Raw genomic sequence first — 71,382 nt, 5'->3', positions numbered from 1 at the left:
TACCAACTTTTCAGAAGGGATAGGCAAGGAAGGAGAGGTGGCGGGGTGGCCCTCTATGTTAGGGACAGTTTTGAATGTCTGGAACTTAACAGTGTGAATAACAGTCTTGAGTGTGTATGGATAAGAACTAAGGGGAAGGCCAACAAGGCGGACATCGTGATGGGAGTTTGTTATAGACCCCCTAATCAGGATGTAGAATCTGATGAAGTATTCTATAAGCAGCAGGCAGAGGTTTCATGATCATTTGCCCTTGTTCTTGTGGGGGACTTCAACTTCCCAGACGTCTGCTGGAAATATAACACAGCAGAGAGAGAACAGTCCCAGAGGTTCCTGGAGTGTGTGGAAGACAACTTCCTAACACAGCTGGTGAAGGAACCAACTAGGGGAAGTGCCCTACTGGACCTACTGTTTGTTAACAGAGAAGGTCTTGTGGGGGATGTAAAGGTTGGAGGTCGTCTTGGGCACAGTGACCATGAAATGGTAGAATTTTCAATTCTTGGTGAGGCAAGGCGGGGAGCCAGCAGAACTGCCACCTTGGATTTCCAAAGGGCAGACTTTAGCCTGTTTAGGAGCATGGTCGAGAGTGTCCCTTGGGAGAGAGTGTTGAAGAGCAAAGGTGCCCAGGAAGGCTGGTCATACTTCAAGCAGGTGCTCTTAGAAGCACAGGAGAAGGCCATCCCCATGTCTCGAAAAACGAGCCGATGGGGAAGAAGACCAGCCTGGCTAAATAGAGAGCTTTGGCTGGACCTCAGGAAAAAAAGGAAAGCTTACATTCTCGGGAAAAAGGGATTGGCAACTTATGAGGATTATCAAGATATAACAAAGCTATGTAGGGGGAAGATTAGAAGGGCCAAAGCTCAATCGGAACTCAGCTTGGCCACTGCAGTTAAAGACAACAAGAAGAGATTCTTTCAGTATATCAATAGAAAAAGGAAGACTAGGGAAAATGTAGGCCCACTGATGAATGAGACGGGTGCCCTAGTGGTGGAAGACACAGAGAAGGCAGAGCTACTGAATGCCTTCTTTTCTTTGGTCTTCACTGCTAAAGCTGCCTCTCACGAATCCCATACCCTGGAGGCAAGGGGGAAGGTCTGGAGAGAGGAAGATTTTCCCTTAGTTGAGGAGGACCGGGTCAGAGACCACTTGGCCAATCTGGACATTCATAAGTCCATGGGCCCTGATGGGATGCACCTGCGAGTGCTGAGAGAGCTGGCAGATGTTATTGCTAGACCACTCTCCATCATCTTTGAAAGGTCATGGGGAACAGGAGAGGTGCCTGAGGACTGGAGGAAGGCTGACATCACTCCAATCTTCAAAAAAGGCAAGAAGGAGGACCCAGGGAACTACAGACCGGTTAGTCTCACCTCTGTCCCTGGGAAGGTAATGGAGCGACTCATTCTGGATGTCATCTCCAAACACGTTGAGGAACAGGAAGTCATTGGAAGTGGTCAACATGGATTTACCAAGGGTAAATCATGCTTGACCAATCTGATAGCTTTCTATGATGTTATAACTGGTTGGCTGGATGAGGGGAGAGCCGTAGATGTCATCTACCTTGACTTTAGCAAGGCTTTTGACACTGTCTCCCATAACATCCTCATTAGGAAGCTGAGGAAGTGTGGGCTAGATGAGGGGACAGTGAGGTGGATCGAGAGCTGGCTGTGTGACAGAACTCAGAGGGTTGTGATCAGCGGCACAGAGTCTAGTTGGAGGCCTCTAACCAGTGGTGTCCCCCAGGGGTCAATACTCGGTCCAATTTTGTTCAATATATTCATTAATGACTTGGATGATGGGACAGAGTGTATCCTCAGCAAGTTCGCTGATGATACCAAACTGGGTGGGGTGGCTGACACCCCAGAGGGCCATGCTGCCATCCAGCATGACCTGGACAGGCTGGAGAGCTGGGCAGAGAAGAACCTAATGAGGTTCAACAAAAGCAAGTGCAAGGTCCTGCACCTGGGGAGGAAGAATGCTAAGCACCAGTATAGGTTAGGGGTGGACCTGCTGGGAAGTAGTTCTGAGGAGAAGGATCTGGGGGTCCTGGTAGACAGTAAATTATCCATGAGCCAACAATGTGCCCTTGTTGCCAAAAAGGCCAATGAAATCCTGGGCTGCATAGGGAAGAGTGTGGCTCTACTCTGCACTGATGAGGCCACAAGTGGAATAGTGCATCCAGTTTTGGGCTCCCCAGTTCAAGAGGGACAGGGAACTGCTGGAGCAAGTCCAGCGAAGGGCAACTAAGATGATTGAGGGACTGGAGCATCTCCCTTATGAGGAAAGGCTGAGAGAGCTGGGACTCTTTAGCCTGGAGAAGAGAAGGCTGAGGGGAGACCTTATTATGGCATACAAGTATCTGAAGGGTGGGCTGAAGGAGGATGGTGCCAGACTCTTTTCATTGGTTCCCAGTAACAGGACGAGGGGCAACGGGCACAAGCTGGAACATAGGAAGTTCCATTCAAATACACGGAAAAACTTCTTTACAGTGAGGGTGACAGAGCACTGGACCAGGCTGCCCAGGGAGGTTGTGGAGTTCCCTTCTCTGGAGACTTTCAAGACCCGCCTGGATGCAGTCCTGAGTGATGTGCTCTAGGCAATCCTGCTTTAGCAGGGGAGTTGGACTAGATGATCTCTAGAGGTCCCTTCCAACTCTGAAGTTTCTGTGATTCTCCCCCTCTACTCCACTCTCGTGAGACCCTACCTGGAGTACTGCGTCCAATTCTGGAGCCCCTACTACAAGAAAGATATGGACGTGCTGGAACATGTCCAGAGAAGGGCCACAAGGATGATCAGAGGGCTGGAGCACCTCTCCTATGAGGACAGACTGAGAGAGTTGGGGTTGTTCAGTCTGGATAAAAGAAGGCTCCAAGGAGACCTTATAGTGGCCTACCAGTATCTTAAGGGGGCCTATAAGAAAGCTGGTGAGGGACTTCTTAGGATGTCGGGTAATGGTAGGACTAGAGGGAATGGATTAAAACTAGAGATGGGTCGATTCAGACTGGACGTTAGGAAGAAGTTCTTTACCATGAGGGTGGTGAGGCAGTGGAACAGGTTGCCCAGAGAAGCTGTGGATGCCCCATCCCTGGAAGTGTTCAAGGCCAGGCTGGATGGGGCTTTGAGCAACCTGATCTAGTGGGAGGTGTCCCTGCCCATGGCAGGGGGGTTGGAACTAGATGATCTTTAAGGTCCCTTCCAACCCTAACAATTCTATGATTCTATGATTCTATATGTATTTTGCCTATAATATATTAATTGTAGAATTTCCTGAAATTTTATTACTAGTGCTTCCCATATAAATATAAAATTTTATTGTGGGGACCTTACTGTATTTCAGGGAGCATTTCTTCTCTTTTCTTTCATTCTCTGAAATCAGTGTGAGCATTGCCATCAATTTTACTCATACCAGTATTTCACCCTAAGTTTTATAGGAAGAGTTGGCAGCAATACCTATAGTTAAGGTTGCCTAACACTTTCCACTGTATAGATTCTGTACTTAAAAAGAGAGAAGGACAGAAATTGTACATAAGGGTACAATAAAACAAGTCAAGATTAGCAAAGTTGATTTTATCTGTGTTACTTGAAAAACCAGAAGGATTTATTAGGGACTCAGACTCTATACTTTTAAATGGAATGTTGACTGATATAATTTTAAATAATTATTGTTATGTAGTTCAAAAAATACAATAAAGATGGCAAAGACATTACTTCACAGTATTACTAAAGAAACAAATATAGAATTATCAGTATTTCAACCTGTAAAATATTGTTAAAACATATGTTTTCTGGAAATGTTGAAGTAGAGGAATCATCATATACCTTCTTTCGTGTTTCTTTTTCCAGACTGCTGTCTAAAGCTACTATTAATAACACTTTGCAGTACTACTGTGATTTATTAATGAAAGCTACCTTAAATTATAATGTCTTTAATACTGCTGAAGATGGTGAAGTGTATATAATTATTTCTTTGAAAAATAATGGAATTCTAAAACTAAATTACTGTTTTCTGTAATGTATTCCATTATTTTAAGTAGTGTTTACATCTTTTGCTCAGAATACCATTTATGATCTTTGATTGCACCTATTTTTGTGTAAGCAGAGGAAGACATGATTATTTTCCAGATATGTTTGTTTAGTTCTTCAGTAACTAAAATTAGTATAGGGTCTGATCTAAGCTGAGTGTGTGGTAGACATATACCTTCAGTACAAAAGGTCCTGCCATCCTTGCATAAAAAAAGTTAGAAAGTCCTAATACAAAGTTCATTGTGGTCAGCAGAGTTGTTCTGTTTCCACTGATGTCTGCATTTGGCTCTTACAGAGTTGAAAAATAGCTACTTGTGTAAATATTGTGGGCAGTCTTGGTATATTTGCTAGTGAGGAGTTCCTTAGTCTGTAGCTACATCAAAAGGAACTGTTGGAGCCACTCACAAAAGGCATAGTAATAATGGCACTAATAAAAATCCCCAAAGAAACTGTGGACAAAGCTGCTCTTTGGGGAACGTTCCCCCCTTGGCACCATTCAGGCAGGAGCTGTTGGTTGAGTACACCCAGAGAGGATTTCCAGTCAATTACAGGACCCTCCTCTAGGAAAGAGAAAGGTCTTGAGGGAACTTGAGGGAGCTTGTATGCTGCAATATCTGAATTGCATGTGTCCAAGCAGGCATAAGCTATACCAAGAAAGTCAAGATACAGAGACTGGCTGATGCTCACAAGGCTTAGGGGGTCTTCTGTTCACATGGCATTCATGGCATTTATGGGTCTTCATGTTCAACAGCTTAGGTATGGCCTCTCCCTGTCTGGTCTGTAGTGGAGAGATTTAGTTGGAGCAAGCCAGAGCACAGCCAGGACACCTGTATGGTGCTGGTTCCGGTCCCTGAGCTCAGTCCCGCTCTCCCTTTTATATAGCACAAAAGTTGTACCCGTACAGTATTGGTCAGGATCTGCAGCAAATCAGCTGTAACTTGATTTCTGAGGGAAGGGGACTGGTGAGACTAACCCGTGTGTAATAAAGGTTTGCGCAGAATGGCAAGGGTATGTAAGACATGGCTAGGAATCGTCTGGCTGAAAATAAATGTCTACATAGAGGTGTCTGCACCTGAATTAATTGCATTACACTCTTGTTATAGTCAACGGGGAGGAGCATGCATCTCTGCGTCATGATTCATCTCATCCTAAGAGAGATGTTTAAAGTGGTTCAAATGAATCTCAACCAAAGAAATACCCATTTCACTCTTCCTGGCTGTAAGGAGAACTGCGGTCATTTTAGTTCAGCAGTAAATATCTACAGTGTAAGCTGCTTTTATTTACTGCTTGCTGTTCCTGGAGAGATTCTTGAAGAGGAACTCTTGCAGGTCTGGATATCAAACTTGTTGGGCACATGCGCTCTTGGGGTTGGCAACAAAGGAGATGATAGGCACCATTTGATTATGGGGTGCGACCCTGATGACAGGTGGAAGCACGGATGTGTTACTTCAAGGTGCAGCTGAGGGAAGGATGTCCTATTGCTGTTGCATGTGAGAAGTTGTGATACCCTACCTAAGTACCAACTTGTTACTAGGCTTATGAACATCTGTATTCAGGAACACTAGAATTTATGTCTCTTTTGAGTCTTGCCTTGTATGAAAAATATGCATATCCTCTGTCAGTTCAAATATCACTCCTGGCATCTGCTACAGAGAAAGCTCACAAAGGCACATGGTCCAGTGTTGCAGAGGCTACTTGCCTACTTGCCTGTGGTATTTGAATGCACTTAGGAGTGCTAGGCTTACCATGCTAAGCTGCCCTAACCTCAGCTTGTTGGGGCTCTATGAGTAGGGAGAGGGCAACTGATGAAAGCAAGCTGTTTATTGTCCTCCACAGCAGCCAGGGAGACTGCCATTTTGAGTCACAGGACCTGAGGCCAGCCTGGAGCCTCCCGCTCCATAAGCCCTGAGAAGCTCCAGGAAGTTGTGGCAGCAGTGGAGGACTGAGGACCAGCAGAGCCTATGGACCACCTGCTGGAAACCGGGGACCATCCATGGTGTGAACTTACCCCAGATCTACCCATGACAGCTGTCTGTTACACCTGATAACATCTGGGCACCCAAAAGAGCCCACTTCTCTTACTAGACCTGGATGAATGAAGTGGAAGGCAAGTTTGAGGGATAAGTATTGCATTTTTTATATTGAATAAATTGTAGGTTAGCAGTTACTGAATAAGTAGGATCTAAATGACTTAATGCCTATGCAATCTCTGTTCTTTTCTCCTCTTTAGTCTACTTTGCTCCTTAATCTCTTTTTATATAATCTCTGTTTTATTATAAGTCATACTGTGTGTATTCAGCAGCTAGGTTTACTTGCTGATCACCAGAAACTCAGCTACCACTGATGGTTGCGGAGGTACGAGGCTCCCTGCAGGGAGAGCAACAGGGGACTCTGCTGCTCTGAAGGGTTAGCGTAGCTCATCAAGAACTAGGTATTACAGTATCTGTGGAGGGTCACTAGAGTTGATTGCCTTCTTTTGGTACCATGAAGCGCAGTAAGCTGAAATGACTTGTCTAAGATCATAAAGCAAGGTGGTGACAGAGCTAGAAACAATCCCTGAAGGCAAAAGCTCTTTGTAACATATTTTCTGAAAATATTGCATTATTTGGGTGGTTTCCAGTTGATTATTGCAAATTAATAATAATAATAATAATAATAATAATAATAATAATAATAATAATAATAATAATAATAATAAAATTTCTGCATTACTGAACTTTTGGGGTCCATGTTTGATTTTAAATCCAAGGATGTCTCTGTCTGTCTCATGCTGCTATTCATCTACTATCTTACATCCACCTTACACGTAATTTTGAAATTTTCCTAGCCATAACTCCACCGATTCTAATTTGTTGTAACTTACATTTTGAAGAGACAGGACAGACTATGGTCCAATAAAAGCAAGTAACAAGCAGATGTAAGAACGCAATGGCTAAAGCATGGTGAAAACCTCTACCATTAATTTTATGCCTTATTTAGTGCACCTTATTCCAGTTCCTTGGTATCTAAATGACACAAGCTAAAAGTCCCTTATATTCCCTAAGACTCTGAGACAATCTCTAAGATTTTAATCTACTTGAAGTCACCGGCAAAACTATTCTGGACTCCAGCACTTATCTTTTGTACTTCTACATAGACTTGATAGCCTAAAACTTAACCCGCCTTATTCATCAGCTTTGGTTTTCCCCTAGCCTTAGAAATAGCTTAGCCAGAACAAATAGTGAATGTCCTGCAGAAGTGGGTTTAGATTCCATAAAGTTACTCTCTTCTTTCTGCAAAAGCAGTGTCGTCCTGTAACTTACTTTTTTCAAATCTGTAAACTTGTTCATTAGCCAGCATACCACATATCTGGCTAATTTTCATGTCCACATGTAATAAATGTTATTGGATATCATGTGGACAAGCCGAAGTTTCCAACACTTCTCAAATGTTAGGTAATCTTCAAAACTCAGAAGAAATGTTACTGGTGTCTGGATATTTAACAGTTTTTAAGAAAGAGAAGATACTTGGGTAAGATAGATGCATTCACATTTCCTGCATCTGCTTTCTGAAGTAATTCAGGAACTACCACAAGTAAGCACTGAATCGTTTCCAGGTATTTCGGATATCTTTGAAAACTCATGGATAGAGTCTAGCCCTTAGTTTAATATCTTATATTAAGTCTTGAAGTATGAAGATTAGAATATTAATTATTTTTTTTGTTGCTAGATAAATATGATTTTTTTTATTTTTTATCTCAAGCTTTCTATCTAAATGGCATAAATAAAAAGTTGCCCCCCTAGGTGTGCTGTAAGTAATTCAAGGACATCCATAAACAGAAGTGATGCAGCTTGGTTCAGGTGATTTAGTTCTGGGCCAAAGGACAAGAATGCCATTATTTGTACTTTAAATTTCCACTGGTTTCTCTGAGTCCTTCAATGTGTCATTAAAGTCATCTGCCCTGCCTTCTCCTATGAATCCTGGAGTTATAATATTGATACTGTACAATACACAACCTTATTGTCATGTAGGTAATAATATTATCTGTTAGGCTTATGAATATAAAATCAGGGTTTACCGTCAACCACAACTGTCATTCTAGCAAACCAGAAAAATGGTAAGATGTTTACTCACAAAAGGTATCTTGCCTAGTTTCTCCTTACTTAATATTAGCTTGGCAGTTATGAAAGTAGAAATTGCTGCTATTGTTTCACACAAAAACAGAGACTCTGCAAGAGAAAATTTAATGTAATTTGGAACACTTTGTAGTCTTCAGAATCAGGCACATTTTCCCCGCCACCCAAATTATTTTAAATTGTAAGTAGTTTTGCAAAGCTGTTAGCATTATTTTCTCAGCTCATCCAAATTTTTTTCACAAGATATATTATCTATGATGAATCACAACATCTTTTATTAAAATAGTTATAAGAGCATTAAAGCTGTCAGGTATAATTTGCAGCTTTTTCTCCCTTATATGCAGTGCACTTTCTGAAAAGAAGCTAATTTAATAACTAGGGAATCTAAGTTGCAATCGAATTTATTATATTTACCAGACTTGAATTTTAAATGAGATACCATTAAAATGTACTTGAAGAGGAAAGAGCAGAACTGCCAGTGGGCATTGAATGAGCAGCCTGAAAAATGTCTAATAATGTTGTGATCAAGAGTGTTATGAAGATGAGAGAAAGATGAGGAATTCTGTTTGTCTTTCTCTGTATTTTTTACACGTCGTGCAAGCTGAAATGAAGGCTACAACCTCAGCCCAAAGCTTCAGTGTCCTCTTTTTAGATTTTTCTGTGACTTAAAGTATGCCTTTATAACCTAGCACTGCAATTCTGCCTACAAATCTCTAAATTACTGCTAGAGAAGTAGATGCTGTGGTTTATGTGCATATATGAACTACTTGCCACTGTATATGTCATCCCACGAGTTCTGCATCCACAGAATTTCTGCTGAATTCTAGGGGAGGTTTGTGCTTGGAAGGCTTCTGTATCAAGGTTTTCATGTCAGAAAGAGCTCAATAAAAGGCCTGTTCAAAAACAAAGAAAAAACCCCAACAAAAAGCAGTCTTTTCCTCTTGCTGACATTAGTCTCCTCTGAGTCACAGTCTCCCAACCCCCTTAACCAAGTCCGTGACATAGATCATGTTTTATTTACAGATACATGTTAATGTGGCCTGTTACTTTGCGATCACATTAGTTGCATTTGTACTGTGGAGATTTTTAATTCCAAAAGGTGCTGCCAGCTTTTGTGTACACAATTTAAGCGTAAGCAGGGTTTTTGTTTTTCCCAAGGACTTCTACTGACTTTCATATCTTTAAAATCTGAAGTTGTGGTTCTCTTTGATTTATTGTGTGTTAGAGAATGTTGTCTGTACTAAAACTAGCAAAGGGGTTAAAGAAGAATAAAAATCAGTATTCCAGAGAACCAGGATACCATAAAATATTTATTTCCTGAGGGTACATTGTCACCTAGCAAACACTTAGAATAATGGTCCTGCAAATAGAAAAAAGAAAATCCAAAAGGGTTAGGAAATTTTGCTTGACTTTGAAAAGCTTAATTGAAGAAAGAGCTTGAGGTTTGGGCATTGCTATTGAGCTCTTTGCACAGAGGGGATTGTCTCTGCGTGGATGTGGCATGTCATCGGCAGGACAGAGTAAGTCAGCTGCTCACCTGGCTCTACCCTGGCTCTAACCCTCCACAGCTGAGAATGTTCATATCAGGAAGGGGAGGAGGAGGAGGACTCCTTCTGGCATGTCAGGAGATGCGTATGCTACAGTGCAGAGCCCTTGTGGCTGAAGGTAGCTTTGACAAAGAAGTTATGGCACAGGGGCTGTAGCTGGTACGAACCTAAAATGCCGTATTCTTTTAGTCTCACAGGGTCTCGTCCTAAATGCCACATTCTTTTAGTCTCACGCATAGTTCTGTGAGGAATCTCATAGTTTGAGGATGAAAAATTTGATAAGAAAAATGGAAGAGGATCAGATCGTTATGCAAGAAGAACTAAATGAACTTTTAGTAGAGGGTGGGAACAAGATGAAATGTCATAATACCCAGTGCAAGGTCACTGGATATTATTATTAAGGGCAAAATGCTTCAATTTCTGCTCTGAATACTCAGTGATTAAGAGCTTGAGGACACCATACATGAATGAGTATTTCTTGCTCCAGTCATCAAATAGCCACACCAAAGCATGTCTAAGATGAAAGGCAAGACTGTGGTGGAATGTGGAGCTGATGAGATAGCTCCATACTAGGAGTAGAACTGGAGATGAAATCAAAGATGACTGAATTGAGTTGACTGCACCTTCCTGGAAAGGTAAAACAGCAGAGAAGGATAAGAACCTTTCAATAATTATAAGAAATCAGAGGGAAGAAACAAAACCCAGAAGACAAGATGTGAAAGCAGCTCACATGACATTGCAATCTTATAGCTTATGCTGTCAGCAAAAAGAGATTGGATTAATTTCTGCAGACTCAACAGTAATTGCCATGCGGCAGCAGTTAGTACTGTTGAAATGCTGGAACTGATGGGAACCAACTAGGCTGTAGTGACTGGGAACAGATGTCCTCAGAAGAGCATGAGACAGCATTCTGCAATGTGAGAGAAATCCTTGCCTATCGGTCTAAACTGATGGTTTGTTTTGTGGACTGGGACGTATATCTCTTATTAGATAGGAATTTTAGCTTTTCCTTTCTTTTGTGTCAATGGATACCCAGTCTGGTCCCCAGTGAAGCTGGAACAGTCTTTTTTGTAAGCATAGCGTAATGACCATTAATTCTCAGCCATTCTAAATGTTCTAAATATCAGCATTAGGGCTAGCAGAGGTGCCTGCGTTTGTGAATATATTCGAGGAGGAGTGCAACGTCAGGAACAGTTCCTCTCCAGCTCAGCATTGATTCATGTTTTGTCATGATCTAGGTATAACTGACCTTGGGTTGAGCTGTTTATCTTCTCCATTGGAGTAAGACTGGAAATTGGTTAAGCTCATGGAGTTCTATACCATTGAGTGCTTGCAACTGGAGCCACTTGTGCGAAGCTTCACTCCAGGAGGTTTGAGGTTGCTGCCTAATATTTGCCCAGCGGACAGATGCAGGATTTGAATTTGCAGCCTGCCAAGGGTGGCTGAAGTCCTGAGGGTCAAAAGCACCCACATTCAGCCCATCAGAAGAGTCCCTGAACACGCAACAGCTCCAAGCTCTATGCCTCTGCTGCCCATCTAAAGCGAGGGGGGAGGAGGCAGACTGCTCCATGTTTAACAGGGAAAGGAGTAAAGACTGTGATCTCTGTGTTAAATGCTGTTCAAAAGATGGAAAAAAAAAAGTCATTTTACAACCTTCTACTCAGAAGTAGCTTATCTAAGGACTACTCTTGAAAGGAATTGCTAGTAAGATCATGCTGGAAGGCCAGTTACAGGCAGAATTTAGTATAAAACTAATGTTCTTTATCTCATGTGTATATATTGCATACAGGCTTGCTGCTGTCTTGTTGCCTGCATCAGCTTTTCTTCTCAGTTTGCTTAAGAAGAGTCATGTGAATAAAAAGGTACCATGAATAAAAAAGTACCGTGCTTATCAACCTTCTTGGCAGCTCACGTCTGTTCTCCATAACCTGCCAGGACTACCCCAGTGACTACCCAAATACTCTAAAGCAAAGATCATAGCTGTATATCCTCTGAAATAGGAAACCTTTAGTGATTTCTGTATATCCCATGAAATAGGAAACCTTTAGTGCTTTAGACTTGGTTGACATAATTTTCAGAAGTGCTAAGGAGGTATGAAGTGATGTAAAGCAAGTATTTTAAATTTTCACATGTGAAAAAAATGCCACAGATAAATGGAAGTGTAATCTCCCTACAGAAAGATCAGGCCAGGAATTTAAAACAGTGGGAACTTAAAATCAGGCACTGAACTCCTTATCCTTACTTAGGACACAAGTAAGCAAATAGCTAAAGATATTGAAGAGATCTTAATGGACCTAATTTTCTGTATGTACTTTCTGATGTTCACTTACTGAGCACTCGTATGAGGCATCTTCAGAATTTTTGAATGTAATTGCCCCAAAACAGACACCAAAGAGCTCTTCTGAGAATCTTAGCCTTTCAGTATTAATTTCAGCTCTGTTTTTTGAATATTTGCCCTTGGCCTTGTAAAACGCATACTTTCAAATAATTTAAGTAATGGAAGTTATTTGATTCTCTGTTCCTGAGGAGAGACTCCACATGTAAAACATCCTTATAAATGACCGACTCTCTTCAAGGATATTACCAGTATGCTGTTTATTTTTCAAGTGTTGCATTTGTGTGTCTTAGAGACTTTTTACCTTTCAGAAATGCTAAAAAATAAACTCAATTCTGACTGTTAATAGACAACTCTAATGCCTCAACTTTTGAATAGCTTTGAAATGTGGTAAATTTAAAATATTTGATGGACTCTGCACTATATAGACTTTGCTTACACCCAAGGGAAATTGCAAATATAATAATAGCTACAAGATTTGCTCTTGTTGTCTGAATACTGTACAAAGATGTTTAAAATGACTAGACAAAAAATTATGAAAGCAGCATATGACTGAAATTATGAATAAAATATGGGGACTACTGTACCAAAATCTGCATATGGGAAAAACTTAGTGACAGCCAAATCTACAGAGAGGGTTATTCAAGAACATTTACTAAGGACTCAATCCTCACACTTTTACAGTTGAGAGTCAAGTATTTTGAGCAGCTGGATGGCAAACAGCCTTTCCAGAAATTTGCAAAGTGACTCTGTAAATGTTTAAGCAGTTGTTAGATCTTTTACTCATTTCCCTGTGCTTGGTGTACCCAGGCTTTGCTTTCGTCTGTCATTCTGTGGTGACTTCCACAGTTTTCCATTATTATAGAAGCTGTGGCCTCAAATTCTGAGGGTTTGAAATGAAGAACTGTAAGAGAGTTTTTTGTCTGAGGAAATAAAAGACCCAAGTGTGCTTATCTTCTGTTCATATCGATTGTCAGAGCTCCAGCGATGGAGTGGTGCTGTGACAATTTACCAAGCTGAGAATCTGCTCCAGTTTTTTTGGAGGTTTGGGGTTTGCACTGTCATCACCATTACCCAATGGAAGACACAACCAGAAAACACGTACTTTAAAGTAGGGAGCAAGCTTACAAGCTCTGTATCAGAGCTCTCCTTAGCAGCCCTCAGCAGGGCAGCAGAACCAGGTTCCCAAATACAGAGCTGGAACGATCAGACAATTACAAGAATATAAGGTATGAATTCCAGAAAGTTCAAGCAAATTCCTTCTTCTGCTTATTCATATCAAGATTTATACAAATACCGTAACACGAGGCTTGGCAAGATAATTTTCCTTCAGTTTTGCCATGTGCTTCTTCACAAGTCTGTCCCCCTTTAAAAACGGGATACCTAATACTAGAGGTCTGCCTGATGCCTCAGCATTTGCACGTAAAGTTTTGTTGGCTGCAGTGCTGCTGCAGTAAGGGAAGGTAGTCAGAGCCAATTTGTCCGTGTCTGCAGAAGAAGTGAGTTCTCAGTGTTTGGTTGTGCTGTAAAGCCAGTCCCTGAGAATCCCTGATGGTAATTGTAATTCTCCTCCTCAAACCTAGAGCAGTGTTTAAAGCGGAGGAAGCACAGGAACCTCCTGAATGGTTTCTTCCCCAATTGCCTGTCAGTGATTTCACTGCAATGCCTAGAAAAAGCAAAGCCGTTCAGACGGCATCTATTTCTGGTGTGAAATCCTAGTTGTGGATTCCCGGTGCTGATGTATTTTTCAGACCCTCTGGTGAATTTCTAAGCTCTCTTGGAATAACAGCTGCTGCGAGGGGACTGGAATCCCCACAGTGGATTTCAGGTTCACAGACCTTGATGAAATGTCTAAACAACAGGGTGGGAAAGCTGTTTTTTATCAAGAGCAGCTATGAAGGCAGAGAAGCAAACTCATGTCAGTAAAGAACTTTTCATCTCCTTGTCCCGTTTTTCTGAGAAATGAAGGGTAGGATGTGGAAACTCAGTATGAATTTTGAGAGGTGGAGGGCAGAGGAGTAGAGACTCTTTTCTGTTCAGCTCCTCCGTAGGGAGGTATTCTGGGTAGGGATAAAGATAAAGCCTGGTACTCAGAAGTGCGTTGGTGACCCTCATAAAAGCAGTGCCTTGAGAGCCAGAGAGAGGGAGGGAGGGTCACACTGAGGGCTGTGTAGTAGCTCAGAACCACTGCTGGTGGTTTCTTTTTCCTTTTCTTGAAAGCCTATTTTTCACATGTTTTAAACATAGAAGAGACCACTGTTATGTTGGTTAACTCTCTGCGTAATATCAAACGTCGATTGCAGCTGTGCATGGTAAAGATCTAGAGGAGAAAAAACTCCTTATCTGAAACACCTGAGTGGTTGCTGGGTCACAGACATTTCCAATTCTTCACCAGCACATGGGATAATATATAAAATACTTTTGGTGGCTCACAACAGCACGTGAGAAGGTTACACTGGTGGCAATTTGTACAGTGCAGTCCCTTCTCCCCCCCTTCACCTAATCAGTGTAGTAGTTCAGTAGTAGTTGGCAGTGTTGGGACTGTAGTCTGGCCACTGATGAAGGAGCACTGAAATGCCTCAAGATGGTGAATACCATCAAACGTAGAAAGTGTAACCGATGTCATTTAATGGCATGTAACGTTGCTGTTGTCTGCAGATCAGCGCTCCACCATGTTACTGTCTTGACCACCACTGAATTTTCTACTAGGGTCAAACATAAACATTTTTAGTTGCACACAGCATTAGCACAGTTAGCCAAGCAATCAAGACTTGCAATAAGCTCCTGATGTAGTCTCTATGGTAAAAACTGTATTTGCCAGAGCTGTATAACGGTCAACACCTGGATAATTCTCTGGTATACTACAAGATCTGTGATATGAAAGGCCCCCTGCTTGCTGTATCTGTGATGATGGTCACATTGCAGATATTGTCAAGGAATTTAGCATTGATTGGTTCCACAAAACATTTGACATACTGTATACAAAACTTTGGTTCCTTGACCAGTTCCTGGAGAACTGACCTGGCAATAAGCAAATAAAAGCACATCCCTGGGATTCTTCTGGCTGAAATGATTTTGATTGCCTGCCTTGTGAGCTGCCCGTAACATGTCGCATGAGCCCTCTCAAGGAGCCCATTTTCTATCACCCCTTCGTTTAGCTTGATTACCTACATTTCCAGTAATGTTTATGATGTTTATTGTCTCCTCAAGGGAAAGTAAGACCCTTGCACCCCTGAGTGCCTGATGAGAGGCCACATAAACTGTGACTCTTCAGTTTGGAGAGGAGAAGGCTGAGAGCAAAGAGTAAGGGTACAAAATCATGAAGGGAATGGATAAGGTGAATGCGCAACTATTATTCACCTGTTATTCAACAGTTATAGCACAAGGATTAAGCGGTATTCAATTAAATTAGTAGGAGATTGGTTTGAAACTGACAGAAACTAAAGGCAGTATGCAGGGAAGCACCCTCTGACATCCCTCATCCAGTGATGTGGCTGCTGGGGGAGAACAAGGGGAACAGACTGCACACAGTGACCAGGAACACATGTACTCCCTAAATGGTGTTCCCCACTGCCAGTGCCTTACAGAAAGAAGGCAGTGGTGTAGCTGTACACAGGTCTGTTATAACCATGTTTTTATGTTGTTACGTTAACTGGACAATCAAACAGATCAGACACTGTCCAAAACCAAAAAGATGGTGTGCATTTTCCATGACCTTCCACCCTCTCCAAAATGTAAAGCATTCATTCTCATACTTTTGCCCAGTTCCTTTGTAAACTTCTGCAGATTGGGCAAACAAAAATAGCTTAAACAGAAGACAGCAGTCCTCCACGGGGAAAGGTTCAGTAATCTTACAGTCTCTCAGCTCCCCACAACTACTCTCTTCTCCGGAGCAGCTCCTTTCCTCCCTGTACAAGAGGGGAGCATCTCCGGTCTTGCTGTAAAAGCAGGAAGTTCAGGAGAAACAAGCTGAGATTCTAGTCAGAGATGCTTTTGTTTTGGCCAGTCAAAAGGAAGGCATTAGTACAGACCCAGGGTAATTACATAAAGAAAATGGTTATATTATTTTCTGTCCCTTCACATCACTGAATCGGAGTGCAGTTACATACTGTTGAGTTATTGGTGAAATAACAGCAGAATGATTAAGGAAATCAACAGGCAAAACCATGCAAAATATGTTAGTTATCAACAAAGTAATTGGATAGCATTTAAGCGAATGAAACAGACACAGGCATGCAAAATATTACAAAGGATTATAGTAACTGTAGCAGAGTGGAGGTTTCCAAGTGACTACATTCCAGCTGACCCAACTACATTCACTCCTGGCAAACAGAGGAGTTTCTCATCACTACCCTGCTTCAAGAAACCACAATGAGAGGGGATGATCACTCCAGAGGTATCAGGGTTTCCCAAAGAACGGGAAATTATAAATGAGAGTGACAGGAGGAAAGCTTTAGAGAGGAAGAAAACAAACTCAAATTCTGAATTCTGTTAGATGGCTAACAAGCCATATTTCATAAAACGGATAACTTTTAAGCCTGTTGTGGTTCAGTGGTTACAACAGCAGTCAGAGCAAAAATGCAATATATAATACTGAAAATAATTTTTAAAATGGGGAGAGAGCAAAAGTATAAAATTGATTTACAAAATGGGAAAAAGTGGTAAAGTCAAGCTGAAGACTACAGGAAGACAGTCACTGGCAGGTTTAAAAAGAAATGCAAATTTTCTAAAACATTTGTAAAACATTAATTTCTAGTGATGATGAATTTCTAGTGATGATTCCATCTTTTGTTAGATGGAGAGTGCATTTAAAATAATGTAGGAAAGGACAAAGTTTTTACTGTTTTGGATCTGGGAAGGAAGAAGATGATGGAGATGGCGATACTGAAATATTTTCTAGTTCTTTAGCAAAAAAGAATTTTTAGTAAACACAGGCGGGACAACTTAAAGAACTGGTCTTCCTATGGTATGCCAGAAGTGCCTGCCCGAGCATGGACGCCCTCCCTTCCCCAAACACAGCCTCCAGCTCCACTCCCATCCCCACTGAGCCGTGGGCTCACTGCAGAGCTGCCTCCAGGTCCTTGCGTGGCAGGGCCATGCCCAGGGCACCCTTGTCCTCAGCGACTGCTCCCTTCCTCAGCAGCAGCTGTGGGCACCCGATGTCTGCCCAGCAACTGGGGGTGCATAGCCCCATGGTTGCCCCAGGGCCCGTCTGTTGCTTGTCCAGCTGTGGTCCTAGCAATGGGGGCATAGTCAGCAACCACGACCAGCTGTGGGGATCACACCCATCAGAGACCAATGGTGCCTCCGACTGCCCCATCATGGACTCGCTCATCACCTCTTCATGCTACTTGCTGGGGCCGTGGCGCTGGGTCCCTCTCCCCGCTGCTGGCTGAGTGATGGTGCTGGCATCTTGGGCCACGGTGTGCTCCTCGCTGCACTCCCCAGCCAGCCCATCCACCGCCCGCCGCACAACCGCCCACCACAGCCAGGGGACCAGCAGGGCTCGCCCCCCGGCTCCCTGCCCCGTCCGCCCGCTCGGCGGAGGGGGGTGCCTGGGCTGTCCCAGCTCCGGGACCCGGAGCTCTTGGGCGAGCGTCGCACGGGCAGCGCTGGCGCGGGGCGGCGGCGGAGGCCGCGGGGGGCACGGCGGGGCCGCCCCGCTGGCTTTGCCCGCTAGAGGGCAAGAGAGCCCCGCACAAGCGCGGCGGGGCGGCTGCCCCTGCCCCGCAGCCCTCGGCGCCCGCCTCGCACGGCCCCCTTCCTGCCCCGCTCCTGCCACCGGGGGGTTCCGGCGCCGCGGCCCCCGGGAGCCGCCCGGCGTGGCTGCAGCGGGCAGCCAGCCGCGGCCCCACCGCCCGTGCCCCGGGCCAGGAGCCCTCGCCGAGGTGCCTTCTGGAGGTGGCGACAGCCAGCAGGCCCGTGGCCTTCGCCTGGGCTCCGGGCGGTGCGGGAGGAAACGTCCTGGGTGGCCACCGTGCCGTAGATGGAGAGGTAATCACTTCCACCGAGAAGGTTAGCGAGGCCTTTGGCCATTCCAGAAATTGGGCATGGAGCCGTCACGGAGCTGTCATGGACCACCTTCTCCATTGGGGTGGAGGCACACCGGGCTGCTACGCCTGCCGCAGTGCACGCAGAGTGGTAAGTGAGGCACGAACCCAGCTCCTGCCATGCTGGGCACCTTCTCCCTGCCCCAGGGGAGGTGACGAGGAGCTGGCTGCTGGCTGCAGCTCTGGCCTAGCACGGGTAAGTAGGGTCCAGCTGGTGGTCGGGTATGTGCCTTGGTTGGCGTACAAATGCCACCCCGCCTTTCAGGCAGCAAACTATCTCATAAAGAAGTCTATCGGGCAAAGGAAGAACCTCAAGGGCACCGTGCAGCCTGCCGGCAAAGCCTGCTGAGCCTGTGGTCGCAAACGCGCACCAACAGGATGGGAGCATGAAGAAGGCAGAAACCTCTTCGAATACACACCATGTGCTTGAGCAGGAAAAGCGCAGGGGGCAAAGGGTGGGCAGTGGCAGGCCCATTCTCGCAGTTAGCGGTTCTCTGAGCCGTGCCACACAAATCACTTGCCATTCAGAGGCCTCTGCGGTCACCTGCGCACATGGCAACTCTCATTTCTTCCCTGTTTCACCTTCCAATCAACAGCACTTTGGCTCTTGAGCTGGAGAGACTTGCAACATCATGGAAAATCAGTTAATTACTAAGAACAGCAGATATAAACCATGTACAAATACATGCAGAGAAATTTTAAACATACTTGGCAGCTTTCACACTTACATCACCCTATCTACCTTCAAGTATCACCAACAAGGACGCGCATTCCAAAAGACTGTATCAACACCTGTGTCAATGCTCTCGACTGTAGCTGACCGATAATGGCATTATTACTGTTGTACTTAAATTAAGATATCTTAAAACATGTAACCTGATAACTCCCTCCCTAGGACAGTCACAAAGATCATATTCTGCCGATGCTTATTTAATGTAGATTCACTAATTTGTAAATGCGGCAAAATACCGTGACGCTGTAAGAAATCCATGTCGGTTATACTGCCGCGGCTGTGATCGCATGGTGACACTGCTGCTGGTGGTTTCTTGCATTTTCCATCTAAACTGCATGTTTTACACTCCTCTGGTCTGAAAATTTGGTGAACTGGGAAATAGTCCCTTCTGTGTTGTCTTCTGGGATTCTTACAGGTAATCTTTTTTGTCATAAATAGTTCTATTTTTCCTACAGTTTTTGAAGTGAGAAAGCAAATATATTCTTGTAGATGAACTTTTCTAAACCTTCAGGTACTTCTTATGTTAATCCAATCAACCTGAATCACATGGTTAATAGGTTTTCACAAATATTTTATTTCCAGGCAATCTACTGTTTCGTAATCATGACTTTCAGTAACTTTTCATTGGTGAGATGACATGAGTTTTCTTTGGAGGATTAATTTGTGCAGATATATTAATAGTTTAGTGCCCTCACCAGCCATTCTGGGGAAATGCTGAATCACATGTATAGTGCAGCAGGTGGGATCCATCTAGTCCTATCTAGACCTCTGTCATGTAGAAGTCTACATCTAATATAGGCTCCCTTCATACACGAGGAAGAATTAAGCATCTTTAGAGCATGAGTCATGTCATCCTAAAGTAGATGCCTAGAATAGGTCAGATGATTTGTGCCCTAAAATTGCTCCTATTTCTCTGCATTAAAGAACAAGTAGTTTAGATCTCCATGCCTCCGTTGCAGCAGCCTCGAGTGAGGTGGGATGAGTTAATACTTTTATCATATCTGGGTTTACATCATGCTTCAAAGTACCCTAAAAAGTCTTATTTGTATAAAAACTGAAAAAAGCTTTACTTTCTATATTATTCTCAATTTATAAAAAAAGCAGCTTTTAAAAGTTTGCTGACTCAAGACATCTTAGTAAAAATGACAAATTCCACGTGTTTCATGAAAAAGTTGTAGCACCTCTCTTTTTAATAGTTGAAGTCTTCCAGTTCTTTGTCTGCAAGGTTGGGAAATAAACAAGGTAGATACGTTGTAGGTCCAGAATAGGATCCTGTACTTTTGGTGAAATCATGCAATCTAGGGGAATGAAAAAACCCCAAACATTTTCTCATGGCAGGCTGATTTATTTTTCTAGATGACACTAAAAAAATTGATATATGGAAAGGTCATGTAAAGCCGAACTGATCGGCAGAGTACAGGTGAAACAGGTTTTTTTTAAAAACAAACTCCTGATGTCTAACACCCGCCAGAGGTGTCACATTAGTGCGGTACGTCTGAGGAGAACGTGTGCCAGGAACTCCTCAAGAAATGCAGGATCCTTCTGACCAGCTCTGCTCGCAGGAGTTAAAATCCTGCATAAAGCTGATGAGTAAGCTCTTGATGACTCACTGTGGCAGATGCAGTCTTTAATTCCAGGAGGGTATAAGGGAAGTGGGTGTGAATCTCGAGTAGAGGGGAGCTAGGGGTAGGGATATTCCTGCCTTAGTGTCTTGGGGATAAAAGTGTAGGTTTTTAAAACAGCCCCAGCTATCAGTAAAGCCAAACTTCTGTAAGGGGTAAGTTTGACATTATACATCACAGATAGATTTTATGTGAAGCAGGGTTGGAACACCACCTACTCACAGATGGGTATAATTTTGGGGATGTCCTGCATAATTCATGTGTGGCTTTGATACTTATGAGTAATTCAGACATCAAAGCCTCAACTTAGATAACACTTTTATAACACTAAACTTCCTATAGCCAATAATCTGTGGGCTTTCATTTAAGTTCCTTTTTAAAAAAAAGCAATGATACCAATACTTTCTTCTTTACCTTCAGATATTTTTCGTAAGGTATACTGGTGTGAAGTACAAGATAGAAAATACTAAAACCTGGACTAGAGAAAAAAATAAAATAAAATTCCATATAAAACTCTTCAATGGGATTAGAAATGTGGATTTTAAAGCACTGGAAAGGAGCTGGGAGACTCTTTCACAGTTGTTTCTAGACTGAGAGCACACCAGATACCAGGCCCTTCAGTCACTCTGCAATATTCCCTCTGCTTTGCCAGTGGCATAAACCTTCACTTTTCAGCAGTCCAATTTCCTAACAAGCAATTTTATGTTCTCTTCCAAGTTATCCATTACGCATGGAAAAACCTTCCCATTAATAACCATAAAGCTCCTTCATTGTTCTCCTTCAAATCTCCTTAAAACTTCCTTCTGACACCAAACACTTGTCATTGGCCAGGCCTGTTGCTTTTTATTCTCAAGGCTGCTTTTCCCTTATCCTTCCCCCATGGGTCTGTAGTATACACCTGTTGTCTTTCATCATGGGTTAAGATCATAAGCTCTTTGGGCATAGACCATCTCTCTTATTACACGTGTCTACAGTATCTGACACAATGGGACTGTGAGCCCTCAACGGGGCCTCTGGGTACTGCCGTGATCCAGTTGATAAAGAATAATGATTTTTGACATGGTGAGTTCTGCAGTTTTTCCCAAGTCATTCTGCAGTTGTTCACACTGATATAACCAGCGTGTGTGTGTGAGCAGTGCCCTTAAACCCAGTATATAGGGTAAATGCTATGGGAACTATTCACCAGAGAGCACTGGCTTTCCTGCTTTGGTGTTGGGGGGCTGGTCTGCTCTTGGATATCGAAATGCATGGACTAACGTGCAGCAACTGTTTCTTTATGTGGGTTTGTACAGAACTGACACAAGGGACACTGCTCTGAAGCTTCTGCATCCTGTCCTTCAAATAGTAATAAAGCCCGATGGAGTCAAATGAAAGGGAGGTGGTTCATGCACCAGTCGCGTGGAGTGTGTCAGTTCCCTAAAGGTCCATGGGGATTCAGGACATGGCCTTTCCCTGCTGCAGTTTCCCCGCTAGGCATGGAAACTAGAAATCTCTTTCCCTCCTCTCAAGTGTTAAGTCACGGTGGCAAGTGGGGAGATGCAGAAAGGCTGCACCAGTCAGAACTGGGCGGCTGGCTTTTGTGGTGGGGAACGCAAGGAGAGCCGCCCCCTCCACTGCATGCCCACTGGGCAGGAGGACATGGTAACCCTATTATATTTAATTAACCCCCTTCCCAAATTCTTCTCCGGAGCTCTTTTCCAGCATAAACCAATGACCTTCCTGGGCCCCCTCCACCTCAGCGGTGCACATCATCATTCACACCATGCACTCTCTCCCCCCAGCCCCCAAGATATTATGTTTCTTCTCCTTTTCTCCCTGTCTCTCTCTCTCTCTCTCCCGCCCATCACCCCAAAAAGAGCCTGTCTTTAGGTTTTGCACTTAATTCAAGGGACTGCCGGCACCGTCCTCTCCCTCATGCAAACCTCTGCATCGTGCCTGGTCCTTGAGCTCTGCACAAGAATTCTTCTGCAAAAGCGGGGGACCCTTCTGTCCCTTTGCTAATTAATGCAGCTATATCAGAGCGCGGCAAAACCACAAGAACAGCAATTCTCGGCATCGTAAGAAGAAACAGAAATCCTCTCACCCCCTCGCCGGGTCTCTCCTGGTGGTGTGAAATAACTTCTTATTTTTTTTGGGGGGGGGGGGGGGCAGAACACGTACTCAGCATCGGCACCCCCGCCCCCCTCATGCGCCCCCCCCTCCGCTCCCTCCACCACGCTCTTAAAAACTTGGGCCGATCCCGGGCGCGGGGAGCCGCGCTTCGCCACCGGAGCGCCCCGGGCGGCGGCGGCGGCGGCGCCGGCGCCCGGCGCTGCCCGCTCCCGCGGAGGCATCCCCGAATCTGCCCTCCCTCCCCCGTCCACATCCACCCGCCCCAGGCAGCGCAGGGGCAGAGCGGTAGGGCTGCGGGGGGCCGGAGTGGAGAAGGGAAAAAATGCGGCGTGGGCGATAACGACGCCCCCCACCTTTTCCCCTCCCGGCTCCCAAACTTCCCGCGACCCCGCCGGTGGGAACGGAGTTCCAAGCCCCCGCTTGGGACAGCGGCAGCCCGGTTACCTGAGGCGGGGGCCGGGGCTGCGCTGCGGGGCGGCCGCGCCTCCGCCCCCCCTGCGGCGGGGCCGGGGCCGGGCCGGGCCGGGCCGGGCTGGCGGGGGGCTGCCCGCCCCGTTCCCCCCCCGCCAATGTCAAGGGGAGGGGGACTCGGGCGATGCGGGCATCTCCCGAGCACAGCCCGCTTCCCAGCCGCAGCGGGCGGGCTCGGTATATTTAGCATCGCGCCGCTTTTTTTTTTTTTTTCTCCCTTTTTTTTTTTTTTCCCTCCCCCAAAGTTTCGCCCACTTATTTATTTATTTGCCGGCGTGCGGCGCGCTGCCGCAGAGCAGTAAGAGCCGCTCCGCGCCGTGCCTGGCGCTGGAAGCGGCTCTGTATTGCAGCAGGTAGGGCTGAGCGCTAGGACCTCGGAGAATCCTTCCAGCAGCAATCAGGACTACCTTAAACCCAGCCCAATGCCTCTTCCTGCGCCACTCTGCGTGCTGGATGGAGATCCACAGTCAAGAGCTGCAGCTCAGTGCTGGAGTACAACATTTCACAGGGAGCCCTGCAGAAGCAACACCTGTTTCGAGCCAGCCAAGAAAGGCACAAGCACTTGTATGTTGCTGCTTTGCTTGTGGATCGTCAATAATCCTAAACCAGTGGACATCTGCTGAGCCTCCTGAGAATTCTGGATAATAGATTTGGACGTCAAAAGTTTTTTTTTTTTTACCTTTTTCTTTTTTCCTTTTTTTTTTTTTTTTTTGGATTTATCTCAGCCAACAACGTGAGATTTCCCCCCTCCCCCTTTGCAGGATTCATGCTGATGTATGCAGTCTGTTATAGAGTAAAAACAGCGCATGCCTTTCTGGAGTCAGAATCCATAAATCCTGACGTAGCCTGTGCATCTTAAAAAAAAATCCCTATAACGCCTAGGTATTTAAGTTGCTATGGTCATTCTTATCTTAAACCAAATGGAGAAACTACGGATTTTTTTCTTTATTACAGTTGGATGGGCTGAAGACCGTATTGCTTGCTAAGAGCTGGGGATATATGCATTTATATAGATATACACATCTATATGTTTATAAATATGTCAGTGTGTGAGTATAAAGTGGTGGTTTCGTAGACTAACTGGTTTGACCTTGAACCTGTACCAGTCAAAACAGAATATTACTTTTATTTATGCATTTAATGGATTGAAGAAAGAACATTTTCTCTGTAACTGCGCTAGGGAGGGGAGAGGAGTGGAATATACCTAATCTTATATCTCCTGGGTTTGGCACCATCATTATTGTTTATTCTTATTCTCTAAAAGCAGAATCTTCTGATGGCTCCCTTAGGTGAAGTTGGGAACTATTTCGGTGTGCAGGATGCAGTACCCTTTGGGAATGTGCCCGTTTTGCCGGTGGATAGTCCGGTTTTGTTAAGTGACCACCTGGGTCAGTCTGAGGCAGGTGGGCTACCCAGGGGGCCTGCGGTCACGGACTTGGACCATTTAAAGGGGATCCTCAGGCGGAGGCAGCTATACTGCAGGACTGGATTTCATTTAGAAATCTTCCCCAATGGTACTATCCAGGGAACCAGGCAAGACCACAGCAGATTTGGTAGGTATTATCCTTAACCCTTTAGTGGTCATGTGATGAAATAATGGGGCAGAACTGCGGGCGGGAGGTGGGGGGGGTGGGGGGTGCGAGGCGGGAGGGGAGGGGAGGGGGGTTTGTGCCGATGGCTGATCTGCCGAGGGAAAAAAAATGCATGTGTCCGGGACTGCAGATGGACACAAGCGGCACCACCGCAGCGGCCAGGAGCCCTCGCCGAAGTCGCCGGGTGTTCGGTAGCGACGTTTGTGTAGCCCCAAGTTCTGCTTCAGAGCAGACACGTACTGGGAGGTGGTGGTGGCGGTGGTGGAATTTTTGCTCGGGACGTTTCTGCTGAATGATTTGATTTCGCGAGTTTAAAGGGTTTTTAATCATTAACCACTACAATTTAAAATTCACCGAGTTTCCTGAAGGGAGTGGCTGTCGTCCTGTACGCAAATTAACGAGGGCTTTTCTTTCGTTTTCTCTGACGATTTACCTGCCCTCCTAACTGCCTGAATTGCAAACCCAGCCGATCGCGCTGCTCGGGGAGGGTTCCCAGGCAGCGGGGCTCGCCGCCCGCCCGGCCCCGCAGCCGCAGCCGCGGGGCGCTGCCGGTGCCCGGCGCCCGGGCAAGGAGGGAGCGCAGGTGGGGTCCCTCCTCACCCGCCTGCGCCCAAAACCTGCCTTTCCCCAGCTGTGTCGAGCTGGCAGGGAATTTGAAAGAGCATTCCCTGGATTTCATTTCCAGGGGACGCTATTTGTGACTCAGCAGCCGGGGGCTGGAGGGCTCATGGCTCCGGCCGCTCCGAAGAGCGTATGCCCGCACACACGCACAGGCGGGTCAAGTGGGCCTGGAGCTTCTTTGCTGCCAGGGAGACTGTTAAAGGCCCGGCAGATTGAATGTACCAAAGTAACTAAACCAGCCTGGATGAGCCGATTCTTTGGGGGTTTTTTTTGGTTGGTTTTTTTTTTTTTTTTTAAGGAGGGGTGAGGAAAATATGCCAGGTTAGCTCGCCACGCTCCCAGCTGTTGGAAGGAGTTAACTTGTGAGTGAACCAACCTGACAGCACTTAAATTCGCTCGTAAAAACAAAGTCCTGTGGTGATTTTTTTTTTCTTTCCTCTCTTCGTATTTTCATGCCAGATGTTGAACCATATCTAAACTGTATTTTATTGCTTTGTGAAGCTGTTTAGATAATACCGGTGTTGTAGGAGATGATCTCCAAAGGGCGCAGAAGGGAAGGGGCGGGGGGGGGGGGAGGGAAAGGGAGAGGGCTGAGGCTCGCACGGTCGCAGGTTTATCCTCCATCCCCCGCCAGCCGCTGCTCCCTGACACTCTCACGCTGCTTCCAGGCTCTGCCTCCCTCCCACGCCGCCCGCCCGGGGTCCCCGGGGGGGGAGGACACACACGGGGGACGGGGCGGGGGGGAGCGTCGCGGCTCTCCGGGGGGGCGCAACCTCCACCCTTGCTAGCGAGAAAAAGTGCGGAAAGTGTTTTTAGGCAGCCGCGCGGTGCGGGGACTGGGGGGAATTGTGCATCTAGGCATTTTCCTTGTCACCGGCAGCCGCCGTGCGAAGCTGCTGAACTACGGCCGCAGGTTCCCCCCTGCCCGCTGCGGGCACAGAGAGGCGGGCGCGGTGCGGGGCCGGCGGGGGGGTGCGGGGCGGTGCGGGCCGCCGGCAGGTGTAGGGCACCGGCAGCCGGGGCTGCGGGGGGCCGGCAGCCCGCGGGGCCCCGCCGCCCCCGGAGGAGGGCCGCCAGCTGTTCCCTTCGCAAGGCGGCGGTGACCACATTATTCGCGGCGTCTATTTTTAAAAATGGCTTTCCAGCCGCAGTTGTAGGAAGCTGACGATTCCGAGGGGCAGCTCTCCCAGCCCTTGCAGCGCCTGGGCTTTAAATAGATTTATTTTTTTTTTTCCCTTTTCGGTTTGATCGCCCGCTCGTCCCCAGGATGCACCCTTGCGATAACTCTTCTCCCATGGAGCGCACCGGTGATGCCCCTCCTCGGTCCGGGGTCGGGCAGACCGGGCACGGCAAAGCCATGGGATGCGCCAGCTTATTTGGGGGTGGGGAAGGGATCTCGGTGCTTTTGTATCGGTGCCGTGACATTGCTGTGGTGTTTGTCGGGAGGTTACAGAATAGCAGCTGCTATTAGGGTTTTGGTGATTGTAAAGTCTTCTGATGATCCTGGGAAGGTCTGCATCCCAACTCGGGAGCCGCCCGGGGGAGAGCGGGCTAACTTGGTCTCCTCTGAGCGTGTGAGGGAAAACCTGCCTCTGTGTGTGTGGATGTGGGGGGACGAGTCAGACGGAAGTTTTCCTCCAGGAATAAGGAGGACAAAGAGAAAACCCCGGGGGCTGCGCGTAAACTCCTCTCTGGGCTCTGCCCTGTGGGAATCCCCCTCCCCGCACACACACACACACGCACACACCTCTGGAGAGACATCAGATAAGAGTAATTCTTTTGTGATGCTATGTTGGATGTGTGCCTATTGCATACAATAAACCGAGCCATATTGTGTGTCTATACTCGCCCGGTTCTGGGAGCCCTGGCATTTCGCAATTCCTGCAGCAAGATGTCCATCTCTAAAATAAAAGCTCCCCGGGAGAGCCCGGCTCGGTCCCCCCACCTCCCCCCCTATAATGCGATCTCAGGTGATCAAAGCCTTATCTCTCCTGGGTGACAAAAGAATTTCTTTTTTTTGATGCAGTCTCCTTTAGTCTAGGGCATTTGCTAGACAGTGGAGTCATTGTAAATTCAGGAACTCTGTAACAGCGGAGAGGCGTGCCTCTGTGCGTCAGCACAAGTACTGCATGCACAGCATTAAAAAAATAGGAGCATGCAGGAAAAGGAAAAAAAAAAAAGCTTGTCAGCAGGTGACCTCCGCTCCCCGGGACCTGCTGCTACAAGGAACCGCTGCGTTCATCATCTGCGGGAGCCGCGCAGCCGCCCGCCCTCCCGCCTCCCCACCGCGCCCTGCCCGCTCCGGCGGCCGGGCTGGCGAGGCGGGTTCAGCGCCCGGGAGGGCGCGGGGGCCGGTTCCGGCGGGGGCGGGAAGGGGGCACCGGCGGCTGCCCGTCCCTTCTGCTGCTGGATCCGGGGGGCCGGCGCTGCTCGTTCCCCCCCGGTGCTGTCTCCGGGGGGAGCCGGCAAACCGGGGCGGGGGGGTTGTGTGGTGCATGGGGAGGGCTCTGTCCCCCGGGAGTGGGAATCGGCGGGCAGGTTTTAGCACCCCCCACAATCTCCCCCGCTATCGAGCGTTGCAGAGGGGAGGGGATGCGGGGGGCGGCTGGGGGTTAGGGGGGTGGGCAAGGGCGCTGTAAGAGCCTGAAACCGAAGCAGGGCCCTGCTGCCTCCTGGGGGGCTGTGGCTGTCTGCGCTCCCGTCTCTTAATTGGCATCATGTGGGGGAGCGGGCGGAGCGGTGACAGCTGCGACAGGCGGGACGCATCCCGGCGGAGCGCTCTGCTCAGCCGAGCGCCGCAGCCCCGGCCGGCGGGCGGGAGGGAGGCGTCAGGGGCCGGGGGACGCCAGGGAAGCCCTTGCCCTCGCCCCATCACCGAGCTTCTGAGCCACGAATGGCTCTGCTTTCCTCACCCTTCTGCTTGTCCCTGCGCGAATGATGGCTTGCTGAATACACGGCGGCACGGCCCCGGCGACCTGCGCTCCGCCTGCGGGTCCTGCGCCGCTTCCCTTCCCTCTGCTTCCCCGGGAACTCGTACAAAGAAGTGGCTGGCGGAGATGCTCGTTTACCGTATTCGTTGATGGTGTGTTGGGGTGCTAGGTGGAAGCTAAACTGCTTCAACCCAGCAATACAAAGAGAGCCTATATATAGCCAAAGACAAAAATGTGCAAGGGGTGGAACAGCAGCAACAAAAAGATGTGTAGTTGCAGAGATGTTCGTTGCTTAAAGCCAAGGCAAATGCTTCTGTGAGTCTATTCTTCACCAGAGCTAAACTAGGCGAAAGTTAAAATTTCACGTTGTGTGAAGGACCCACCTCCTCTCCCCTGTGAGCCTGGCAGCAGAGCAGGACTGGCCTTCACGGTCAGTGTCCTGGTGTCCTGCTGCCGTTCAGCAGGGTCAGAGTTGGATCATGTGGAAGAAGGCTGATACAGGTGTGTAAAGGAATAACTTTCCCCAAAACTTTCTCCCTAACCTCTTTGTGGAGGAGTGGGTCTTTGACTTGAAGTGGTTTCATTAAAGAAAATGTTCAATGTCTGTCAAGAAAATACTCAGCATCCCATGTACTGAGACTGTTATTTCCTCTTTCCTTGTCTTCTCTTCCCCATTTTTAGCTATAAATAGGGCCCTAGCTTTTAAATTTTGGCTCTGTCCTGATTTTTGTTTGGTCCAGCCTCATTTTGAAGAGGAATGTCTATTTTAATATCTGGTTCAGGTCCTAAGTACTATCTGTATATTATAGAAACTATACAGTGAAAATATTCACAGGAGTGTTGGGCCAAATCCTGCAATCCTTAAACTGGCAAGACTTGTGTAAGACTGCATGCTTGGCCCCAGATAATCTCTTGAAGGACTTAACAGCATGGCACATAAAAGTTGCTGTGAATAGGCTTTTGAATATTTCAAATGAAGAAGCCTCTCTTCTGATCTCAGATATGTGGATGCTCTATGCCAAGTACCTTAAATTCATCTTCTGCACTTACAATAGGATGTGACAGTGCTTTTTTGTTCTTTTGACGCACTGAGCAGCATGCACCCAAATATTTGAAATGAGGACAGCGATTAAAGTCCACATTTATACTGATGTGAAAGATGCCAGACTTACTAACTTAGCTATAGTATGGCATAATACACACTTAATGTAAGATTTAACCTCAGTTAAAATTGCTTGGTAATATGTATCAGGTAATATGATAGTTTGGTAAAAGCTTTACAGCAAAAGCCTGAGTAAGAAATCTGGAAGTATTGCATGTCCAGATATAATGGGAAGGTTTAAATTGTTTCAATGGATCAATTGTATTTGAGATACTAAAATATACCAGATAAACAGCATGCTACCCCTTTTTATTACTTAAAAAGTTTTTCCATAGTTAATAAATATTTCCTCCCAGTATTTTTTATTTGTGCGTATGTAGAGAATAATTTAAGACGCCCAGGCCTTAAAACAGGGTTATCAAAACAATAAGACTATGGTGTTTGTAGTGCTGAATAATATATAAGGTAATGATCAATAGTCCCTTACAGGGAATACATTTCATCTTTACATTAGCTTGGCTATAAATTTTCCCTATTGGCTTCAACTTGTGCTGTGTTAGATTTATGTGATTCATGCCTGTTATTGATTAGTGCACAACTATTTTGCAGGAGATGCCAAATTAATTGTTCAAAAAATCCATGAAAGTGCTTTTTTATTGGCCACGTGAGGCTCGACACATACTATACTGTTATTTTATTATTTAATGTAAATACAATTTCCAATAGGCTTTAAAAATAGTTACATGAAGTGCTTAGACATGAAAATTCACCCAATATATTGAAAATGCTACTCTGTGCTTTATTTTGGGGCTCAGAAAGTAGCATAATGCAGCAGCGTGCAAGTGAACGGTGCTGGGTTACTCCTGTGAGATCATTACAGTCTTACACGAGTGCTCCCAAAGAGGAAGCAATTTCCATTTTTAACACAAGACTTCTAGGTTTATGCGAGGTTTGGCTGGTAGCATCCTCATTGAAGAGGTAAGCACTTTGCAGGGAAGGCTGCCAAAAATAACCCCAACCCCTCAGAACCAGACGAGCTGATATTTGATACGGATCTTTGCTGTACCGTGCCCGTTGATGCTGATCCTGGGAGCTTTACAGAAGCAGTGCTTCTCTGCAAAATGTTCGTATTTCTAGGGCACAAATGTCTGTGTGAGCTTGCTGTTATGTGCACAGGAAGACGGAATCAATTACACCCTATTACTTAGCTTTAGGATATTTTCATTTTCAAATTTGAGATGAGTAAGAAATAACACATAGGACAGAAGCGTTAATATCTAGACAGAAATGTGTGAGACACTGGACTATACTAATGATTTTCATTTCTTGAGCTTCTGGAAGATCATACTGTGAGTAAATCTTTCCCCATATTCCTGATTCATTGACGCCTGGAAGCAGATCTTCTGCTTCCATGTGTAACATTGTTTTCATCTCACAATTCAGATTCAAGTGTGGTTTTTCCAAATTTATTTTGTGAGAGAAATTTCTTAAGTTCTTTAATACTGTACCGCTAATTTTGGCAAACTGAAAACTTGGTTTTTTTTTTTTCTTTGAATGTTTGAATATTTTCTTTGAATATTTGTTGTGCAAATCGGAATATGACCGAGCTTTAGATTTGTGTTTAGAAATGACAAGGAAGATTGAGAGCGATCTTTTAATTTGGTATGTTAATGCTGTCTGCAATGCATCATTCTAGCAGCAACTTCACTGTTGAAGTATTGTACTTTAAGATATATTCATTTGTTCCTCACCTTCCTCTAAACAACTCTGGAAATGGAAAAGCACCTTTGAAAATAGTTGCCTGTTGCTCAGGAATCAGTCACATCTGAAAAAAAACCACCTTTCAATGGAAACAATATGTACATTGTTTGTTTTTTCCTGCATTTTATAGGTATACTGGAATTTATCAGTATAGCAGTGGGCTTGGTCAGCATCCGAGGAGTCGACAGTGGACTCTACCTTGGAATGAATGAGAAAGGGGAACTGTACGGCTCGGTAAGTTCCCACTTGCCTTGGGCAGTCATGATCCTTAATGTTCTGTGGGAAAAATACTTGCTAGCTCCTACAAGCCCCTGTTGCACTGTTTCTGCTTTAAATATCTTGCAGTCGAATTGGAAACAAGACCCTATGGGTGCTATAACGAATACAGGAGAGGGAAAAGGTGACAAAATCAGGAATCGGTAATAATGCAGACGGAAAATTTAGATACAAGCAATGGAGATTGATGGCCAGAGGTGGTCACTGAAGGCTAAAGGATGTACTGTAGGATTTGTAAAGCCTTTCCTTTCAGGAGAGACACAAAATGAGACAAAGTTGCTGCCTTTTGTGCGTAGGCAGAGAGCTTTCTAGGAATTGACAAAAGAAAGTAGAGGAGGAGGTAAATGGTGGCATATGTGGATAAGGAAATGAGACACAGGAGCGGATAACAGTTATAAAAGGTACAGGAATGAGGGCAAGAGGCTTGGTGGTCTTATCCTGAAGGTTCATCTGGTGCCCTCTGCGGCATGGCAGCAGCAGTGAGTAACGGGTGTGAGGGAGGGGTAAAACTTGGTATTTCAGATGTGGGAGTTAGGCTGGCAAACCAGCCTGCCTGCAGCTGGTGGGTGACCGTCCTCGGCAACATGGGCTGTCTTGCAGCAGAGGACTCTGTGTGTGTGTGTGCGCGCACATGATGTGGCCCTTACCTGGGAATACTTCAGACATCTGGTGGACACTGGGGTTCACATGCTGGGTAGATTGCGGGCAGGGTACCTGAGATAGAGCAGGTAACTCCCCATATAGTAGAAGGCAACCTCTTCTAGCAGTAAAGTATCAACCTCCAAAGGTGACAAGGTCTAGAGAAGGAGTGGTCTCTGAGGAAGAGGATGGCAGGTTTGAAGGGAAAGCAAATGTCTGATGTGAAGAGAGGCTGTGTATTCACTGGGGTTCGTTAGAAGCATGGAGGAGAGGATGGCAGTAATCAACCGCTGGCATAAACGTTGCAAAGAGAGACACTCAAAAAGGAGTTAAAGTGATAGCGTGTGGCTTTGGGTGTAGCTGAAAATACCTGTGTCAGGGGGGAGTAATGGTGACTGGGAAAAGGGTGAGGAGGGAAGTGAGTGGGACAACAGTGAGAGTGGGAGGAAACGTGAGAAGACGGTGGTGAGTGTGCAGGTGAAAACAGGAGAGTAAGAGGGAAGTCTGCCTTCCCAATACAGGATCCATGGAGGAGTGCGAGGAAGCAAGACTGGGAAGGTTCAGTGGAAGTGTTTTTCTGGGGGAGGTCCAGGTTCACTGAACCCTTTCTAGTAACATTTTGTGTGAGAGAGGGAAGGTAAAGAGGGGAAGGTGACTATCTTCTGAGTAAAGAGCAGGCTAGGTGAGGAAGCCAGAAGGTACAGATCACGACAGTGTATGTGGGAGGCAGAAAAAAGAGGTGGTAGAATGAGGGGCAAGGCTGAGATGGACAATACATCAACGTGGAGGAGAACGGGAGATACAGAGATGGTGAGAAACAGTGAGTGGGAAAGGCCAAAGGAAAGGATTTTAGCATAAATGGCAATACTGGGAGGAAAAGGTTGGAAGGATGGCGAGGAAGAGAGAAAGGGAAGGGATGCAATGACAGGTGTAAACAACTTGCCTGTGAGGAGTGAGTAAGTTGTTGTAAGTCCCAGTACTTGCGCAGCTGATGTATGATGTACAGAACTGGGCAAGTCATGAGTACTTTTATGGTTCAGTTAAGCAGCAAAAAGGCAGAACAACAACAATAATATGAATCAGTAATGTTGGTAATCATCAGTAAAAGTAATCGTTTAAACAGATAAACATAGTGAATCAGTTACTCTACACTTCAGATATTCAGGAAAAGAAAATGTGGTTATTGATAATGCATAGACTTGGGAACGCAAATGTTACATCACTTTTCTGTGCAATTTATATGTTGTGTTTGCAATATGTTTGACTGTCAGAGTGAATTTCTCAAAACATTCTTTGCTGAAGAAATATGCACAAGAAATTCTTTGTAAATTACTAAGCTCGCTGCGTTGATAAAATAGTTGAACAGCAGTTCTAAAGAAGCCTGCTTTCCTGGGGGTTTGTGTCTCACAGTCCAAGACATGGGTCTCCCTGACCTTCTGTCCCTTCAGTAACACAAATTCCCTGGCCTTTTGTGTTTCTTGCATGGAAAAAGAGACGGTGTTATCTGTCCATGCTCACTGGATTGTCAGTTTGCAGGGATTACATAGCTCACCACTCCCAAGTGGGACGTGCAAATGATTTCTCTTCTTTACCCTGCCTCTGATTAGTCGCAAAACTGATAGGAACTTAATTTTCTTGAAGACCTTTGCCTCCTGATTGAAACCGGTTGAAAAGCTAAGGAAGGACGGACAGGCAGGCAGATGGATGTACAGTATAATTGGATAACCTCTTTTCCCTAAGAAATGACACTAAAAATATGAAGCCATCCATAATGGAGAACTGGCAATCTATAGGGCCAGAATGCGAAGTTCAGGTTAAAATCTGATGGATGATATGGCTTACTGTCAGCCTCCAGAGATGGCACATACTAAAGAGTGATGGTAATTGAATTACATTACTTCCAATGAAATACAGCCTCTAATGGCTACTCAGTGTGATGATGCTTTAAAGCCTTGTCAACACTAGCAATCCTAGTGCCTATATTTCAGCAACTGTCAGCTCTGGTAGAAACACTGAGATAAGCAGGACTCAGAACAGATTTTTGTGTAGAATTGGCTGGGCATTTTTAAGTGACAGCATTTTGCTTTTGGTTAAAAAAGCACAATTAATCGAAAATGAAGTTCTCTGTTGGGAATAAATGTCACAATTTGAACCAGAAGTCAGTCATAATCCATCACAGAATTATCTTTCTGGTGAAAGAGAAGATCAGTTTAACTGAAATTAGTTTTGAGGCTGATACGTGACAGACCGAGGTTCAAGTTTTTCACCTGAATTAAACGGGGTGGTCACTGGAGTTGGACTGTTCTGTAGCACCAGGAGGTTGTCCTTGCATTGCCTGTGCTGGAAGGTGGGTCCCTCTGTCTTGGTTTCTTCACTCAGGGCTGTGAATAGCATTGTCTTTGTCATGGAGCAGGTACGCTTATGAGGCTGCAAATGTGTTTTCTAAGGTGGGAAAACTGTTTCCCACACACAACTGAATAGCAACCTAAGAAATACCTGGTCCTGCTCTGCATCAGCATTGTGGACCGAAGCAGGCATATTTCTGCAAGCATCAGTACTGCAGCACTGCCGGAATAGATGCCCCGTGTCTATGACAGTATTGTATTTATATTCAAATTACTGCATGAAAAATACATTAGGTGTGAATCAAATCAGTGACCTAAAAGACTTATATCCTTCTAAATTTGTGTTTGAAACATTTGGCACAGGAAGATCTTTCCCAGCGTATTTGTGGTGCCACTGGAGATGGGACATATGGTGAAGCAGAGCAGCCAGGATGGGTGATCGCTGCCAATTTTCATGAAAGGCAACGGTAAAGGCAGTTTCAGTGTATCTTGATCCAGACATGTTCCTCTTGGCCTTCTCAACGTGCTGCTTTCCTCCTGGATTAGCTGCCTGACAAACACTCTTCCCAACTTGCCACTATTACAGGGAGCAGCTCCCACTGCATCTTCGGGTTAAAAAAGCCCAGTGACGCTCATGCTGCTCTCAGGCAGCAACGTATAGCATAGGGTGGCTGTTCTGAAGTTCCTCCTCATCCCACAGATTTAGCTAGGGAAAGCTGAAGATATATGTGTGTGGTACTGTGGAGAAGCCAGTGGTAGCTACGTAGCGATGACTTGGAGGCTGGTGAGTGACAGCAGCTTTCCCTTCCGTCTTGCTCTGTTCCTGCTCTCCCTTTACCTTGGTTTCCCCTTGCAGCCTGCAGCTATGACTCATCGTGTTTCACAGCAGCTACTGTGCTTGTCACTGGAGAGGAGCAAAAATCCAAACTACAGACAGGTCCCGAAGGGTGTTAAGATGAGACACGAAGACCTTATTCCTTCCCAAGCGCTAAACGGCTCTTGCCAACACTTCTGGCAAGAGTGTTAGCAAATGTGTCTTAGCTGTGCTCCTCAGTGCCATGCTGAGGGAGACCTTTCTGATCAGTTGTATGACCTTCATGCCTTCATGGGCTGTCCCCACCCTCATGCTGCCCTGCATCTCTGCCCTTGGGAATATCAACAGTTGGCACCCACACGGCAGGCAGTGACGAGCAGCCACACCATGGGGTGCCCATCATTCCCACCCCAGGCTGTCATCTGAGTCAGTCCAGTGCTACCTTGAGCACAGCAGGACCATGGGACACCCTCACCTCAGCTGCCCTCACTGTTCCCGGCTCTCCTGCAGCAGAGAGGTGTGCTACATTCCACTGCTGGCATCCCTGCCCCACATATCTCCCATCGGCACGGACCTGCCCCACTCCTCAGGCTAGCTATAAGAAAGAAATTTTTCATGATGAGGGTGGTGAATCACTGGAACAGATTGTCCAGAGAGGTTGTAGCTGCCTCATTCCTGGAAACATTCAAGGTCAGGTCAGACGGGGCTTTCAGCAACCTGATCTAGTTGAACATCTCCCTGCTAATTGCAGGGTAGTTGGACTAGATGACATTTAAAGGTCCCTTCCAACACAAGCCATTCTATGACTCTATGAAATGTTGGTGTCTTCATTGTTCCTTGCGTCCTTGGCAGGTGGCAAAAGGCAGTTCAGGTTGGATGCTCAGGAGGAAAATTGGGAATTGGAAGATCTGGAGCAGCTACAAGGGGAGCTGTGCAGGGGTTGGAGGAAGGCAGGAGGGAGATGGTGGAGTTGTTGAGGAAGGGGGAGAGGGCTAGGAGTGTTTGGAAGGAGAGAGGCTGGAAGAGAGAAGGGCTTCGTGTGCCCACAGAGCAGCCGGGACAGAGCTGAAGAGGGAAGATCTGGAGCCAGGGAGGGAGGCTCCTCACCTCTGGGTTTCAGACTTACAGGGTGTGTGCAGCAAAGAGAGGTTTAGGACTGCTTATAACAGGGTAATAAATTGCTGTCCTTCAAAGAATTACCTGAAAGGTTGTTTGTCCCAATGTTTTTGGGACACTAAACTTGCCTTTTGCTCCTAAAACTAGCGGGGAGAGGTTGAGGGAGGAGGGAGAGAGACTGATGTCCTTGAAGAAACATGTTTTCCCAGTAAGTGTGTGGGGAGGTGACGATATGCCTCTTTATTGTCCCAGCAGGGCTGCACCTGCAGTGTTTTGTGCTTTTGTTTGGGTCTCCGCAGTCCTGCAAGGACTATGCAGCTATAAAGATGAGAGAACAGAATTTTTTTGAGGAAAAAGGGACAACTTTTTGTAGCTTACTGAAAATTGCTTGGTGTAGGTAAGGATTTGTTTTGCTGTATTCTAAAAATATCTTTTATGTTTCCGTGCAAATAAGGGAAGGGAATTGCTCAGCCCTTCAAATGGTAGGTCAAGGTGCACGGAAGCAATGTGAAGAAAAAAACCAGGTTGAAGGTGCATGTTGGGAACAGCATTTGGGTCAAATATGTGGTCATTGCAGATATCTGAGAATAGGATACCTAAATAGATTACCCTGCAGTATCATTCACACTTTCCTGTTAGTGTTAAACACCTCCAATCTAAAGGAATTCCATAGGCTTCAGATTGATTTTTTTTTTTTTTTTAATAATCTGTATTATCTGTCCGTCAGTGTACATGCAGGCGTCTGTGGTTGAGGTGAGCCTGGAAACAGGAAAGTTGCAGCCCAGAACAATTTCTGGAGGGAGAATTAAATGCAATTTCTGTGAGTGAAGGCGCAGACTTCTGGGATGAGAGTGGTCAAATCCCAGGAGGAGTAATGGCTATGGTGGCAGGCCTAACACCCTGCTGTTGTGTGTAAAATAATAATGTGCCTTTTGCTCAATGGTACCAATGGTAGGAAGGCAGAGGGCAGTTGCTGGGGTGGCTGAGTTGTGAGGAGCAGTCAGGCTTTCCACATGAGCAGCATTGCTCTGAAAAACCTTGCATTCCCCCGATAAAAACCCCACTGGTGTCTTTTAGCAGTAACAGCAACTTGCATCTTCCTGAGTAAATCCACTTTAAGCAGAAAAGTTGCAAGAAGCAGGCCTGGAACTAATTTGAAAGGGCAAATTTTGCGATCTGAAGAGAACCAGTTCATAAAAGTACTTATGGCTCTGAATGTGAAGGAAACTCAAAACTTTGTCAGAGATATGGAAATCCTGTGGAAATGGTACCCCAGCAAGGGTGAAACCACCAGGAAGGACTTGTAGTCTAATGGGTTGTGGGTGCTTGGCAGAGGGTCTGCAAGGAATGGGAGAAGGGCAGGTTGCAGAAGAGCACGTGTCTTAGCGGCGTAGAAGCACGGGGATAAAATGGAAATTGCTGCAATGAAGCTGACTGGGGCCCTGAAATGTATACTAAAATATAAGGCAAAAATTTTTAAAGCTGTATAAATGAAAAGCGAACAAGAGTCTTTATAAACACCATGTATTCAAGTGGGAGTGTAAATGTAATATAGCCTGAATGTGGCTGCACAACGTGCTAACTGGGCTAGCCAGTATTCCTGACAGACTCCTTGGGGTGGTACCACGGGGCTGGGGCATTCCCTGTCGTGTGATGAACAAAGGGAGTGGGGGCAGCTGACGCCACTGCGAAAAGAAGTGGCTATTTTCCCTCCAACCATCCATCACCTCCCTTTTGCTGGCACAAGCGTTTCTGTTGCTCCCGGTGAATTGAAGCAGGGAACTGGAAAACAACCTGGCCAAGCAAAAGGGCTGTCTTCAGCCACAGTGGTTCCCCTCCAGGTCACTGCAAGACGTGGTGCAAAGGTGGGAGCAAGCCCGGGTGAGGGAGGGAGTGCTTCTTTCTGAGGCAATGCAGGTGTTTGCCAGCCTTGAGTGTTTGTGGACCTCTGGCCGTGTGGTTTGTGTTTGGCCGGGAGCACAACCTGGGAAGCAGCAGGGCTGCCAGTCTGATCTGGGCTGTGCTTGGGACATAGGAACGCGCTTTTGTATGAAGGAATAGGGGAGGGTCTGTAAGTACATGCAAGATGAGTGTACTGAAGCTGGATGAATAGTTTCAGGCAAGCCTAGTATTTTATTTTTGGTAGGAATTTCTTTTTCTAGAAATGGGAATCATGGTTGTACTGATCTGCAGGGCTGCATTAGGTATGACCCATCAGAAGAGAGTATTTGCTACAGGAGGTAAAGTGGGTGCTAGTAGTTGGCTTGTATGATAGACGGCGAAAGAACTGAAGAGAAGACAGCAATGGGGAGTGTTGAAAAGCATCAGACTGGAGTGAAGCTATTAGTAGAGTTTTTATGGATTGGTCCTTGGGCCGGTTTTATTCCCTGTTTTTATTAGGGACATTAAACATCTTGTCATAAAAAAGGTAGTAGTGTGTTATTGAAATTTGCAGATGTTGCAAAGTTGGGAAGTATTTTCAGCATAGAAGGCTGTCTTGCAGAAGGGATTTGATGATCTAAAGTGCCCCAAAATGTTTATGTATGGGGCTTATGGAGAGCTCTGTTGGTACCACTGCGTATGGCACCGGTAGGATCTAGTCCGAATGCAAAATGCAGTTATGGTCACTTGTGTTACAGAAGGTGAATTGAAACCGGAACAGGTGCAGAAAGGGCTTACTGGGATGATCAAAGGGATGAAAAGACTATAAAATGACAGGGTCTAAAGACATTGGCTTATCTAGAATGAAAACTGAGAGGGTATGTGCTTGGTCTCTGTAAATACATTGAGGTTTAACACCAAGGAGAGAAAAAAGCGTCCTTGAAATAGAGGACAAGAACAAATTGGTTTGAATGGGACACACGAAAGCTCAGGCTGGATAATTAGGAAGTTTCAGATCATGAGAAAGTGAGATTTTGAGCTGATCTGAACAATTTTTTCAGGGAGGGGGGAAATGAAGCATCAACTTCTTTCTGCACAGGAACAGCTTTGTAATTGTGGATGTTTTCTTTGTGGAAAGCGTAGGTCTGAGAAAAGCCCTGAAACGTTAGTTAGTTCCTTGGCAAGATTTGTCTACAACCCCGTCTGCTTCACCTTTGCTGATAGCCTGCCTCTGAATTTGGATGGGCAGCCTTGCTGAAAGCTGGGAACTGTTAAATGATGTTCCTCGCGGGTACCAGAAACCGCGAACCAGTCAGTAAAATGACAGCAAGGTATGAAGGACTCTGTAGAAAAGAAAGGTCTTTTGAGATGTGAGTACTGCTGTGGGAAGAATTGATAGATGAATCCATACGCTTAGCACAGGTAATGTGGGAGAAAGCTGGGTGAAACTGAAACTACCGTGATTCTTATTAAACTAAGACTTCAGTCTGTTTTTTAGATCAGAATTTCACGGATTACAACACCTGTCACCAAAGAGGAACACCTATTAGTAGTGTCCTGTGGGATAGATACTACACTACTCCTCATGTCTTTGATTTTCCTCAGAGGACTTCATTCCAGATGTTTACTAGGTCTGTGGATAATTTTATAAGAGAGAAAACCCACAGTGATCTCCTTATCTTGGTCTCTGTGATTCTGTGCTCAACCTGGATTCTCACCACATGCCTGGGACAGGAAAATGTTAGAATATCTCCTACATACATTTTATATATATATACATATTGCTAAACTTTGTTAAAGCAAGATCTTACTTGAACCTTTATATTGAACCCTAATTAAAGACGCATGGAATTTTCTATTCTTAGAAAAATGGGAGATCTAACACCTTGCAGAAACCCCCTTCCAGAAAGGGCAGTCTTGGTTCCCTGCCTCCGCTGCGTGCTTCTGCTTCCTTCCTTGCTCCGACACCAGCACTCATCTGACCCATCAGGAGGCTAATTTAGGGATCTAAAGCCACGGAAGAAAACTTGGCTTTTTTTTTTTTTTCCTGTCGGGTTGCTTCTTTGCCAGTTTACTCCCTGAACGGGCTTGTTGCCGGTTTGGGCAAGCACTCAGTGGGGGAGTCAGCTGCAGTGTGGGATGGGAGACGGGCTGAGTATGGCGCCGCCGGCAGCAGGTGGTTGTTACAGTGGCATCACTGCATCCTAAACCCAAATCCTACCCAGTGAGCAAGCATGGGGCATGTTCATTTTGGATATCTTCAGATTCACTTCTTTGTGGCTGTGTAGCTCCCCAGTTGCCGCAGCCCTGAGCGTTTCTGGAGCTAGCCGTGTTAACCATACGGAGGTGTGAAAAGGTTCGGTGTCTTCAGTTGATCTGAGAATAGTATATTGAAGTGACATGCTAAAAGAGCATCATCAGCAGTGACATACTGAGATATGCTTGGGGATTATTCGCTGCATCAGATAAAGATCTGATGTGCTCTGTTTCTGACTCAGGAGCCAGTGGGATGTGAACGTGGCACTCTTTCCCACTTTCCCATTCATCATTTTCAAAGACAGAGTAGAAAAAGTCTGCCCTGCGGGGACTTCATTAGGGATTTTGTCTAGGTTGAGATTTGCTTTGCAGTTTGAATGTGCCCAGGCTGATTTGGTGATGTGCAGTAACACAGTTAATTTGTGTCACATTCAAAAAGCTTAAGAAATAAAGCTTGTTACAGTGCAAATCCATTTTTTCCCTTTTATAAAGCCCTTTGGTTTCTTTTTCATTCCTTTCACAAAGGCAAACCTCTACCGTTACTTTGGTTTGAAGATCTTTATATCTGTGTTCCATGACTGCTGCTGAGGAAAAACTTGGCTCCTGGTGTGGATGCTGCATGCTTTTGAGGTCTGGCCCAGGCTGTGCATGTTTAATCTGCTAAAATTTACACTTTGAATTCAACACAATTATGGAGACACTGTAACTGTGACTCAGGAGAAATTTTGACTTGATTCTATTACAGTTGGAACGCCATTGACTTTACTGGAAGGAGGATTGGGCCTGCTCCTGTAAAACCACCTATTAATTTTATGGTTGTGTCAGCAGACCCCGATGAAGATAAGAGCTCTACTGTATTCATCATTTTAAAAACCTAAATCTAGACAGGGTTTCTGCCCATAAGAGTCCGCAATCTAAAGACAGTCTTTTAACATGTAAGTGTTTATTACCTTTGAATAGCAAGGGAATTTTTGCCTGCTGATGCCTTCGTTAGGGACAGCATCTAGTGCATAATTTGGACTCAGAACAGAAAATTTACTGGGGAAGAATTCAGGAAAATCCTTTGAGTCATTTTAGAAAATACAAATGCTGTGAAGCTTAACTCAAATCATTGGGTTTTTTTTCTCCTTTATACTTTAAAAATCTGAATTCTTTGGAAGGTCCGTGTGCAGCTGGTACCTGGTAGACCAACTGCCGGGTCTTTGAGCTCTTCAATCACCAATTCCGTTGAAGTGGTTATTATATATCTTTTTTTTTTTTTTCAGGCAGATTGACAACTTCTTTCATCAAAGCTGAAATTAACTGCATGGCTAAAGTTTGACCCATTGAAAGACAGGCTCCACTGATGTGTGTGTGAGGAGTAGGGGGCTCGCGGAGGAGCAGAGCCACACGACTTCCTCCAGTGTTTTCCAAAGGCTGGGTCAGCTGTGTCACTGAAAACCTAACTCAGGGCATAGCAGCACCAAAGATATGAGGATTTTCTGAGGAATCTTAGCGAAATCTTTTTTGTCCTACTTAGAAAGTGAAATACCAAAAATTTTGTGTCTAGATCCATTACTTTATGGTGGGATTGCCTCTAGGAAAAGGAATGGGGGAAATGCCCAAATAGTCATCTCTGGAGAGACCACTTAAAAGGAGTGTTTGCCAACAGAGGAGCACTGCTGTCTAAAAGGGCAAACGTGACATCTTTTCTTCAGCAGCAGCTCTTTGAAATGCTGGCCTTCCTTTGTGACCAAAAGAGGTGGGAAATTAAAAGGCCACATTTTTAAACAACTTAAACTGAATATGCAATGAAGTCCTGCTGGGTAAAGGCCTTAGAGCACCATCAGTCCTTTGCTGTACTGCTCGCCAAAGCACTGTAGATTTTAAAATCCCTCTGGCAAATTTATTGGTTTCCAAGACGCCAGTGGCTGTTCGGCATTTCAGCAAGGAGGACTGGATCTTTCCAAAATGCAATGGCCTGCGATGCATTGTTTGTTTGGAGACCCCCATCCAGAACGACAATGTGGTCAGTAATGTCCCTGTCCTCTGAGACAGTAACTAGCAGGTAGCTTTACATAAAATCAATTACAAAATATAGAGACAGGCTTTTGTTCATCAGTCCTTGACCAAATCATCTTGCTGAAAGAATAGAACATGAAGTACTTCTACAGTGTACATTTTTATCATTACATATGTATTATAATTACAAAGTGTTTTATGAAGGGCCCTGAGCATTCTGCTGGTTTTATGATGACACCTTCTAGCTGAGGAATAAGGTGCTTCTCTAGTGATGGATAAATCCAGTTTGGGGGGTACTCACAGAGTGCAGAGACTCATGCAGATTAAATAATTTTTATCATCCACTTTACAATGTCTTACAGGGTTTAAGCTTAACTGCTCTTGCAAAAGGCAGCACTTTCTGCTGAAGGAGGACTATCTTTCCTTTGAACCTGCATTCTGTGCTTAGAGAACCACAAACCAAATTAAAGAATACTGACAAAACACTTTGGTGCTATGCTCCATCTCAGTTGTATTTAAGGAAAGCATGTTTTATTTAAAAATCTCTATTTGGTTAAAAAAAAGCTTAACTAGTATTTCAGGCTATAGAGTGCGTGTGTAACTGTAGGATAACAGCCCTGGTTTGACATACACGTTGTCTTTTGATAGAAGAGAATTTGTGGAGTGGGGAGCTGGGGTAGGTCAAGTTACAGCTTTCAGTAAATCTGAGCGTGCCTGAAATGGTTCTTTTAGTGTCTTAAAATATTTGTTGCCTTTTTATCATTGCAAGCCTGATCCAAGTTCCATTTAAGCTGATGGGAACTTTTCTCCTGTCTTCTTTAAAAATTGGCTCCGGCCCCTGTATCAGATTGCATACCACCTTGCTTTCTGATTCTTGGAAGGGTTCAGCCAAGCGTTATGAATTAGATGCTTAGATAACATTGATGACTGCAGTTCTTGATTGTGCCAGGGAAACCAAAAATAAAATAGAGGTCAGAAGTGTGACTAGTAAATGGCACAGTATGAGCCCGGTCCCGCTGGCGCGGAAGGGAGGGGAACACACCTGCTTCTTATTTGCTTGGTTTTTAAGAGTTGACTTTGTCCCGGTCCTGCTCCATTGTGGCGTGGAGAAGGAAGCTCTTCAGCTTCCAGAGAAATGGCGCTGTGACAGCTTACGTGGCCCGAGGCCTGTCTCTGGAGCTTTGTCACGACTTCCAACCGCAGCACGAGCAGACCCTGGGTGTTTAGGTGAAAATGAGTTTTCATCTAATGCACTTGGCTGGGCAGATCTAAATCAAACCTTTATGGACATAAGCATGGCTGCTGGTAGGCAGCCTGTGCTGGCAGATGCGAGCTCAGGCACAGTGGGGTTGCTCTTTCTATAATGATTTCATGTCCAAGGAGGGCATGCTTAAAGCTTGACAGATGCTGCAAACTTGAAATCTCAGAGGAGTGGATATCAGTAAAAGCAAGAGCTGTGGATTTGGCAGTGGCAAAAAAAATGGATGGAGGCCTAATTGGCATCTCATCCTCCTGTGGCTCATGTCAGAAGAGCTCTGTAAACAACCCTGGGACAGCACAGTGCTGGATCCCAGTCTGGTGCCTCCAAAGAAGGTCCATGATGGTGTGGAGGGCATGGGAGTGGGAAAAGAGGGGCAAAAGGGCGAAGCAATGAAATCCTTGTTGCCCTGACACCCTCTGGGGATTTCTATTGTTGATGCTGGAGTCTGCTTGCTTTGTTCAGGAAGCTCTGCTTTTCTGTTGCCTCCATCGGGACGTGGAAGCACCACCGTGGCTGTATCTGTGTAGCTATTGCGGCTTTTGGTGATAATGCTCCCAAGGAGACCAGGTTCTGCCAGGTCTTGGGAGCTTAACAGGCTTTTTGTATGAAAGATAGTAATCTTTAAGCACTCTCATAACTGCTCTGTGGCAGCAGTACAGAACAGTCACAGTTGTGTTGTTTTTTTTTTTTTTTTTGGCAAGTGGGGATTTATGTATAATAAAAACTTTATACAAATTAATTAGAAGTTTAGGAGGAGAAACTAAGATGAATATTTCATCTCTGTGAAAGTACAAGGTGACCTCAAGTGGGGAAAATGCAATTGCCCAACAGTGTTTTTGCCAGGACACCGTGCCTAATTTCCCTCCTCTTATAAAAAGTGCCATGGAATATGAAATGCATGTGAGTGGCAGCGTGGGTGGCAGCGTGGGTGCCTGGCTATTTGCTTGGTCTCTCTTCTGGCCCTGCAGGGTTTCCTGCTGTCTTTCTGCAGTGCTCATGGAGAAACACTGACACAAACACAAAAAAACCAACCAGCTAGTCCTTTTGGCAGACTTTTTTTTTTCTTCACCCTTCTTTTTTTTTTCCATGTTCTGTCAAATTATTAAACAAAGCCCTCTGAAAAAAAAACCACTGCTTGGAGAAACTCTTCAAAGAAAACTCTGTGACATTCAGCAAGTCAGATACTGGGTGTGCAGGGCTTGCCTGGCACTGCTGTCTAACGTGGAAAGGGAAATGGCACTGCTCGGATGCCAACACCAGTGTTCGGCTTCTCATTGTGGCTGGAGGTTGCCCGCTCAGCCAGAGACAAACGGGCTCAGCATGGGAGATCAGACAACACCACAGCAAACGCTAAACTACACCTTTATTTATCACAACTCTGGATGAGTGTTAATTATTAGCTGAACGTAGTATGTTCTAGAAGCTGTTTGCATTACAGCATGGGAAGGGCCAACTGCATGTAAAATGTGCGTGTTTGTAGGCAGAACAGCAAAGAAAACCACTTTGGAAGGGAGTAGCATTTTCTTTCGGTTGTTTCTCTTCACTACATATGCAGTTTTTATTAACGTCATGTAGCCATAATGAGGGATTTGCATGAACTTATTTAGGAGACTATATACTTAAACATGATTTTGTCAAGACAGGGTGGATTAACACAGTGATAACGTGCAGCAGGTATGTAGGAAGTGCTGACTACATCAGATATACTTCTTGTAACTTGTTGTTTGGACTTCACAAGTAGGTGTTTTCTTGTGCAGCGTCTCCATTAAACCAGTGTAGCAGTTTGCAAAAGCGAAAGCTATACGTGGCATAGAACAGAATAGTTTGCTAGACGTGAAATGTATTTGTTGTGATGTTAGGAATGATAGTCAGGTTACAAAATAAATTGGAGTTTTAGCTCTGTAAGGTTATTTAAAAGTAAAAAAGAATATTGATGTGTTTTATATAGGACATTGTAGTGTGCTTTCAACTACTTTGCAGCACAAATGTCTTACCATTCTTCAGAGTCATGAAACCATTCTCTGGGCAGCGCACCTGTATTTTGCCTGTTTCCACTTATTTCCCGTTAGCTGCTTCACAGGGATCTCTATTTTTAAACAAGCTGGCAAATTTTTTGTTGTGATGGCTGTAACTACCTACTTGATTAATTTACAATCTCACTTTTAATTGATCTGCCTGGAAATAGGTTAACATAACTATTTTTCTCCCTGGTTAAATGCTGGAGAAAGTCGAAAGGGAAAGGGATTCTGGGTTTGCTAACACTGACCAGGAATTAGCAGACTTATGAACTAAATCTGCCTTGGGTTTTCCACCCTTGTGATATGTGCATCTTTGCACAGTTCAATTACTTGTATGTTCCAGGATAAATAACACGTTAAAAAAACCCAACAGGTAATGTGTGGAAATGTCATAAAATGAGAATCAATCACTTTGTAGTGGAATACTCCATGAACAGTCCTCACAGAAAACATGTGGTATGTGGTGCAGCATATAATTTATATCATTTTGAGGTCACCTCCTTATTTGGCCCCTGAATTAACTGATTTGATTAAGACAGGCAGCCTCCCCTTTCAAAGGAATGCAGGTTACTTTCCACAGCTGTTCCAGTTGGGTATGTTTGGTGTTTGTGTCGGCCATCAACAAAGATGTCTAGTGACATGAAGTATGGTGCAAGGAAATATTGTCACTGGAAAAATGATAGAGAAGTCAGTTGCTAGAATAAAAGTATGCAAAAAATGCTGTATTCTAGGGCGATATCTTGCTTTTCGATTGGGTGTACAGGGACTTTCTAAAGTCATAGCCAGAAGGGGAAATGTAAGCCACTTGTGATCAGGAAACACCATCTCATTCCCATACTGGGAGAGCTGGCTTTCAGCAAGACTTTCCCATCCTGAGCTGGTGAGGCAACAAGGTACTTGTTGGCAGGATGGACCAGCCTCACCCCTGTATTATGCTCATTTCTGGCTTGAAAAAAGGCACGTGTGCTCAAAACATGAGTGTAAGCTAGTGTTAAGTAGTGTTGTGGTATTACGTGGTTTAGTGGTGGACTTGGCAGTGTTAACGGTTGGACTCTGTGATCTTAAAGGTCTTTTTCAACCTAAACAATTCTGTGATTCTACATAGATGACTGTCCTGGTGGATATTGGTTTCTGTCCATCGTGGTACTCGATGAGCCACTGTCGTAAGGATCTCCCAGGGCCTGGGAAGAAGGATATGCTGGGGTTTTGGTCCCCACATTATTTACAGGGCCTGATCCAAGGTCACCGACACGGATTTACTGCAGGAGTCTCTGTCTACAACCAGAACTTCTAGGTGTCCTGGAAGGAAACGGTTTGATGAATTTATAAAGAAATTATTTCACTTGTCTGAAAGTGTGGTTGTTAGTGCCCCTACATATCTGAACCCGCATCCCGATTGCTCTGTCAAGTTCATGTTGAAGTATTTGCCTGAATTTCTGAGAATTTTGCTGAAGGACGAGAGATATGTAGCTGTGTTGTGAGAGGATGAAAAATAAAAACGGGATAACCTTTTCAAATAAAGATTGAATTTGTAAGCTTGAAATCCACTGAACTCATCCGGAGCGCAGCACAATGCAAACCCCCTTATTCAGGGTCTGCTAGTTAAGTGTACCACAGCACTGTCGTGATCCATCAAACCTGCCGGATAAAGAGAGGCTATTTAAAAATTTCTCCTTCAGGGCATGGGGAAGTACTGTTCTTGCAAAGATAGACATTTATGATGATGCTAAAAAAAATGCAGATGAAGTGAATAATTAATGAACTCAAGACAGGACTGAAATATCTTCCTAAAATGTTGCTATTTTTAGCAGGGAGTGCTTCTGCAGTGCTTGTCATGTGATCCTATTGCCTTCTGAGAGCAGGAAAACAATTTGAATTAGTTTCTCTTTCCCCATGGACCTATAGGCCTCTGGGATATAATACATCTTAGCATCTGCTTCTGCCTTAAAGCAAACAAAGTGATTTTAAACCTCATGCAAAATAAAACACTAACGAAAGCTGTACTTAAAGACAACCTTGACAGCAGCTGAATAGTTTTTATAATAGTTTGCGCTCTGAGGCTGTACAAGGGGGCTACTGCAATGTGTGTAACTTTCGGCTGCTGCTGAGGTCCGGTAACATTCATTGCTGCTGCAGTTTCCAGCTGTCAAAGGACATAAAGGTGATTATCGATAGGAGGCTGCCCATAGGTAAGGGTTTAATGCAAACAGATTTGTGCTGCTTTTCCCTGTAGCCAGTATGGAGTGTTGCTGTGTTTGAGCCTCTTCGCACATTAACAATGTGGTAATCAGGAACGCCTCTAAAATAAATTGTTATGTACAGCCGGCCTGTGCATGTGCTCGTGTTTCCACACATGCAGCTCAGCTGGACCCGCAGGGAGGGAAGTCTCCTGGTCGAACCGCAGGAGAGGGTGTGAGAGATGGCACAGCCATCTTCTCCTCCACCACAGGCTCCTTCTGCCGCTGTGCAAGCCGCAGCCACCCGGGTCCACAAAGGGACACGGCCGCTGCCGTAGTGAATACTCAAATGTCCAACATCCGAAACCTGATCCTGTCGGGGTTTTCTCCTTCTTGAGGGGTGATGAGGTTCCCAATGCCCATCAAAGGGAAAGTCAGGAGCTGCTTACTTGCTGCCTGCCTTGCCTACTGGAATTGGCAGCGGTTGAATTTAGAAGAAACCTCTAAATGCCAAACCTCGAGGTACCAAGGAGGACCCTGGCTTTGCAGCCCAGTGCCCAGTTTGTAGGGGTGCAGAGGGTTGCTGTCTTGCTCTCGCCACTTGCACAAGGGTTGCTCTCCCCACGTGGGATGGTTCCTGGGTGACTCCTGTAAGGTGCGTAGGGCTCCTTGGACCTGGCTGGGACCCTGGACCCCAACCCCGTCGGGCTGCAGAGCTCTGCCCTGAGAGCAGCATGCTTGCCGTGCAAAGCAGCAGCAAAACAGCTGGGTTGAAGCACGTTGCTTTGGGAAAGGGCCGTGAGCTGAGTCCTGAGCAGCAGAGGTGGCCCCAAAGGCACCTGCAGCCCCAGGGCAAGGTGCAAACTTTGGCCATGGTGGGTTTTGGGAAGCTCCTGGATTAAGCCATGGATGGTGGCTTCTTGGGGGCACTGGGGCTTAAGCTGTGTCTCTTTAGTTGTGTTCAGGCACACCTTTACAACTTAGGTGCTGTAAATGCTTTGCTGCATTTGGGCCTTGGTCTCTGCTTTCCCTTCTCTGTGTATCTATCGAAAAGGACTCTCTTAAGATTTAAAGTCTGTAAAACACATGCACAGAAGTCTGCGTTGTGTAGAGCTTTGTAATAATTAGAAAATGATCCTCACCTAGAAGCTGAGTTTGGTTGGTATGAGTGCTAGTCAAGTCAGAACTGTTGTTACAAAAAAATGTATTAAATTATCATTATAAATTTATTTGTGCCAGCTGAAAAGACTATTTCCAGGCTTATTTTTCCCAGCTTTCCATCAGCTGTTCCATGCTAGAGCTCACCACCTTTTTTCCAGTCTTCTTGCTCAGTCACTTGTGCACTCCTTCCTGAAATGAATGTGGTTATCAAGTGGCTGCTTTTTAAGCAAATGCCGTCTATTTAGACCAAACGGATGTAGAGGAGTACAGACAGACTGAATGAGTGGGTGAACTGGAAGGAGTGGGAGTCTGTGGCAGGAGGATCTGATGAATAGTTGATGTCTTTAATGTCTTTAGACTAAAAGACGGAAGACTTAGGCTAGATATAAGGAAGAAATTTTTTACAATGAGGGTGGTGAAACACTGGCACAGGTTGCCCAGAGACGTGGTAGGTGCCCCATCCCTGGAGACATTCAAGGTCAGGTTGGACGGGGCTCTGAGCAACATGATCTAGTTGAAGATGTCCCTGCTTATTGCAGGGTGGTTGGAATAGATGACCTTTAAAGGTCCCTTCCAACCCAAACTATTCTATGATTCTTCAGTGGGTCCTGTCAGTAGGACAAGGCACAAGGACAACCCTAGTAAAGCAAGCCTGGAGGAGTTTCCTTGCCTAACTTCATCTCAGCACGTAGGGTTTGTGTTCCTCTTTGAAGCTCTCTTGGGTTGTGGTTCTGTGATACAAATAATGAACCAAACAAAGGGTAGTAAATCGTATCTTTTTAAATTAGTGAAATGCATCAAGTTCTCCATTCAATGAAAGGACATAGAGATTTTAAGGCCCTAAATTGCATTACAGCCCTGCAAACCGGTTCTAGTTTTCTTTATTTATGTCTGTTGGTTTGAATTAGTGATTTAAGTCCAGTAATATCTTGTGAGCTGCTTGGGAATGATCAGAAATTAAAATATCTGTTTTCAGTTTTAGAATCATAGGATGGTTTGGGTTGGAAGGGACCTCAAAGATTCTAGGCCTCTAGTTCCAACCCCTCTACCATGGGCAGGGATATCTTCCGCCTCCAGGTTGCTCAAAGCCCCATTGCTGTTTTGATTTGGGCAACAAGGCTTTTGGATAATCGTTTTGGCTTCACATAGAGTTATCCACCCTCGGGACTGATTAATGAAATACCCAGCAATACATTTACTTAGCTAAAACTGGGATTATTGAAACGGTTCATTTTGCTAATTGAAAAAGGAGGTACTGATTTCAAGTTGTGAAAATAGTATTTCTTCGAAAAATATTTAAAATTATGTATTATATATAACACAATATGAATTATAAAATATTTTAAAAATTATTTTTGTGTCTATCTATCTTCTTACTGCTTTTTCTTTTCTTTCCATAGGAAAAATTAACCCAGGAGTGTGTATTCAGAGAGCAATTTGAAGAAAACTGGTATAACACATATTCATCAAATCTATATAAACACGTGGACACTGGAAGACGATACTACGTTGCGTTAAATAAAGATGGGACTCCAAGAGAAGGGACTAGGACTAAACGGCATCAAAAATTTACACATTTTTTACCTAGACCAGTGGACCCTGAGAAAGTACCGGAACTATATAAGGATATTTTAAGCCAAAGTTGACAAAGACAATTCCTTCACTTGAGCCCTTAAAAAGTAACCACTATAAAGGTTTCATGCGGTGGGTTCTTATTGATTAGCTGTGTCATCACATCAGCTCCACTGTTGCCAAACTTTGTCGCATGCATAATGTATGATGGAGGCTTGGATGGAACATGCTGATTTTGTTCTGCACTTAAAGGTTTGTCCTCCTGGAGGAGAGCCTATGCCCACTCGCTTGATTTAGTACGAGAGGGAGCGCGAGAGAGTGAGTGCGAGAGAGAGAGAGAGAAAGGGAGGGGATGAATGGGAGTGAGAGCGCGAGAGAGAGGAGCCAAGAGGAGGAGGAGGAGGAGGAAGGCCTGATGCATGCTGGGGAATAGACACGCTTTTAAATTTTTGATCAGTTGTACTTCGTCATATATCAGCATAGCTGCCATACTTTGATTCATCAGGATTTTTGGCTGGTGGCCTGCTCAAGTGTACGCTGCATTTACAAAGGCATGGAGGGTGCAGTCTTACTTAAACAAGAGACTTTTCAGTTAATCGCTCTCTGGGTCTCGCCCCACTGAGTTTAAAGCAAAGACCTCTTAGTAAAAAAATAAAAATAAAAAGTTAAATTTATTTATAGAAATTCCAAAGGCAACATTTTATTTATTTTATATATTTATTTATTATATAGAGTTTATTTTTAATGAAATATGTACAGGCCAGATAGGCATTTTGGAAGCTTTAGGCTCTGTAAGCATTAAAATGGCAAAGGCCACTATGAACCTGTGGTAAATTCATGCAAGTAAATATAAAGGTGCATGGATAAAAAAAAAAAAACAACAATAAAAAGGTAATAATAATAAATTCTAGTGACCCTCATGTACTAAAGGTGACAATCTCTTTTGTGCCCGTTTTATTGTACAAGTATGCACACCACTCATGACACTGAGTCCTCACTCTTCTGACTGCTTGTTTCATAGCTTACCCCCCAGAGGATTAAAGAGAAAACTGGGTCTTCAACTTTTTTTCTGTGTCTGTAATATTTCCTCTCTGATAATGTGACTTCTTACATTGTTGTAAACTTCACAGCTGTGGAAAATATAGGGGTTGGAATATATTCTACTTGTTAAAACTTATTGCAGATTATACCAAAGCTAACTGATAAATATGCTTTTTTTTTTTTTCTTTTTTTCCTAAAGCAGAATGACAGAAACAACATAAGTAATATCAACAAATGTACTAATTTTACGATTCCACAAATAGGACACAATGGTTTCAGAGGGCAAGAACCAGGTTAACAGGATCACTCTTGTAAACATGTTTATTTGTGCACTTGACTATCTACTATGAAAATATACAAGTTCCGTAGGGGTCATTGTAACATCTTTTATGGAAAATTGCTTTCAGTGTGAACTGTCATAATACATGATATTAGCACCCTTCCTAAAGTAAAACTTGCAAAATGAAACTAATAAATCTCTATCAATAATGACAATGAGGGGGACAGTATTAGACTTTTTTTTTTTTTCCCTAAAATACGTTCAAATATTCATGAACTGTAAGTGAGCTGACAGTGATGTAATATTTAAGGAATTGAATTAATAATATTAAGGAATGTTATGTTAAACGCACAAACATGTTGATTAGCAGTTACCGTTTGGGAATTAACCCTTAGAAAGACGCATTTTTCCCCAGTACCCTGAAGGAAAAAAGAGAGAAAAATGACGTAAGGTCCATATGACAAATGCATTTTGTAGTTGTTTTATCCCTTAGGATTTGAATTCAGCACCATTAAGTTGAGTGTAGCCTTTGCCATTGGATGTGTCGGGAGCGTGGCTGGTCCTGACTCCCCCGGCTGTCCGCACAGGCAGGGAGGCTCAGTGCCGACAGACTTTGGAGCAGCTATACGTAAAAGTTTGTCGCCCTTTCGTAATTAAGTAATCTTTGCTCTAAGGCACTCTTGTCCATGTGATATATATTATTTGAAACGTAATTCTGTTCTGGAATAACCTCTGGCTTGGTGTCCTGAACAAACGTGACCTTTCCGTACTCGGGCGGGTAGGAGGGGCCACGTCTCAACCGGCGATATCAGTAATCTTAAATAAAATGTGGCATTTTATTATAATTGTTTATGGATGATAAAGATACGTAAATTACATTAGTTGAGTTGTAGGATACAGTTAGACGTACTTGTCTAGGGACTGTTATTGCCTGGGAATTTACAGCCTTCGACTGCAGCCCATGAGTTCGTTTTTAACCCTTCGGAGCCGCTGAGACCTGCAGCCGGTTTGGCTGCTGCGGGTCAACCGGGTGCCGAACCATCTGTCTGGGCAGTACAGAGCCGTGCTGGAACACAGGAGAAGAAAGCGAGCTTCTGGGGAGGACTAGGGTTCATTGCTCAGTGTTAAACAGATCAAACCTACCGCAGAGGAAGGGAGGTTACAGCTTTTTTTTTTTTTTTTTTTTTTTTTTTTCAGTAAATCTGACATACACCGGGAAATTAACCACAAAGGTTAAAAATACTATGAGTTGAGGCCACGATACTAGGCCACGGTTTGAGTCTTAATGTTGAATCGACTTGGATTTTTAGTCATAGGCAAATCATTACTACTAGTTAACATGTTTTATTTAATTTATTTTTTTGTATTTTTCTAAAGAAAGGATTAAACCCAAGAAAAATGTTATGACTTTATGGCAGTCCATATAAATAAACTGTAACCGATTTACTCAAATAACCCATAATGGTGTGTAAATACTGACTTTATGTAAATATAGAAACGTGTAATTTAACATAGGCATTATTGCAAGACTGGATGGTCCAGGAGCTGGCAGTTTGCCACTCCCTGCAGGTTCACTGGGTCAAATTCAGCCTGTTTTGGGTAGCGAACAACAGATTCTGTTCAGTCACTTGTGTAAAATGAGTTATTTCTGTTTGTTTTCTGGTGGGGGATGGGCAAAGCCATCGTCACTTGGGTGCTGCTTAGCTCCTTTGCCAGGGCGTGAAGGGGTACGGATGCCATCCCGCTCCTTACGTGATCCTGCTAAAACAGGGCCGGAGAGAGCTGACCCGGCAGAGCCGGGAGGCTTGCAGTGCCGCTCCTCCCGTGCTGTGGACAAACAGAAGTCTTCATTTTCTAGTGCTGTGCATCTAGTGCTGTCCATCTAGTGTCCTCGAGCACTAAAATTCACTTGAAGAAAGATCTGAGGGAAAAACAAAAGAACAATTGGTGTTATTTACTTGATATTCTGTAATGGTGTGTAAATACATACAGAATTCTGTAATTTGTATAAATACATTGCTATAGAATTTTGAAAATTGGTATTATTTGCTTGATGTCCCTTCAGAGCATCTTCTTATAACCATGCACGTGTGTAATAACGGGATTGCAAAAAGATGTCCTTTCTCATTCCTAGAAAGAGTGTGAGAAAATTCCAGAAAGACCAGAACCATCAATATTTTCTATGTCTTTTTGCTAAATTGGAAAAAAGAAGGGGATATCTTTTTGGCAAGAATTGCATTAGCATTTCACCTGAAGCAGATCTGTCTGGGCAAGCAGCATGGGCAAAAAGGTGATGGAGATCCAGAGCAGTGTTATTGTATGGGCTGATTTTGAGCTGCATCTGGTAACGTGTCAGGCAGCGCTCCCAAACTTAGGTGAGGTGCATGAAACCTGGCAAAACTGGGCAGTGCGGAGAGTGGAAAGAGAAAAATCAGAGGAAAAATTGTCTTAAATTGTCTTAAATTGTCACCAATCAGTGCAGAACTTAAACTGCCTGCCTGCCAGCTGGAAGGAAAAAAAGAGGCTTTTTGTAAATGATTGGGTGTAACATGTGGAGGCTGAAAATGGGACTGTTTGGTGTAAAAAGTTAGGCATTGCTATTCTCCCCCTGGAAAAAGATAAATATGTGTTTAATAAACATACAAATAGGAGGGAGTTGCTTCCAAGGCAGTCTCTATGTTTCTTGGGAGACAGAATATGGCAGGAGGTAAGAGAAGATGCATCTGTAGCATGTCTTTCAGGCTCCCTTGCATCAGCTTCTTAGCTTATTCTCCACTCTGCACGCTTTTGTGTAAAGTAAAAAAGTGAATATAAGGCCCGTCTCTGTTACCCATGGTTATGGGAGTAGAAATAGATGGTCTGAGTGCCACGCTGAATGCCTTTTTGTGTGGACTCCTGTCCCAGCTAGTGAATTCTCACAAGGTCCCCAAGAGGTACGTTAACAAACATGGAGATGGGGATATGGACAAGCTCCTAACAACTGGTGTTTCTTTTGCAGAAATGAGAGGTTTGGGATTCTTTGAAATTTCGATGAAATCTTTGAGACCCAGCCCTTGCTCATGTAGCTGTGTATGTGTAGGCAGCCGTACTTCTAGGTAGGGAATCTGGGGGAAGAAGTAACCAACAATGTTATCCTGAATTTTTTTCCACACGGTACATCATTCGCTCATCTGAGAATAAAAAGCAGGAAATCTTTGTTTTCCAGACTTTTATCTCTGTTCTTAAACTGTTAGAGCTCTCCATGGGTTGCTCACAGGTCAGTTCTGTCCTGCCTTGCTGTTATCTTTCACCTTACCAAAACACTACAAGATGGCTTTGCCATCCAGCCCCTAAGTAAGTACCAGTAGTATAACCTCATCTCCTTTTGTCAGGAAGCTGGAAGAGCCTGCCCTAGAGTGTGTTGTGGAACAGTCTGGCATTGTGAAGTGAGCAGGGCACGGCTAATTAGCATCTTAAATTTAGGATTTATAAAATTTGTCCGTCAAGGATAAGAAAGACAATTAGTGGTTACAAAGAATGCACATATTGCGGAAGGTGTCTTGGCAGATCAGTTGCATGAAGTTTGAAAGCAGAAAATGTTTCTTGGTGTTCAGGAAATGTAAAATGAGAATAACAATCAAGTTCCACCTGCAAAGGAGTTTATAAAACCCAGTCTTGTTGCCTTTTTCCCCAATGGTTATATATCTTTAATAGCTTGTGTGCATTTTCTTCTACCTGACGATATTGGAAAAGATTCTTTTGTTTTTCATTCATTATTTCTGAAGTCCAGCTGTCTTTGTATAATTTTTCAGAGTTATTCTGGTCTGAACCCCGGGACAGGAAAGTTGCCATGTGATCCTGGGTTCGGGCAGAGGATCGCACGTGTTACAAAAATGCCGCTGTTGTGCTCAGCGTAGCTGGTGTAGTCCATAGGACGACCTTGTCTTATTGTAGCTGCCACACGGAGGCCTGCAACATTATTTGTGCCTTAACACATTGTATGTTGTTGTTATCATGGGAGAGATCGTTTTCAAATTATTCTCAACTCATGCTGGCTTTATTAAACCCACATCTGCCTCTTGAACACACGCTCACAAATATTCTGCTGAGCAGTGTATAAAGTAAATTTTAGCTCCATTGATGACGCAGAGGGGTTTCACCTCATAGAAAAAATAGTAATAACAATAAAATAATTCCCTTTTCCCTTAGGACGAGGGAAGTTATTTTTATGTGCAGTACTCACAAGTAGCAACTACAACTTAGTGAAAAGAATTCTGGAATTAGACTGAACTGTCAACATGTTTCTCACATTTCTGTTTTCTTGAGAAATCGCAGACCATCAAATTATGGTGATATGCAAAAAATGCCCTGTAGATTTTTTTTTTCCATGTCCAGAGGGCCTGAATTTAGGTATATCTTACTGTTGGAGGCAGTAAGTCTAGGTGAAAAGAGCATTTCTGTAATATGGTAACTCATTCATTTTATTGACAACATCCCCCTCCCCCTGCAAAGTGTAGCTTTAGTTAAAATTATTATTGTTAATAATAATACCCTTGTTGAGAGAGTAGATGTAAACATTGAAACAGTGTCTTCAAGTATTCCCTCACAGCTGTGCTCTTGAATACATACTTCTTTCTTTTATATTTTTTATGTAATATAATTTATATTGCCTTTTAGAAATCTTTATGCTTGTTATGAATGTCCTACAAACATCGACTTGGTTACAGCTGAATTATGTACCTCTGTCTTCTTTGGTCAAGCCAATTTTGTCTTTCTGGATCTCTTATGTTTTGGCAGGCAAGGCAGTAACTTCTCAGCTAGGGTCCTTATTTTTTCTTTTCCCTTCTTCATGCCGCAGTCAGTCTTTTTTATTTATAGACTGTAGTTATCTTCACAAACCTTCACAAAGAACCTGCACGGTAAGGCTGTGCATCCTGTCTTATCTTCGTTCCAGAGAAGCAGAAGACTTGTTGGTAATGATCCTCTGTGCATTTCTGTCCTTGAGACATTGTCTGGGTTCCAGATGGGATCAGTGCTCGTATCTTCCTCTTCAGGATGGTTTGGGTGTTTGGGTCTGTATCTCCCCCATTTTCCCAATAGGATAATTAGAAGGTTATTCCGTATATGATCTCAGTTTATTCAGATGTGGCATATCCATTTCCATTTCTCCTTCCACAGAGTTATCCATTGCTATCCATTATGATCAGTTAATATCTATAGTCCATCATAGACATCACCTGATTAACCTGAATTCTCTTCATCCGCCGCTTTGTATTACTTCATGTTTGCAACTCATTTAATCATAATGATTTGACATGTGTGTTAAAGGTGCAGTTTGGTTGTCAATCACTTTTGTTGTAAGACCTGAACTGTTCTCTGAAGAAGGAAAGTCACATACATGTCCCCAGTTCCAGTAAGGATATTTTCCTCACTGGCGCCAGCCCACCTCACTGTCCTTCAGAGGAAAGCAGTTCTTTTGGCCTCCTTAATGTGCATGGTAATTGCTCCCAAATGGCCTGCTGTATCACCTGCTCTCCTGTATTAGCTCTTTTCCTTTTAATAAAAAACCCCTCTTCCAACCATTTTTCTTTTAGCTGGTTCTTCCTATCACCTTAATCTCCCTGATATCATTTTGTGGTATTTGGGTGTTGAGGCAGATACTGTCAATGAAACCAGTATTTTGTAATTGTTGTGATTAGGTCCAGTGTACTCTCATTACTAATCAAGGCAGTCTTTATCCAGTAAAAAAAAAATAAAAAATTGGAAGAGACTGTGAAGGAAAAGAAAACTGCATGTTGTTATCCCTTATCTCAAGTGGGTTTGAAGGACACATAATGCGAACCTGCTCATGCTGAGATCCCTCTTAAGAGATTTCCATACTCTTAACTGTCTTTCTGGGGTTCTGTAATGTCCCGTTATTTTCCAAGTGATATTATCTGCCATCCTAGCAAAAGCTTTTTTCAATGTCTATGAAGTTCATGTACAATAAACTCCTTGAATGCTCTGCTAAGAGCATGTTCTTACACACTGCCATGGCCACTGACAACTTCTGTTTCTTGAGATCAGCCTGCTCTTTTCCAAGCCAAATGTCTCCTGCTTGTTTCAGCCTCCATAACAGTGTGCCTGCCAGGCTGCCGCTTGCTATAGAAAGGAAGATGCTGTCTCTTGGTTTGTTTTTCTTCACAAGGAGTTTCTTCAGGGAGAGACCATGTTCCTTGTTCCGGGACTACATGAAGGAATTCATATTTGGCTTCAGTAGAATTTGCACCTCTTATCTTTCCCACCTCGGCCCATATTCCACGCACTTAATTAATGTTTCTATTTTTATGGCCTTATTATCTATCTGAAAACTGCACTGCTGGTGTATGCCAGAAGGCTGTTCTGAGCAGACTGGTGTTTTCCTCCTGGGGTATCTTCGTGGTGGTACATACACACACAGGCACACTGCATCTTCTCCCAAGTATGGCTAGAAGCATCTCGTAGTGTTCCTTCTCTTTAAGACAAACAGGCCTACTTGGTTAGATTAAGGTAGGATACCCCATCCCAGGAGTATCCCCAGTCTCCTGCAGCAGCATCATGGAAAACAGGCAAAGTTCTTGTCTCAGTTGTCAGTAACTCTCTTCATTATACAAACCTGGTGGCTGTGACATGTTAAAAAGAAAGTAAAAAAAATCTAGATGAACAACAGGCTTGAGAGTAACTGCAAACCAGTTTATTTCCAGTTCTTCTTTTGCATTACTTAAATAACGAATTAAAAATCAGCTGAGATAGATAGTCTTGAGCTGAAAATCTGAATTCGAAGCCGTGTTACTTGTAGTCATAGTTTCAGTTTTGATAATAATCAGGTTACTGCTCCACAGCTCATGAAGCAATGTGCCGCTGAACACCCGTGTTTTTCTTGATGGAAAATGTGATTTGTTCGCAGAAATGTAGTCTTGGAGACCATATTCAGCTGTTACATGGGTATGTAGAGCCTCTAATGCACAGTAAAAGTGCTTACTACCCACCTGCTACAGATGCCCATTAAACGTTCCCCTCAGCTGCCTGTCGCCCAGCTGCAGGGTTGAACTTCCACCGGGGCAAAGTGCTTGCTCCGACAGGCTGAGGCACTTGTCTGCATGCAGGGAAAGCCTCTCTGAAACAGGGGAAGCCACGTCCCTCTGGAGAGGAGAGAGAGGCAGCAAAGAGAGAAGTGGAGAAAGCAGGGTTCATCTAAGAAAGGGTGCAAGGAAGGTCCTGGGTGTGCCAGGGGAAAATTAGCAGGCTGGAAGCAGGGGCACAGACATACATAACACAGAAATACAGATTTTTCTGTTTCTTCTCCCTGCTTTGCCTGTGTGCTGCCCCTTTTCCCCTAAGCGCACCCACTCTTCTTCACTTTCCAGCTATCATGAGTTGTAGTTGAAGTAACTGATGCAACTTGAGGTCATGCATTGCGCACCTTTCATGAGTGATCCATCTCAAGGGTTAGTTCCATAATTCAAGTGGCACTAAAAGGATTCAGAACACGGAAGAGGGTTTGGTTTGCAAGCAGGCCTGCCTTGCTGGCATTGGCGGTTAGGGGGTTGAAAGGCCCTTCCTCCATATGCCAAGGTCTGTAGCAGCCTCGCAGTTGACACGAACGGGTACTGCAGAGCCTGGTCTGCGGAGGTGTGTGCTGGGCAGTGGTGGTGGCAACAAAGGTGTCTGCTGAACAGGGGCCATGCCTGATGTCAGGACGCATCTGTGCTCCTTCTTTGAAAAATCCTCAAGTGGCCAAAGGCAGCTACTGAAGGTGCGGGCAATCTGTTCTTAATTTATCGTCAGATAAATGAGTTTAGAGCTAAGCCCTGGCTTGGAAGAAACAAAAATCTGTACGATCAGTATAACTGATGCAACTAAGGAGTCAGGTTTAATAGTGAGAGAAGGTAGGATAGCCTTGAAGTTTTCCTTTATTCCATAGTACTGCTCATCACAGACATGAATCAATGGTTTTTGGAGAGGTGTTCCTCTTGCTAGGGTCATGCTCATTCAGTGCTTGGTCTCCAGCAGCCAGTTAAGATGTATTATTTGAGCTATAGTCTGCTGTAGAAATAAATACACAGGATGAAAACAACATTGTGAACATCACATAGGGTGAAAATAACATAAAAATAATATACAGTTAGTTCTAGATTGGCCTGAATCAAAAATCAAATATCTGAAGTAGGACATCTTAGTAACCTCAGGCTTCTTCCACCACTGCTGATGTTGGGACCTGCTGCTTGTCTCTGTGGGCAGCAGCAGACAGGGGGACACTCTCCCTGCCCTTGACTCACCCCTCCTGGTGTGCTGGGGGTATCGGCTGGTACAGAAGGGACACGGTGGACCTGTGCATCAGAGGAACCAAGGACCAGCTCTCCCAGCCTCCATGCACTGGAGTGGCACTGGTGGGCAGGACCAAGGCCATTTCAATGCTGGCATCAATGCCTGAGCTCTCTCTCAGCAAAAGTTCCCTAGATTTTAGAATTAATATCCAGTTTTAAAATGAGGGTTTCTCTTAGAGTTAAAATTTGATTAAGAAAAATAGGCAATTTTATGTCACATTGTTATTTTTTCAAGCTATCAGGCATGTCTCCAGACCAAGGAGTTTTTTCCTCTTTTCTTTGTATTTTACCCTTCCTAGTGAAAACCAGCCAAACAGCAGCTTTCCATGAACTGTCTCTGCCTCTTCTCCTTACCAGTCTCAAACTGAAAATGTGTGTCTGCAGGTAATTAGGGTGGAGAGGGCTTTAATCAAGTCCATAAGACTAATGCCTACATTAGGGCCTTTAACAGAAGTCCATTGCAGTGTGCTTCTTCTAGGAACAAGGCAGAAGATGAGAGGTTAAGGAAAAAAGCTGGCACTTTGACTTGCTTCTGCCTCCCAAAAGGGCAGAAAGAGTCCCTTTATAATCTCCAAACACTGACTATCAAGTACATCAGTGTCTTATCACTTGAGGTGGTAACTGGCTATTGAGCTGGAAGGAAAATGCTTCTGCTTTCACCTCTTCTTCCCAGAGGTGTTTTTTATGATGCTGGGAAATATCAGAAGCACAGAGCTTGTCACCTGTTGTGTTTTATAGAAGATCCAGACAATGAATTCACCTTTCTTAAATTGATGCTCCTGGCCAAAGCAAACAAAGAAACTACCTTTAGATATTAGCTGAAAAGTCGCATTTCTGGTATTGTTTCCTCATCAGGAGCCACAGCTTACATTGATCTAGTAGTACTCACTGCCCCCCTGTTCACCTCCTGTAAGAGCAGGCAATTCATCTATTGAACCTTATGTTGCTGCTCATGCTCTGACCATGAAGCTTCATGCTGTGTTCCTGCCCTGGCTAAAAGGTGTGTGTTCTCCGTGACGCAGGCAAAGATGTTGCTCATCCAAACAGAACGGCTCCTGTTGAGATGCACAAGAACCTTCTTCTTCCCTTTCCCCAATATCCAAAGAAAGCCTGGGCCAAGAGTCTGACATTTAAACTGGTGGAAATACAAACTCACTCCGCTGAGGTAACAGCAGGATAAATCAAACTCAAAGGCTGGGATTGGCTCTGTGTCTTCTACACAGCTCGGCTGAACTGGCAGTGCTTTAGCAGCTCACCTGCAGCCGTTCTTGGGAAGCGAAGTCACAATGCAGCCACCAAACTGCCCCACGTGAATACGCTTGAAAATAGATGATTGTCACCCTGCCTAAATAGGCTAAGGCTCTTTGTGTAGCAACAGAGCTGAAGGGCCCTTGATCTCTAATAGTAAACATTTGTTTTGATAGCAATCTTAAGTATATCAGACTGTGAGATTTGGAGCAGAACTTGGCCCTGAATTGCTTTGAAAATCACAGGGAACCACATGCAACTGCCTGCTCCATTTCACTTCGAGGAGGAAGGATTGCACTAGTCATTGGTTCCGGAAAGACATGGATGGGGGCATCTCCAAAAAGTGTGAAAACACACAAGTAGTTCCCACTTCGTGACTAGTGAGTTATACAGGAGTTTTGGAAATAGCCTGCACAAACCGAATCGTTGCAAGGCAACTGGAACAGCAGTTGATGAGCCAGTACCTGAATGCGTATTATAATTTTGGGAGGCAGCTGTTTAAAACTGCAACCACACAGTCCGTGTTTGACTATATGCTTAATGAAAACGTGAAAAAAACATTATATGCTTAATGAAAACTTATTCAATTTCTGAAGCTAAACAAAATTGGGGTCTACAGGAAGGATGGGGAGGGACTCTTTATCAGGGAGTCTAATGATAGGACAAGGGGTAACGGTTTCAAACTGAAAGAGGGGAGATTTAGATTGGATATCATGAAGAAATTCTTTACTGTGAGGGTGGTGAGGCACTGGAACAGGTTGCCCAGAGAAGCTGTGGATGCCCCATCCCTGGAAGTGTTCAAGGCCAGGCTGGACGGGGCTTTGAGCAACCTGGTCTAGTGGGAGGTGTCCCTGCCCATGGCAGGGGGTTGGAACTAGATGATCTTTAAGGGCCCTTCCAACCCGAACCATTCTGTGATTCTGTGAAAATAAATCTAAAAAATTCACCCCAAACTATGGTACTGAAATAAAGAAGTGCTGGAAAGAGTTATTGCCCTTTCAAAGTTTTGGCTTTGAAATTTTCCCTAATCTTTTAGGGGCTGAGCATTCAGTGCCAAACCTCTTGTAAGATCCGTAAAAAACAGCTCACTTGCTCCTGAAGTCTCTAAGTCATTGGAAAATTGACTTAAACCGCAACCAGTAAAATGAATAGCTACTTAGTGAGCTGAAGTGGAAGGGTCTGAATGACAGCGACTCTGCCATTTGGACCTTTCCACTTCAGCTCACTAAGTAGCTATTTTATTTACACAGTCTTGGAAGCCCCTTTGCTTCTCCTTGATTTATTTTCTGCACCCATCTTGGCTCAGGTCTCATCATCCCTGTCCTTCAGGTCGCTGTAGGATGCTCATCTGCCCTTGCAGGTCATTTGTTGTAACTGTCTTGGTAACTCTCCAGTTTAGACCTCCTCTGGTTTCTTGCTATCTCTCTTGAACTGTATGTGTGTGGTGCAAAACTGGGCACAGCATTTCTCATTTTTTACGCACTGCAGACATGCCCTGTCTCCTTTATTAAAAATAAAAGGGCTCCAATGAGCCAAGTCCCTTTCATACCACGAGATGCAATTATTGAACCCTCATCCTCCTTATTGTCCCTGCTTTAAAGTATTAGATTAGAGCATCATGTCCAGTTATTTAAGCATATCAAAAGGTGGAGATCTGCTAGAAGTGCTTGGTTGACAGGACTAAATCTCTGCACTTGCTGCAGAGCGTGGTGCAGCAGAGTGTGTTCTTCCCAGCCCCTTCAGAGCAAAGTGACCTTCAGTAGCAAAATTCTTTCTCTGAAAACAAAAAACATTCATTTGGAATTTTAATTAATCTACAGCTAGCAGGCTTGGTTTTAATTTGTGTTCATGACAACACATATTGGAGGGGAAGCAGTTGAAAAAGGGTCCATACTTACCGTGGAAACTGGACCAGGGGGATTTTAGGGGGATTTTTCCCATTTTATTTCACTTGCCTGTGAGCCTAAGCGCGTGGCACCGAGGTGGGCAACGCTGCTGCTCTCAGAGCCTGCTGGAGTGAAACAGGCTCACTGGTATGCAGGGAAGGCCAGCACGCAAAGTGGTCCCCAACACCCAGCCCCCCTGGACCAGCAGTCCCAGAGGAGCACCGAGGCAGAGCCGGCAGCTCCTGCGGTAGGGACGCAGCTGTGGCATCGTGGGGGCATTGGGAAAGGTCCCTCAGGCTTGGAGATGGGCTTCACCCTTTGCTTGCCTTTCTTTTGGCTGCCAAAAACTACCTACCAAGGCTGATGATTTGGCCCTGGAGGTCAAACATTGTGACAGCTGCCAGGCATAACACTGGGTCTTGTTTGATGCGCCAGGTTTGATTTCTCTTTGACTGCTGCTGCAGTGAGTAAGCAAAAGCAGAGCTCCTGACCCCGAGAAGGACCAGCAGCGTGAATCGGGATTCAACTAAGCAAGTTCCCCGCTGTTAGGTAGTTGCCGTTCTATAAACTCAGCTTCCTCTCCTGCTGGGACAGAAGAAGAGGAAAATTAAGCAAAAAGTTCTGCTGCTGTAGATACTCTGTGTTTTCAGCATTTCTCATCCTCCCCAAAGAGTTTTTTCTCCTCTCTAATTCCTGGTGTCCTAACCAAGACAGATAGAGAAACATACTCGAGGGGCAGCACCGCTCCTGACTGGGTACAGCTTATCAGGCAACCCGGGCGAGCTCAGCCACTGTTTAGTTTTGTTGATTAGGCCGGGGACTGTCATAATTCTATGCCTCAGACAGCAGTGACCACCCGAGCAGGCTTTAGCAAATAAAATACCACAAATACATTCTGAAAAATGTGAACATAATACTCATGAAGGACTATTAATGTGTGCAGAAACTATGCAGGCTGCAAATACACCTTCGTCCTGACCTACAGCATTCCTCTTACTTTAGTCCTAATGGGGACGGCCAGTTATGGTTTTATGATACAGATTACAGGTAATCGCCTTTTGCTGTTTATGCCAATCAGAATTTTGCTGTTGGCTTCAGCAGGGTCTGAGTTTCTCCTTTTGTGTCTAAAAAGAGGGAAGCTGTACAAGTTACTTTACTAAATACTTTCATTATAAATATACACAGAGGTCAGGCTGTTATTTCAAACTGGTGCATATATTTTTTGAACTTGACGCACTATATCTGAAAATGCGTACCACAGATGTGAAAAAACTTCTTAGGACATTGTGCAGCAACTAGGATTATTTCTTACATTTTTTACATTTAAAACCCTCTAAAATGAAAAAGCTCCATCTCAGAGGCAAGGGAGTCCTCATTTGCTATTCGTGGAAGAACAACAGTAACCGAAATCTTCCATGGGGAAACTTCAGCACAGCTAGACAGTTCAAGAAGAGAGTCCTGTGTGGAAAATAGATTTTGGATACGTAACATTTGGATGATATTTAAGTTAGACGTTTTCAGTAAGACTGGAGTCTGAGCTCATGGAAGGCCATGCACACTACTCCCATTTTACATACCTTTTTCTTCCACAGGGGACAAAACAAGATGGAGAAATTCAAGGCATGATTTAGGGAGCTCCTGCAGCCCACAGGGAGGCCCAAAGGACTGAGTGGCAAAATGTTGAATCGTTTTGTCATTCTTATCATGGCAGACCAGAGTGAGTTACTGTGCAAATCTATGAGTCTGATAACTCTTGTTGCTGCTGAGCGATGTTATTTTAAAACTGGAGGAAACAGGAGGTGGCATTTCCCCCTCACAGGCTGAACAGTTATGTTAAGATGGGAACCATCTGAACATGGCAGCGGCGCATCTGATGTGTCCTACTTTGATGCCATTTCAAAGGCAAAAAAGGAAATTCCTTTTCTGATGCAAAAACGGAAATGCAGGGAGCTGATACCTGCCCGTCTGGAGCCTGAGTTACACAAAGAGTTCAGTGCTACAAACAGTTCATTCCTTCCAGCTCCCTGGAAGAGATTGATTTATCTTCTTTCATTTTTCCATTTGACAGCATCTTTCTACCTTTAGATTATTGTTAGCATAGATGTGGTATTTCCTCTATGGGATCATCAAGTTTTACCTCTGTTCACCTACTACCTCCAGCTAGATGGACAGAAAGATGGACACCTGGGGTGGGAGTTCCCCCTGCCTCATCCTGATATGAATCAAGAAAGCTTTCCTGCACCCACTGCTTACAGCACTGTGAGATTTTCCCCAGGGGAAGAGTAGCTCGATGACTTTCCTGAAGCTATTCACCCCTTACTTATTTGACCTTTCCAATGCAAGTGTTCCTCCTAGAGAGTATCTGTCCCCGAACCACCAGTAACGCTTATGCTTTCAGGAGAAGTGGCGGCAGGTCGCTGTTTCTAAGAACACCACACTTGCAAATTCCTAGAACACTTTTGCTCTGTGTAAGTAAGCTGGGAACGTTGTTTTGCTAGACAGAGTATGTGAGTGACAACCCGATGCCCATCTACTCAAGTCCTCTGGAATGTGAATAGATTTCCAGCACGGGGCTGAATACTTCTGTTTATTAACTTAGTGGAAACCACTTGGCATAGGAACACGTTCGAATCATGATGCAGGCGTTTGAAATTAATACAAAGCACTCACGCTGGCTGGGGATCCAGCTGCTGAAAGGACCCACGAAACCAAACTGGTTTTTTTTTCAGATTTGTTCACTAGACAAAGTTCTAGAAAGTCAGTGCTGCAGATTTTTCATTTCTACTCTGTCAAAACTGATCATGAAAGTTATCTGTCCCAATGTACCAAAATATTTCTAGCCCAGACAGGTTATGCAATGCTGAACCTCAAAATGCAGGAGATATCTAATTAATCAAAATAATTTCTCAACATTTTTGTCGTGTTAAATTGTGTCAAGTATCAACAATTTCCTGGAATTTAGAAAGATTAATATTCAAGAAAGCTGCCATGTTTCCTCTCACTCCAAATCTAAGTGGCTTTACCGAGACCCCGTTGCAGGCAGAACCTGCCTGTGCAAATGGCCACTGAAGTGCAGGCATGGCGAGAACTTTTATGTTCAGCTTCTTCAAGTTCACAGGAACCTGGGTTTTTGTGCTTGACTGGCATAGGGACACAAAAAAGGACAAATAGGAACCTTCCTAATTTAGGTTTTGTGAACTACGGATGTTTATAACACTAACCATCTGCACCATGTAAAATCTATTTTAATGTATTCCTTTGTTAAGAGCGTACACTTTAAAGTAGGACTCCTCCAAGCTCCCTTAATGCTCTCAGCTCCCGTTCTCAGTTTAACTCCACTTTAGCTGCCGCAGCAGCTCTGAAGCTGAGGACTGACCACGATGCTTCTAGTTCTGAGTTTCAGTGTGCAGCCTTGGAAATGTATTGAGATCTGAAGCTTGGAGGAGAAAGCACGATGATGCTGGAGCAGGATTAGGGTAAAAACTGGTAGTTCATGAACTGCTGGCCAAAGTGAATCCATTTTCTCCACTGAAAGATTTCATTTTGCATCAACTTACTTATAGCTGATCAGAGATCTTCAAGGTTTCCCAAGGTCTGAATTTTCGCTTTAAATTTCAAACAAAAGTGCATATAATTCCATAAGTTTTTAGGTAATCCGTAGAATTTTATATGTGAGCTTTGGTATCATGAATCATGGTCTCTCAGAAAGCTGTTTTTAAATAAAATTCAGCTACAAAGAAGTGCTACAGATGGATTTTTATTTTTTTAACTAGATCTAAAAATAACTTCATACACAAGTGAATTGATGGTGTTATAATTTGAAAAGGAAAGAGAAGCCCAGTGTAGGAATGGCATTCTGGTGGGGCTGGCCAGATGAGAAATTAAGGTTACAGAACCAAGAGTAAGAAAATTATCAGCTCCTTTCTTCTCCTCACTGTCTTACTCTCTGGCTGCATGAGACTAGGGAATTGGAATAAAATGAGAAACCTGTCAATCTGCAGGGTGTCCTATACTTGACATTGGTTAAGACTGAAGAGGTTTATCTGCAGTGCTGAATGAGCCGAGTGGGATAACGAAGGGTACGAACATCTGAGCATTTTACATCCTGCTTTTCTCCACAATGTGTTCCAGGATGACTTTGGGGAGAGCCCAGTGTTGTCTTTGTGGCCAAGCACGTCAGAAGCTACTGCAGTGGTTTGTAGGCACTTTTTTTCCCTAAGTGTTTCTAAGCAGCTGCATAAAGAAACAAGGCAAGAAATCATCCTGGGGGGGAGGGAATGGAGTAGAAGTCCCTCTGCCACCGGTGTCAGCTGTGGGTTTGGACAACCCCTGCAGGTAAAAGGGGCTCAGCTGAGCAACCTCTGTGCTGCTGCTCCTCTTCTTTGGACAGGCTTTCCCCTATCTCCTCAGCACGCTTTCATAAATAATTACAGAAAGGAAACTAAGATGAGTATGTGCTTCTGCAGCCTCAGCTCAGTCTGGTGTTATACATCATTCCCTTCTTGCTTATGTGCTGACCTGTCAGTGTAAGCAATAGGTTGTTTTTATATTTAGAAAGTAATGTATTGGCTGAGTGGCAGTTTGTCTGGCACGTGGTTTGCTATCTTTCTTTGTCCAGCTTTGTGTAATTCAATTTTAGGAGGCAGCAATTTCCACCTTCAAAAGAGCATCTCCGCAACGTTTCCTCCAATTCCCATTTGTTAGAGGTTTTTATCAAAGAAAAGGTTCCTGCTTGTTGTGCACAGCTTGCCCAGTACAAGCTTCCTTCATTGCCTCTAAAAATGTCAGATTGACTCCAGGGGAGCTGACACAGCATCCAGAGTGTCGGGCTGTACCCAGCTGCAGTAACACCGTCCCCTTTGCCATAAATACTGAAGTATTGAGAACTTCATTAGGGCTCCTGTAAAAGCAGCCAAGAGCCACCAGAGAAACGTGGGCGAACAGTCCAGTTTAATAGTTTTTAGACTGATAACCTGGGAGAAGCCTCATTGCTCCTGGTGGGTGTAACATGGTGTAATTCAAGCTTAACGTGAGAACGAAGTCGCTTTTGCCTTACAGATTGCTAAAGTACCGGGAGCTGCCCAAGAGGCTCCACGTCCCTGTTGGGCTGGTGGGAAGGGGCTGACGTTAGGCAAACCTGTGTGGTGGGAGCTCTCTGTATGGGACAAGGAATGGAAACTGGAGGGGAGCAAGTGGAGAAGGGAGCAAGGGCTGTGGGTGAGTGGGGAAGCCTTCGAGGGACCGGGGCAGGACACACTTTGGGGTGGTTTGGGGGATGGAACAATCACTGGGTCAGTGACCAAAGAAACCAGTTCCTGAGGTTTGAGTCCTGCTGGGTTCAGGGCAGCAGGGCTTATGGACAGTCTTTAAATAAACAGGATTACAGCAGAAAATAAAGTAAATCCTTGTTTGCGTCATTCTCTTCCCAATGGAAACAACATGCAGGATGCTGAAGTTTGGCTACTTACTTGGGTTGCAAAAAGGCTGGGTACAAAACAACAGCGGAGGGAAAGGGGATATTCAGAGATGGCAAAATCTTTAGAAATGGGGTGTGAAGCAGAAATAGTGAATCTACGGGGGAGGAAGGGGAATTTTTTCCAGTAACTGTTAACCATAAAGTAAAATTGAAAATCATTGCTGTATCTTTTGTACACAGAGGAGAGCTGTGACCAAGCTATTGGCAAGAGGATATTCCAGCTAGCCGGTTTTCAAACCACAGATACAATTATTGTGGAGACATTTGTAAGTCTGTAAGAAGAAATGGTGTTCATAAGATAATTAGCTCTGCCTTCAATCAGAGCGTATTCTTTTCCAGAATGAAATATGTGGCCTGTCACAGTGAGAGTCGAGCTGGCACTGTCATCACAGAGAACGATGGGGCTTTTGGAAAGAACTTTCTCAGACGCGTGTGGGTGTAGGTCCCGCGGATGCCCAGCTCGAGACAGCTCCGTCCGCTGTGCCGGGCGTCGCGGGGAAGGCAGCAGCGGGGTCTGCGCTCTGCCAGAGCTGGATGGGTTCCCCCATGCAGCAGCAAAGCGCAGCAGAGAGCTGCAGTGCAGCACAGGGAAGGCTGCACCAGCCAGGGTGAGAGCAAGCACAGGGAAAACGCAACTGCGAGTGACCCGGTTGACTTACACTCAGCTTACCTGGCACCCATCTCGTTTTTCCCCCTGTGCGGGGCATTTTCGCCCATATCGTGGTGGGTTAAAATACTGCCATCCTGACGTGCTGAATGTACTAATCCTGCCGTGGGGAGTGAGATGCTGCAAGCCGGGCTGGACTGCTAGTGCTTCCCAGAAAGGTGGTAGCTGACAGCAGGCAGCAGTGCCAAGTGTTTTTTCTCAGCCTTTAATAAAACTGTGAGATTCCTTTTACAGCTGTGCAGTCCTGGAGAAGCTGGAGGCTTGCATGGATTTACACGATGGCAGAGTTTGTCCCTGGGCATATAGGAGGGGGAACTGTTAGCATTCTTGTACAAAGAATATGACCAGAGACAGCTGGCAACCTATTTCTGGTACTCACCACTTCAGTTTCTCAGATGACATCTGAGAGCACCTACCAGCATTTAATTCTCATTAGTACATTCTCGACAATTTTTGTAGTTTGCATGATGTGCGAATTCTGCGCCTCTTTTCCTTCACTACGCGTTAGGAAAAAAATCGTCATAGAAGACACCCATCCAACTGTTTTCTCCAGCCATGTAATTCCCATTGCTGTGTGCTTTGGTTTACACGCAGCCATCACTGCCTTTAAATAGACGGTGTAAAGATTACTCCACCCTCCCCTTCCTTTGTTTCTCTGCTCTAAACATAAAGAAGTGAGGAATGTGCCAAAAACTGCCTCTAATGCCACAGTATATAAAGGATTTGTGGCAGCAGTCAATAAACTAAAAAATCTTGAATGCTATGATTTAAAGTAGTATAATAAGGGTTGTCTGGAGTTTACCAATATATGATCCAGGGGAAAAAATAGGAGGGTGGTGGCTCACGCTGTCTGCTTTAGGCTATGTCAGGCTTCAGACTGAGGTGCAATTCAGTCTGCTCCAGGCAGGTACCTCCAGGGCACGCCCGAAGTGAGATGGAGACCCTTTCTGGAGAACAGCCCTGCTTTGGAGAAAGGGATGGAGACAGCCGTCCCTGCCAGCTTTCTGGGGAGGAGGAGGGGAGGAGAGACTCGGCTAATGGATGATATCCCCGGTGGTTTCTGTCTGCAGTGAGATGGAGGAAGGCAGCTCGTCCTGGCGATGAAAGGTCATGTCACTGTGCTGGCGAGGAAGAAACAGAATGTCCCCCAGATCGAGGGGGAGGATAATGCTCAGGTGGGCGGTGAACAGCCGTGAGCTGGATGGGGGTAGCTATCGATAAAAGGACCAAATGTATAACCAGTGCATGAAGGCTATCTGGCTTTCAGAAATGATCCGTTTTTCTCTCCAGCTTTCGCTGTTCTTTGTGAGGACTGTGCTTTCTCTGCTTCTACTTCTTTCATTTTACACTTTCGCTTCAGGCTTTCCCTAAATTCAGCTTTAGTCTTGGAAAAGAGAGAGGAAGAATTAATTTCAATTCAAATGTGAGCTTGTGAGCGAAAGAGGACTTCTGCAAATACATTAAATCTTCAGATTGAGCTAGAGTTCCGTTTTTCAGCAGTTTCCTATGCTGAGCCTGCCTTGAGGCTGAAGACCTCTCATCTTAGGAACAAAGATGGGAACAAATGGGACAGTATCACACATTCATCCTACCTTGAAGAGGGACCCCTGGTAGCATGACCCTTCATAAGGTAGAGATACGCGTTTCTATCAAACAGTACAGTGAGTTTCTTCTTAGATTTTGGTGAATATTTTTGGTCTCTGACTAAAACGAAGAGAAGAGATAAGTTTTTCTTACAGCAGAGAAGCAGTAAGGAAATAATCTCCATTCTGGCTGGTATAAAACAGAACTAAAAAACATAAGAAGTCACTCTGGTGCATGGCAAGAAGAAAAGCAAGCCCATCTCACGTCTATCAAGTTTTCCTCCTACTTCCATCCTCCAAGATCGACCATGACTGCAAAGGAGACCTGGCCTATGCCGCAGGAGTGGAAGAT

At 44.6% G+C, this 71,382-nt stretch overlaps 1 protein-coding gene and 1 long non-coding RNA gene across 3 annotated transcripts; both read left to right on the top strand.

Annotated features, from left to right (window-relative positions):
- The first annotated feature begins 1,583 nt into the window (after positions 1 to 1,583).
- LOC141735910 (uncharacterized) lies at positions 1,584 to 17,827 on the top strand. The gene is made up of 3 exons (XR_012584861.1): positions 1,584 to 5,345; positions 5,857 to 6,124; positions 10,918 to 17,827. It is a non-coding gene; the product is annotated as an uncharacterized LOC141735910 (long non-coding RNA).
- A 5,216-nt stretch (positions 17,828 to 23,043) lies between these two features.
- Positions 23,044 to 53,727, top strand: FGF9 (fibroblast growth factor 9). 2 transcript variants are annotated; one of them, XM_074569356.1, is made up of 4 exons: positions 23,044 to 24,051; positions 24,292 to 24,555; positions 31,139 to 31,242; positions 50,354 to 53,727. In XM_074569356.1, exons 1-4 carry the CDS (start codon positions 24,030 to 24,032, stop codon positions 50,597 to 50,599), a joined length of 636 nt encoding a protein of 211 aa, XP_074425457.1. In that variant the 5' UTR covers positions 23,044 to 24,029; the 3' UTR covers positions 50,600 to 53,727. The 2 variants fall into 2 exon arrangements, with proteins under 2 accessions (XP_074425457.1, XP_074425466.1); XM_074569365.1 differs by having other exon boundaries at positions 23,044 to 24,555.
- Positions 53,728 to 71,382: the final 17,655 nt, after the last annotated feature.

The sequence above is a fragment of the Larus michahellis genome, chromosome 1 (assembly GCF_964199755.1).
Source record: "Larus michahellis chromosome 1, bLarMic1.1, whole genome shotgun sequence".
NCBI classification, from domain to species: Eukaryota; Metazoa; Chordata; class Aves; order Charadriiformes; family Laridae; genus Larus; species Larus michahellis.
Note: the sequence above shows the minus strand (reverse complement) of the source record. Positions and strands in the feature narration are given on the sequence as shown.

Bases quoted from the DNA above. Each gene is read 5' to 3' on its own strand.
- FGF9 (XM_074569356.1), top strand. From the start codon at position 24,030: ATGTTTATAAATATGTCAGTGT. The intron at 24,052-24,291 runs GTGAGTATAAAG...TGGCTCCCTTAG, and splicing joins GTTTATAAATATGTCAGTGT to GTGAAGTTGGGAACTATTTC. The intron at 24,556-31,138 runs GTAGGTATTATC...TGCATTTTATAG, and splicing joins GCAAGACCACAGCAGATTTG to GTATACTGGAATTTATCAGT.